Here is a 69,132-nt window from a genome sequence, read left to right on the forward strand (position 1 = left end):
AAACGCATCCTCCTGTGGTTTCCAGGAGTTTGGGCCTTCCCTGTAATGCTGGGAAGAGAAATGCCCTGCTGTGCTGCAACCGGGGCAGTGGCCAGCACGTCTATCCTGAGACCAGTTCCAATGAACTTGCACATGGCACCCGGGAGTTCCCATCTTTCCCGATGGGGTTGGTCTTTGTGTAAGAGAACAGCAACAGATTTTTTTTCAGCATTGTAGGCTGTACAAAAGGTAGACCTAATAGAGAGGAGCCACTGGAGCCAGTCAAACCTGAAGTCAAGACGACTGAGACGAGAGAAGCAAGGAAAAGGCCAAGCCCAGATGAACCAATGCCAAACTTGGAATTAAAAGTATCTGCCTCCCTAAAACAAGCACTTGATAAACTGTCATTGGGGACTGAAGAAGATAAGGAGGAGTACAGTGCTGAAATGAAGATTGGGACATCAAGTAAAAATGGAGGATGTTCAAAAACGTATCAGGGTCTACAGAGTCTAGAAGAAAGCTGTGTCAATCGTGAAGGGATGGGATCCTGGAGCTGTTGTTAAAGAAAAACTTATGATTTAATACATTTTTATCCCAAGAGGGCTGTACCACAGGAGAACACATATGGGCTAAACAGGATGCTGGGGAAAGTTGTTCCACATAGACACGATGGGCCGCAGAGTGTGGTGAAGTCACCATTTCAACACGTGCCGAAAACTCACGTCCAGAACTTGGTCAAGTAGAAGCAAATAGTCCATTGTTAAATGTGCACGTTGTATTTGAAGGAGAAAAAGAATTTTATCAGAGTGTGAAATGATGGGGTGCACCTGATGGAAGGCGAAGTTACGTGTCTATGGCTGCAACCACGACTGAGATCACCGTGAGAAAAGCTGAGCCCACACAATGGGTTGAAGCGCTGGCAACCACAAAGCAGGAAGAGCAAAAGGAAGGAACAGCAGATTGAGTGGAAGAAGGGACAAGTTGCCCGCATCGGCCCCTTCGTCGCGTGTGAACCGGCGGCTTGCTGCTATGAAGTTTTGTTTTGCTATCATTGTAATCTGCCACTGCAGGGTCGGCAGTCGGTTTTTAAAAGCCAAGGGCATTTTATGTATTTTTTGTCCCCCATCTTCCTTTGAGTTATATAAGGTTGGTCCCTCTCCTCGTGAGTGGAACCACAGCCACGTTCAATACTCGAGCAAGTTAGAAACCAGTCCATAAACGGAGCTGTGGTACCTCTTAGTATATAATACTTATGTCGAGTGGAGGAATGTTGAGGAATTTTTAAATTCACATTTTTCTCTGATCCCATAATGGTAAAAGCAGATGGAATGTCCAACTGTAATCAGTTTTCTCCTGGATTTATGTTTCCGTAATACTTGAAAAGCGGTAAGGAAGACAGAAAGCTCTGCATCATTTTTCCACTTGGGACGTATATTAGTCAGCCTGAGGGGTGCTGAAGCAAAATACCAGAAATCTGTTGGCTTTTATAAATACTTATTTGGGGTAGAAGCTTACAGTTGCCAGGCCATAAAGAGTAAGTTACTTCCCTCACCAAAGTCTGTTGCCAGGTGTTGGCACAAGATGGCGGGCGGCGTCTGCGACTCAGGCTCCCGCAGTCTCGTCTCTCCCGGGGCTCGTTTCTCTCCGGGCTCAGCTGCTCTCCCTCTCCACAAGGCCAGCTGTAAACTCTCAGGCGAACAACTCTCTTCCCGGGGCCTCTGCCATCCCGGGCTCCAGGCTCAAAACTCCAACCTCCCTTCTCTGCCGTGTGGTTTTCTGTTCATACTCAACAACCCAATGACGTGGCTCAATCAAAGCCTTAGTCATTACTTAATCAAGTAAAAGTGAAACCTCTGAAGCCGATACATTCTAGGAGGCCCAGAGGAAAAGACCAGTTCACAAACATAATCCAATATCTACTTTTGGAATTCATGAAAGATCTCAAACTGCTACAGAATGGTTACTTACTCCAGGAGAAGTAGTTCTGAGGTAGTGTTGCGAGGTAGTTTAAGAGGAATCTACCCATTGGCTAGCAAATCAGAATTCAGTTACAATTAATTGCATTAAAACATTATTTGAGTAACCTGTATACTTGCTAAGCAGTGTAATATAATTGTGTAGGAGGCATTATATAAATAAAGCTATACAGATATCAAATAGCTAAAATTCACCATTTTACAAGACTAAGCAATAATGTTAAATATCTCTTCCCTGATTATTTAAAAGCCCTTTGTTTATTCTTGTGACTAAACCAAACCTGATTTACAACCTTTACTTGGTTATATATCAAATAAATTTTTATCTGGCCTTATTGATGGAAAGCCATATCTATAAAGTTGTAGATATTTAAAAGCTTGTGAAAATACATTAAGATATGAGTAAACGTAAATTCTTTTCCTTATGACAATTATCTCTAACACGTTAAATATAAAATAGCTTAATTATTTGAGTCTTTTTTTAGACTTTCATGAACAGCTTGGCAATTCTAGGTGATACAATGTTAATTTTATATTGTACTTTATTTGTATTAAATCTGGGCATCACAGAAAAAAAACAATAACCTCCCTTGCACTACCTGCCAAAACTTGCAGATCGCAGTCAAAGCTGTATTCAGAGGCAAATGCATTATTTTCATTACTGAAAGAAAAGATGAAAACAATGTACTCGGATCAAGAATTCTGGCAAGTGATCTCTTAGTCCAGAGGGCAGCAAGCTTTTTCTGAAAGAGCTAGATAGTAAATCTTTTAGGCTTTGCGGAACCACACAAGGTCTCTATCACATTCTTTGTTGCTTTTTTTAAGCAGGTCCTCAAACAACAAAATTGATTCTTAGCTTGGAGCTTTGGTTCCTGGCCATAGTTGGCTGACCTCTGTATTAGTCAATGACAGAAGCTAAGCCGTAAGCAGGAAAAAAAAGCAATGGGCCAGTACTTATTAGTACTTCCAAAATTGAATTTGAAATACTATGCATTCACTTGTCACTCTGCAAATGTATTTCTTTGCAATGACTATATTTGTTAAAGGGCAGCCAGGTGTACTTTTTACAGGGTTGCATGAGCTCTTTGACCTCTTAAACCTCCAAAAGGGTATTACGCTTCCAAAACCACATGGGGAGAAATACGGGAATCCTGTAGATGAAACCCTTGTAGTTTATATTCCCATGAACTTACTTTATCTCATTTACATAAAATAGTTCATCGTCCTGGTCCCAATAGCCTCAACCAAAGGAAAAGACTCCCATAAATGGACATTATTACCGAGTCTTCTAAGTAGCCATAAATAAACCAAAATAGTATCATCAGATTTAGGTATGAAAATTCCGTGTGCCAAGTAATATTAAAGTGATACATTTTGACAAGATTTAAAATATATATATATTTGAAATATTAAAAAGCATTATCTTTCTAAAAATAAAAAATAAAGGGAGAAGGTAGGAGGGGAGACAATTGACTCATACAACTGAAAAAGTTTAAGGCCGGTGTGGCTTCAGGCATAGCTGGATCCAGGACTCACACAAAACCCCTCGTGACTTGTGTCTCTCCTTCTCTCCATTCGACTTGCCTGGAAGTCAGCCTCACTCTCAGGCAGTCCTGTCCACACAGCGGCCCCGCACGCCCCAGGCTTCCCTCTTGCAACTTGACAATTCCAGAAGAAGGAAAAAACTTCTCTGTCCCAAGGTCTGGCCGTGGCTGACCCCGATTGCCTGGCTTGGCTCCCATGTCCATCCCTGTGGCAGAAGAGGGCGGCCCTGTGTCCCACAGTCACTCCCGTGTGCGTGCATGTGTCTGCATGTGCACCGCGCCCTCCCTCCTCTCGTCCTGCCCTGCCTCCCCCTTGCTCCCTGCAGGTGGCAGGGTCCAGGCCAGTTCCGGGGGACAGGAGGCCAGGTCCAGCCCAGCCCAGAAGGAAGGGGCTCCGAGGTGCCACCTGCCCTGACCCCTGGGCAGAGAAGAGACGGATGCCCGGGGCTGGACGTGGGCGGTCCTGAGGCCCCTGGCCACACCCCCCACTAGCCTCACATCTGAGGCTGGAGAGGCCAGGTTAGGGGCCAGGCTGGGCGGGGCCTCCCCAGGGCGCCGGAGCTGGGCCGCCGCGCCGCGAGGCCGGGGCCGGTCCTGAGCACCTGCCCCCAGACCCAGCCAGGCTTTCCTGACCGCAGCTCCACCGACGGTCCCTGTGGCAGAGGTGGGGCTGTGGGAGGCTGGCAGCACCCCTGCCTCACTGTGACGCCCACGGACATCTCCAGATGTCCCCGAATGAGAACCACCGGCATCCGCGTCGAGGTCTGGCCTTGCGGGTGAGGGGCCCTGTCCACCTCCCTGCTCGGACAGCCCCTGGGCCACTGCCGGCCAGCCAGTCCCCGCGGGCGCCGGCCTCAGTGGGCTCCAGGAAGCAGGAAGGAGCCCAAACAAGCCATTTCATTGTAAGCAGGTGGTGAGGGTTTGGGCCACTCGTGCTCGCTTTCCACTGGGTCCGTCAGTGTGTGACCACGCCTAGCCGCAAGGCAGGCTGGGAACTGTGGCCTTGGGCCAGGACCAGCGTCCTCTCTGTTTCCAGGGGACAAAGGGATTTGGAGCACAGCTGGGAGCCCCGCACTCCCTGTGCGACCCTGGTCCCACCGCGGGCCTCTCCGCCCTGGGACTGACTCCTCCCCGTGGTGCTCGCTCCTGCTCCTGCCGTGCCTTCTCGACTTCGACAGCTCCTGGCCTCGAGGGGGCAGCCCGCCCTCCTGAGCCGGGCACCAAAGACCTCCAATCCGGTCAAACCAGGGGCAGACCCCCGGGCCGGCCATGCCTCTGGCTCTCACACACGTTCCATCTTCTGCAGATGAAGCTCACTAGACCAGTTCTGACCGGCAAAACTCACGAGCTCAGAACTCAAAGTGGCAGTGCTGGAACAAGATAAATGTGCATTTTTCTTTCCCATCAAAGAAGTCCAGGTGTAGATGAGCCAGGCCTGGGGTCCAGGCCACACACACGTCTTCAGGGACTCAGGCTCCTACCAACTTGTTGCTCTGCCTTTCTGAGCATGTGGCCCTTCACCTTAGGATCCAAAGTGGCTGCTGGAAGTCCTGCCATTGCATCTGCTTTCCAGGCTGCTGGATGAAGAAAAAACCAAAGAAAGGCACGCCTTTCCCCATTCCTGGAAGTCCCATTTGACACTCGCACTTGCTTCTCATTGGCCAGAACTTGGTCACATGGCCACACCTAGCTGCAAGGGAGGCTGAGCAGTAATATGTCCGGGTAAAATCGCACCTCTGCTACAAAGGAGAGTGGAGAGGTGGATATGGGGGCACACAATTAACGGTTTCTGCCACACCCCCTTATCACCACCCTGTGATCTGCCCAGATGTCCCCTTCCTAGATACTCGCCGCCTGTGGGGAGCCACAGATGTCCTCCCTGGCAGACGGGCTCCCTGGGGACAGAGCCAGGCTCTGCCTGTGCCCGAGGAAGAAAGACCCCTCACCTCACACCACCCGCGCACCCCAGCCCTCCCTGTTCGTAGGAGCCCACACCGAGCCAAAGCAGTGGCAGGGCCAGGGGTGAGGAGAGGGCGCGGCTACCGCACGTGCTTTCAGCTCCACCCCATCGCCTCTCAAGGACCACTTTAGTTTGAGTTCATGCATTTTCCGTGCCTCTTGGGCCAAGTGTGCCCTTTAGAAACCAGGTCCGAACGGCTCGCTTGCCCACTTTTGGCACAGTGGCCAGGCGTGTGGGAGGGCAGCACACTTCCGAGCCGGGGCCTGGGCGAGCTGTCTCAGGGTAGTCGTACCTGCGGCCGCCATCCTATTTGCCAGGTTGCCCTAAACGGAAAGGAGCATTTGTTCTTTGACTTGCGCTCTGAGAGCTGTGGCGTCAGGGCCTCGGGGCGCAGCCTGGCCGCATTGTGCCTGGGAACCAGCATTCTCAGCTCCACCCACGTGAGCCCTGCAGCCCCAGGGAGCCCTGGTCTGGTCTGAGCCCCTTGCTTTGCGGGTCGGGAGGGGCTGACCCCCGGCCACCCGGACTTCTGGCATGCTCCATCCACCACGAGGGAGGTGGGCCCCGAGACCTGGCCTCCCCCTCCCCACTCTGCCCCCCGGGACAGAGCGGGCACTGGCCCAGGCGGCTCGGCTCGGGGGCGCCGCCCCGGCTGGCCTGGCCAGGCTGCGGGACTGAGGGAGGAAGTCGGGGTGCGTGGGGACACAGCTATGCCTTCGAGGGGGGCCGCCAGCAAAACAGACAGAGGCAGGCCTGGCGAGGCCTCGGGAGGCCTCGGACCCGGCTGGAGAGCTCAGGGAAGGCCTCCTGGAGGAGGCTGCTGCGTGTGGTTCCTGCGCCCCCAGGCCCTGTGCCCACCCCTGTCAAGCCCACCTGCACTGAGGCCCTGGCCGCTGGGGCTCACCTCCTCCAGGGAGCCCTCCTGGTTGTGCAGGCAGCTGAGACGCCCCTCGCGTCCCCTCAGCCTGGAGCCCACTGCGCTGAGCTCCCCTCTGACCCCTAGGTCTCCCCCTGGGGGCAGACCCGGGCCCTCGGCTGTCTGTACCCCGCCTTTTCCCCAACACACCCTGAGTTCAGAGCCGGGCCTGGGGCCTGTGCGGGAGAGGCAGGAGCGGGCGCGTGCCCAGGGCTGCGGGGGGCTGCCGGGCCAGCTGCAGGGTGGCTTCGGGGAGGGAGGTGGGGGGTGGAGGGGGGGTTGGGGGGTTGTGGCGGGGCCGAAGAACCAGGAGAAGAAAGCGCTCCTCTTCGCAGGCAGCAGCCCGCGTTAGTCAGCGTCAAGGGCAAGTCTCTGGGAAGGAGGGCCCTGCTGGGAGCACCGGTCAGCGGCCCCTGGAGGAGGGGCTCCCTGCGGGGGGGGGCTCCCTGCGGGGGGAGGGGCTCCCCGTGGGGGGGCTCCCTGCGGGGGGAGGGGCTCCCTGTGGGGAGAGGGGCTCCCCATGAGGGGGCTCCCTGCAGGGGGGGCTCCCTGTGGGGAGAGGGGCTCCCTGCGGGGGGAGGGGCTCCCTGTGGGGGTAGGGGCTCCCCGTGGGGGGGCTCCCTGTGGGGGTAGGGGCTCCCTGCCAAGGAGGGGGCTCCCTGCCAGGGAGGGAGATCCCTGCAGGGGGGGACTCCCTGCAGGGGGGGGCTCCCTGCAGGGGGAGGGGCTCCCTGTGGGGAGAGGGGCTGCCTGTGGGGGGGCTCCCTGCATCCTGGGCGTTGGGGCGTCCTGGGCTGAGGTCCTCTCCCCGCGCAGCGTCCTGGCAACTCTGCGCGCGCCCACCAGAGGGTGCTCTGCGGCAGGGAGAGGGCGGTGGCCGCGGGCCCGCCTGCCCCACGAGGGGCGCCCGGGCCCCACTCCCAGGAAGGACTGGCCGCGGGGGCGGGGGCGGGGGCGGGGGCGGAGGGCGCGGCGCTGGGCTCCTGGGGGTCCCGCTTCGGGGCCGCCGGGCTGTGGGACCCTGGCAAGTCACCCCGTGTCTCAGGGCCTGCTTCCGGGTTGGAAGACGCTCGCGCTGGCCTGGAACTGCGAGGAGGGGGCCCGCTCGGCTGCACCCCGTGGGGTGGGGGCACGAAGGTGTTTGCATGAAGGCTCCCCGGGGGGCCGGGGGGCCCCAGGATCACCATTTGGGGGCCAAGAGCTCTGCGATGGGGTGCAGCAGAGGCCAGCCCGGTCCTGGGGAGACGGTGTCCCCCTGCCCTGCCCACGCACTCTCCCCATCGCTACCCGGGGCAGAGCCACGGGGTCACCCCCAGCCGGCCGGCTCCGGCACCCCGGGCCTGATCCCACCCCTTGGCCACGATCAAGGTCCCAAATGGGGTCCATGCCCCACCGAGCCCACAGGACGAGGGGTCCACGCCGCGCAGTCCCGCTCCCTCCACCCAGCACGGCCTTCTCCATCGCCCTTTTCCCAACGGCCTGCGGACCCTCGGGAGCACAGGCCGCGGCGGGGGCGATCGCGGAGATCAGACCACGCGCCCCAACCGCCTCCTCGCCCTCCGCCGAGGGGCCTGGAGCCAGGCCAGGGGTGGAGCCGGCCGTGAGGGTGCAGCCTCCGGGGGCCCCCACGCGCCAGGTGGACCCAGCTGGCTGGAGGCGGCTCCTCCTTCACCCCAAGGCCCCCCAGCCCCCAGGGCGCCCCCGCCTCCTGACTGTTCCCAGGAGCTTATCTCACCCCAGGGCCTTGGGGTTTTTCAGTTGAGGAGAAATCCCCACCCCATAAAATCCCCCTCTCAGAGTTCACAATCCCACGGCACTTGGTACATTCACAATATTGTGCAAACACCCTCTCTGTCTAGGCCAAAAAATACTGTCATCACCCCAAAAGGAAGGAAACCCCGGCCCAGGGCCGCCCCTCCTCCCCGCCAGCCCCGCTGACCCCGCCAACCCGCCATCGGTTCCCACGGATGTGCCCACTTGGCCATTTCCTTTACGTGGGCTGGCACCCGGTGCGTCCTCGAGGGCCCCCATGGCAGCGCACGTGTCAGCCTCTCCCTGCGCTCAGGCCGGCCGTCGCCCAGGGCACGGGGACACGTCTGGCTGCTCGGCTCCCCGGTGGCCCCGCGCCCTGCTGCGGTGACCGAGGCTGCGTGCACGCGGGCGCACAAAGCGCCATCGGGGTCCCCGCTCTCACCTCTCGGGGTGCCACCCCGGCACGGTCTGGCGGGAACTCTGGTCGCTCTGGAGGCGCTCCTGGCTGTTTGCCGCCGCCGCGCCACCCCCGCCTGCCGCCCCAGCTGCTGGCCCAGCTCGGTTCTGGGCTGCTTCTCCCACCAGCCACCCAGGGCGCTGCGGAGGGACAGCTCGCCAGCTCCCTTCCTCGCCCTTTTGACGCCTGAACGCCATCGCCTGCTCTCGGTGGGGAGGGGACCCCGAAGCTGAACTGCCTCAGGCGGCGAGAGGTGGCACGGGCGGGCGGGCAGCCCCTGTCCCAGGGAGGCTCCAGAGGGCGCGAGGCAGAGGGGGCGTGCGGTGGACAGGGCACCCCCAGCAGCCACCTCGCAAGGGTGGACGTGGGTGGGAGTCGGGTGGAGCAGGGAACACACACACGGACACACGGACACACAGACACACGCACCACGAACTCCCCCCTTGGCCTCCGAGAAGCAGGGCTGTGACTGGGGAGACCTTACAGCTTGTGTTCAGAGAGGTTCAGAGGGGGCACAGCCGTGGGCAGAGCAGCCCAGCCCAGGCCGGGCTGTGGGGCCTCGAGGAGCCCCAGAGGATGCCTTCAGGCAGCCGGAGCCAGTGCAAAGGCCCTGGGGCAGGAAGCGGCTCATCCCGTTACCCCACAGCCCGAGAGCGGGAGAGGGTGGGGGAGAGGCCGGGATTTTCTCAGCGCTCCCCCCCCCCCGCGCCCCGCCCCCCGCAGGCGGGGTCCCCGGGCCCTGGCCCAGTTAAGCCTGAAAGGAGTCAGTCTGGCTCCAACTGGAGCTGTCTCCTCAGGGACGCTGGTGCCCTAAATCCCAGCGCCTGGGTGGCGGGGTCACTCGAGGACACGCCGGTCTTCTGAGTTCCGTCTTCCTGTGCAGCGGGGGCGGGGGGAGGGCCTGGCCCGGGGCCACCCCGTCCCCGCCAGCCCATTGTCCTCCCGGCCGGCTGGCCGGAAGCCGCTCCTGTCCAGGGCGCGGGGCCTGGGTTCGGTGAGCCCAGCAGGCGGCTGGCGCGGGGCCGCCACGTCGACACGGGGGCCGGGCCCGCAGGGGCGCCAGATGGCCGGGGCCCTGCGAGATGAGCCCCCCCGGCCCCCCGGCCCCCGCGCTGGCCCCCGGGGGCTGCTCGGGTGGGAGGCGGCCACTCCCGCTGGATGGCGCCCCTGCCTCCAGCCCACCCCGGGCCCCCGACACAGAGACACAGAGCCAGGGGTGCCCCGACACAGAGCAGGCCGGGCCCAGCGGTGGGGGGAGCAGGCCGGCGTTTGCAAGCGCGCTGACCCCAGGGCCACCCTCTTCTCCCCCTCAGAGAAAACCCTCCCGCCCTTCGGTTCCCACGAAGGCAGATGCGGCCGCAGGCCCGAGGGCGCGGCAAATGGGAAGTGGGCGCCAGGCCGGGCGCGGGGGCGGCTGGGAGTCAGGGGGCGGGGGCAGAGGTCAAACCCGGGGACCCACGAGTGTCCCTCGTGCCCCACGGCACCCACCCTGAGCTGGGGCTGCAGGAGCCGGGCTCAGGGCGGGAGTGGGAACCAGCGCCCCCACCCCAGGCCTCCAGGCACCCCCAGCCCCACCCTGAGGTGAGTGGCTAGATCTCAGCTGGGACTGGATTTCATTTGTCCAGTTGAACCTGTACCCAGAGCTCCAGCTCTAGCGGATCCTGGTCAAAGGGGTAAACTGAGTCAGCTCAGAGGCCCTTCCTCCCTGGGGGCACCTGAGTCCTGCCACACCCCAGGCCAGGGGGTCCCGGCCTCTACATCATCTGACCAGGCTGGCAGCTCCTGGGGCTTCCCCAGACAGCGGGCACAGGCCGGCCCCGCCTGGCTGACCTGAGGGTGTGCACCCCCCCTAGGGCCCAGCTCCCCAGAGGCCCCAGCAGCCCGAGGCCGGGGACCCCTGCGCCCGGCCTGCACCCCAGATTGCTGGTTCCGGCATGGCCCCGCCTCTCCGTCTGTTGTTTCCTTTCTCGTGTTGTCTCCTCTGTGTCGAGCCTCCAAGGCTGGCCAGAGTCTCCCTTACCCAGCCCTGAGGTTGGAGGCCCCGGCACTGCCTGGGAGGCGGGGCAGGGAGGCGAAGAGGGGGGACAGGCACCTCCCCCACTTTGGGCAAGGGAGTGCCCCCCGGGAACCTGGCCAAGGTCCGAGGAAATGACCGAAACCCCGTGTGCAGTTGCGTGTTCAGCTCAACGGGACCGTCCTGGGGCCAGCACCCGCGCCCCTGCCTACAGCCCTCCGTGGCTCCCCGCTGTCTCCCCGAGGCCTTGCCCCTCGGCGCAGCACACGGGCCCGCGCTGGCCCTCCGCTGGCCCCCTGCTCCTCCAGGCCTGGGCCCCTGCTTCCTCGGCCCCTGGTGGGCTCCGAGGCCTGCTCGGCTCCTCACTCCCGGCGCGGGCCCCCCTCAGGCCTCCCCTGCCCGCTGCTGGGCCCGACACTGCCCCCGCTGGCTGACCTTGCTCAGCCTTCAGGGCTCACCTCCGAGGCCACTTCCTCCAGGCAGCCTCTCCCGGCTGCACCCTGCCAGCCCCGGGCCTTGCTGCCATCGGGGCGTTTCCCAGGTAGGTGAGCTGCCCCGGGGGGGCATTGGGGTGGGGTCTATGCCCCCGAGCAGTTCCAATGAGAGGCTTCTGCCCAATGCTGGGGGGGCAGCGCCAGGGCAACCTGCGCGCGGGCATCCCGGTGCCAGGCTGCGGAGGAGACGAGCCACAAATCCCAACAGGAGCGGCAGTAAAGGCGACCCCTCGGCCCCCAGCTGACACCTGCCGTGCGCGCGTCGCCCCAAACTCCCTGCCGCCACCCTCGCGGCCTTAGAAACCGCGTGGACCGCCGCGGAGACGGTGTCGGGAGGCGAGGATGGGGCAGGGACGGGAACCCCAAGTTCAGGGAGTGCGCGTCCAAGGAAGCTGTTTCCCCAAGGACAGAACTCCACATTGTGGGGGGGAGGGGGGGGAGCAGGGCTTCTAAAGAGCCGTGGGGGCTGAGAGCCTGAGGGAAGGGGCCAAGGGTCAGCTTGTCCAGAAAGGATTTGGGGTGCAAGATGCCACAGCCCAGCATCATCAGAGAAGGAGATGAAAGGTGACGGGAGAGAGAGGATGAGAAGGTGGGTCTAAATGGAGCCAGAGATGCACTCACGGCTTTAACTCAAAGCGCCCCAGCAGCCAAGGCAAAAAGCGAAAGTGGCCACTGGCGCACGTGACTAGTCTGTGGGCAGAACGAGAAGGCTGCAGGCCTTCGTCCTGGAGTTCCCCTCCCGGGGAAAGCGTCGCGGGCATTGGCTGGAGATGCCGCAAGAAGAGCTGGTGTAGAATTCTACACACACTCCTGAAACAGCCTGGGCCAGACCAGGGCTGGGCTCGGGGGTCCCTGGGCCCCTCTTCGTCCTCACGGCACAGCCCAGAGGTGGTCGCTCTTCCAGTTGTACAGACGAGGAGGCGGGAAGTGAATCGGTCAGCCCGGAAAGGGCAGGTGTCCGGCCCGGGGGCAGCTGCCCTGCTTTGTGCAGCCGTTTTATTCTACGGCGTCCTGTGCTCTCCTCTTTGGCTGGCCCCGGGACGCCATGACAGAATCCCTGGCCCCTGGCCCACGTCCTCATCACCCCGCCACCCCAGCCAGGACCTCCTTGTCCAAGCATCCTGCTCCCCAGGCCCTGCCACGCTGGCCGCACTGGCCCCCGCCCATGCCCAGGACACAGCCAGCCCTGCCTCCCCGGGGACAGAGCAGAAGCCGCGCGCAGCCCGGGACCACACAGTCTCCCAGCGTAGCCTGGTGTCCCAAATAAATCTCTCTGCGCCACCCCACTCCTGGATATCCCCTGCCCTCCTGCACTGGACAGGGGTGTGGCCCCCATACCCCCAGGCCAGGCACCAAGGGTCCTGGGGTCCCAGGGAGCAGAGCATGCAACGAGGGGCCACCTCCCCCCACCTGGCTGCTCTCGCTCCAGGCACAGGCCCAGGGATGTCCCGTCCGAGGAAGAGAGACAGGTGGGTGGCCCGAGAAGGCCCGAGAAGGCCTGGCCCGGCCCAGGTCTTGGCGTTTCCTCCAGTCGCTGTGTCTGCAGGTAACACTGAACGTGTCATTACGCTCACCACGTCCACGGGCCTGGAAGTTGGACGGGACAGTGGGGATGCCTTACCTCTGCTGGCCGAGGTTAGGGGCCTCAGCTGGGGGTGGCCTGGTAGTTGAGGGTGACTCTGGCTGGAGGTGATCCAGTGGTTGGACGGCACCCAGTGGCAGGGCATGACCGGCGGCTGGAGCTGACCCAGGGGCTAGAGGTGAGCAGGTGGCTGCAACGTCCGTGAGTTGGCGCTGGCTCTCGGCTGAGACCCCTGCTCGTGGCCTGTCCATCTCCATTCAACTTGGGCTCTCAGTCGAGCGCCCTGAGAGAGCCAGGCAGTGGTGACGGGTTTTACGACCTGGCCTCTGAGACCCTGGCGCCATTCCACGGCCTTCTACTAGGGAAGCAATCTCAGGCCGCCCAAATCCAGGGGAGGGAATTCCAGGCACTGGACGATGAGCGCATGACAAGGGTCAGAGAGAAATTCAATTCCAATCAGTTACGAGCAAATAAGGTTTACTGAGGAACTGGACTTGGCCCAGTGGTTAGGGCGTCCGCCTACCACATGGGAGGTCTGCGGTTCAAACCCCGGGCCTCCTTGACCCGTGTGGAGGTGGCCCATGCGCAGTGCTGATGCGCGCAAGGAGTGCCGTGCCACGCAGGGGTGTCCCCGCGTAGGGGAGCCCCATGCACAAGGAGTGCGCCCCGTAAGGAGAGCCACCCAGCGCGAAAGAAAGTGCAGCCTGCCCAGGAATGGCGCCGCACAAGGGAGAGCTGACACAACAAGATGACGCAACCAAAAGAAACAGATTCCTGGTGCCGCTGATAAGGATAGAAGCGGTCACAGAAGAACACACAGAGAATGGGCAGAGAACAGATAACTGGGAGCGGGGGAAGGGGAGAGAAATAAATAAAAAATACATCTTAAAAAAAAAAAAGGGTTTACTGAGAAGCATCTGTTTGTAAACAGGGGGTCTCGTCTCCAAACAGCGGAGCTCTCTGACTTAGAATTTTGGTCGCCTATGTGCACCACTCACAGGTTCACAGAAGAGAAGCGGCAGTCATGGGCTATCACTCAGTCAACCGACGGAGGGAGTGACTCGTTTCTGATTGGTTCATTAAATTACAAAGTTTCAATCTATAGGTTAGTTTTAAGCTTAGTCTTTTCTGCTTAGGTGTTTTTCTAGCAAAGTCAGCTTGGAAAGTGCCCAGTCAGCTTTTCCAAAACTGTCCCTCTTGGAAGTTCCCAGTTTCTCAGAAAAGCTCAAATTAAGTTTAAACATGAAGGCCAATTTCTTTAAAACGTCGCCCTTTTGGTCTTCCTCCTTTTTACTGCGATGTGACCATTCTCAAACCCAGAGCTTCAGCGCAGCCTCTTGTCAGGCTTGTTCACAGATTCAGTCTTGCTAGTAGATTCCTTTGTTGGACATTGCATTGGTTCTTTTCTGACTTCAGCTGCGGCATTTTAGCTTTAAAGTTTTCAAGAGAAGGATTAACGTTATCCAGGGAATTTGGACATTTTCCAAGAGAGTAGACCGGCATCTGAGGAGCATCAGGCCTCCGCGTTTGTGTCCTCGGGCTTGCATCTTAGTCACACACGCAGGTTCTGCTTGTTCTGGCGTTCTCAGGATGAGCTGACACTGTATGACAGGCGAGCGTTTGGTCATTAGAGTGACAAAAATGCCAGGGAGTCATACACATGACCTGACCAATAAAATGAGTCACCCTAGAGGAGCTGGTGTGGCCTGGTGGTTGAGTGCCTGCTTCCCACATGGGAGGACCCGGGTTCAATCCCCAGGCCCGGAACCTTAAAAAAAAAAGAAAGAAAAAAAGATTCACCCTAATATATTCCTTAAAAAGTCTCCTATGGATCCATTAAACCAGTTTCCCATTCCTGGAAACAAATCAGTAAATACATGGGTTTCTCCAAGGCAGTGGAATACCTTTAGTTGGTTTTTAATTTGATTGATATCAGTTTCTATGATTCCCAAGGAATTTGTGTGAAAGAAACAATGTTCATGTATTAAAGCACAAGTGCCACTTTGGGTTGTTGTTAATAGATCTAGTGGGCCTCTGTGTTGCATTATCATTTTAACTAAACTGTTTACTTCCGTCTGAAGCCCTTGAATTCTAGTTGTGGAATTAAAAGACAGTTTTACAGGTTTGGGTATGTTTCTAATGGCTCTCTCCTGTTCAGAAATTCCTAAACTAGGGAAATTTCCCTAACGAAGGAGTGGAGACCAGAAGTTCCATCAGAGAAGGGGTGAGTATTACTTTTAAGCCAGTGAAACAAAGACTCTAGATTTAAACCTCGGCTAGAGTTTAGAGTCTTTAAAAATTGGAGATTTGGAACTAGATCTCTTAATCCACAAAGCCCTTGCCAACTGAGGGGTAGTTGGTGTCCACAACAAAAATACAATCCGCTTCCTCTCAAAGATAAGGATAGATTTTTATTTGAGTCAAAATCGGGACAAATTGAAGGGCAGACTTTTAGGCCAAAGCACATCCTGCTGCATAATTAAAGGCTGAGAAAGGGCTTGCTAAAGGGGTGCATGGTTTCCCAGAATGTGGGAACGCGGCTGAGAGACTGCAGAGCAAGACATGGGCTGCTTTCCCGCAGTCACGCTTGCGACTCGAGTCCCCTGAAGTCAGGGGTACGTTCACACTGCGTAGTTGGGCTAACTGTCCTAAAAATGTGCTACCGGTTAGGGTGCTCCGAGTGCCTCAGGGATACCTAATATCGGGCTCTTGAAAAGGAAAGAGGACGAAGGATTTATTGTAAAAACCAGAGGAGCCCTCTAAATCGGCGATCCACGTACCAAAAGGCTGATACCAAAAGGGATAATTTTCTAGTAGGAGTAAAAGTTCTAATGGTTTTGTGTCACTGGAATGGTGACGAACCCAACAGTTGGAAAGACGGGCTGCTGACCTCAAGTCCTGCACAGGTTGTGCGTCGGATGAACGGCCAGACTCGTGCGTGAGCAGGGCCGAAGGAGAAACCAGCGTGGCCGCGCCTCGGGTAGCACGTGTAGCCCCACGGGGAGGAGACCTACAACACAGGAAGTACTCATAAAAGCGGCGAGTGTCAAACCAGGGCTGGTCCAGCATGGGGCTTCCGTCTTGCTCTTGATCCCTGCTCCGGGAGGTCTGTCCACCTGTGAGGTCATCAGCTTCCGGGACCAGCTGGTCCTGATGAGTTTGAACCTGCAGTCCTCCCTGGGGCAGGTGCGGAGGAGGCTGCTTGAGCTGGGGAACGTGGCCCCGGCGGTCAGCGCACTTTAATTCGGCTGCTGTGTAAGGAGCAAGGAGGACCTGACCTGGTCCCTCCCAGTGCAGTTCAAGGACAAATTTCCTCTGGTGTCTTTTCCGATATACCCAGTCTTTCTGGGCCACATCGTAGAAAAAGTGACCGTTACCAGGAGGGTCTCAACACGCCTCTTGTAGCTGTCGGGAAGGAGCCTGACAACATTTCATTCATCTTTTGCAGTATTGAATTAAGGTAGACTGACCTAAAGCAGGATTCTCAGACGGGTGGTGCTGAAGCTCAGGTCCAGTGACAACTCCTGAGGGGTCAGCTGGCATCTCCTCGGAGGGGAGGCCCGACAGCTAGTCAAGCTAGAGGAGGCGTTCTCAGCCACGGCAAATTTACTGCTCCTGGGCTGGGACTTTGGCAAGTATAGCACTGGCTGTAAATTTCCTGAGCTTTGTCTTTCAGGATTTTCCCACCGAGGCCTGGACATGACCTGAATAGTCGTATCAGCGCCATGGAGGGAGGTGGTATGCAAAACCCAGAGAAGAGGAGTTCTGCCGGCTCAGGAAGAACCAGGCGCCATCCAGGCACTCCAGAGTTTATTATCAGGGTTAGCAGGCAACCCCGATGTCGCTAATGTTGTTTGTCCAAATCCGAAGTTCAAATTGGGCCTTAGAAAGTTCAAGAGTAGGAGTTGGGGGCAGAGGGGCTTTACCCAGCACAACACAGTGATTCAAGGGAAGTGGGCCTCGTGGCCGCGGCTTTAGCGTAGAGATCAGCCCAGACATTTCCTTGCTATTCGGGATCAGTCCCACTGGTATGGGCTTCAGTTTTCATTCCAGCTTGTGTGTGTGTGTGTGTGTGCGTGTGTGCTTTTAAAGTATTTAAGGGAAGCAGACTTGGCCCAGTGGTTAGGGCGTCCGTCTACCACATGGGAGGTCCACGGTTCAAACCCCGGGCCTCCTTGACCCGTGTGCAGCTGGCCCATGAGCAGTGCTGATGCGCGCAAGAAGTGTCCCTGCGTAGGGGAGCCCCATGCACAAGGAGTGCGCCCCATAAGGAGAGCCGCCCAGCGCGAAAGAAAGTGCAGCCTGCCCAGGAATGGCGCCGCACACACAGAGAGCTGACACAACAAGATGACGCAATGAAAAGAAGTACAGATTCCTGTGCAGCTGGCAACAACAGAAGTGGACAAAGAAAAACACGCAGCAAATAGACACAGAGAACAGACAACTGGGGGGAAGGGGAGAGAAATAAATAAATCTTTAAAAAACAAAATAAAGTATTTAAAAGTTCAACTACTTGATGGCCATTTTTAATGGGAGTGTCTGATGAGGGCAAAAGCCCTCTTTGTCTTCACTACATTCCAAAACCACCAACTACCTCAAAAGCACACCTGCCGTCAGTGTCTGTGTTGGCAGGTCTCCCCCGTGCGACATGGCAGGCTCGACTTACAGCAAAAAGTTCTGCGTGTGGAGCAGATTTTAAAGCAGGCAGATTTCCATGTTCTACTGGTTCAAATTGAGATGTTGTAGCATATCCTGTCTGGAAAATTCCCTGTTCAGCTTCGAGACAGGAGCCATCAACAAACAAAATCAAATGAGGATTTTGAGAGGGGGTTTCGTTTAAACCCTTTCTAGGCATCCTTGGTTCGGAGGTTAATGCTCTGCAATCCTAGAGCCTCCGCCTGCCACATGGGAGGTCCGCGGTTCAAACCTGCAGCCTCCTGACCTGTGTGGAGCTGGCCCACGCACAGTGCTGATGCGCGCAAGGAGTGCCTGCCACGCAAGTGTGTCCCCGCGTAGGGGAGCCCCATGCACAAGGAGTGCACCCCGTAAGGAGAGCCGCCCAGCGCAAAAGAAAGCGCAGCCTGCCCAGGAGTGGGGCTGCACACACGGAGAGCTGACACAACAAGATGATGCAACAAAAAGAGACACAGATTCCTGGTGCGGCTGATAAGGATAGAAGCGGTCACAGAAGAACACACAGTGAATGGACACAGAGAGCAGACAACTGGGGGGGGGGGAGAGAAACAAATAAAAAATAAATCTTAAAAAAAAAAAGCTCTGCAAGCCTTCCATTTCCAAGGAGAGGGGCAGCAGGGTTTAGAGTGTTACGTGGTGGGATCGGAAGAGGAAAAGGAGTTAAGAAGATTTCACAAGAAGCAAGTCTCCTGAAGAAAAACGTCGAGGACCAGCCGCGTGCACTCATTTCCAGGGGCCCTGGACTGGGTCAGCAGAAGCTTTAACGAGCCACGAGTCCTGGAGGCCGATTTTAAAGTGGCAAAGTCTTCTCCACAAGCCGCAGCCGTGGGAAGTGTTCAGAGGTGGACGGTGGTGTTAATTCAGGCGAAGGAGAAGCACAATGGGAGAAGTTGGGACCCCCGTGGTGGCAATAGCTGGCGAGCTCCAGGAACCCTCTTAATTGTCTTTCAAGTTGACATCAAGCAAAACGGCGACTGGTTTTAAGTCATTCGGGGGACGGAAAGAAATTGGACAATCCTGCCGGCCACAGTGGGCGCTGGTTCGGGTTGGCTGTGATTAGCCCCACGTCTGCGTGTCCTCCTGGCCTCCCACGGCCCTGCGCTTGCCTCTGGATGTCTGGACTCTGTCAGCTCTCCCTCCGCCCTGGGGACCCCTGTGGCGGGGTCAGGCCCCTCCCCAAGTGCTGGCCGGTCTTGGTCGGTGGGCCAGGCAGCCCGGCCTCCTGCGCTGCCACCCGGTGGGGTCCCCGCCCCGGGCACAGGCTGGACCGGGTGACCTCCCAGCGGGCCGGAGCCCGCGCGGCCAGGGGATCTCCTTCTGCGCCTGGGCTGTGGGCTTCTCTTGCCGGCTGGGTCCGGGGCCCCCAGGGCGGCCAGCAGCCACCGGACCCCGTGCCCTGGGCCACCCCGAGCGGGCGTGGAAGCGGGTCCGGCGTGGCCGACACCTCCATCGCAGCCTCGGGGGGTACCGAGCCCACGCCAGGGAACGCGCCCCCGGAAGTGTCCCCAGCAGCGACAGCGCGGCCCGAGGAAACCCGGGCAGGGCCGAGGCCAGCCTGCGCCCCCGGGGAACTGAAGAGTCACGGAGGAAGCACATGGGGGGCGCCAGGCCTTGGGCCCTGTGCTGAGCTCTGTCCCCCAGGGCTGGGAGGGGCGCTGCCCAGAGCCCCCCTCGCCTCCCCGCCCCCCGATCGCCCTTTCCCTCCAAGCGCCCTGTTCTGCCTTCACCCCACCCTTACTCCAACCCGTTCTCTTTTCCCACAGGGGTCCCCGCCCCTCCTGGCTCCACCCAAGAATCGCCTGCCCCCGTTGTCCCCATCGGGCACCCCAGCTGCCCCCACGGGTCCCCCCACCCCCCCCCCCCGGGCACCCAGCCCAAGAGGCAGAGCGGAGGAGGGGTGTCTGTGGATGCCATGGCCCCACTGCCACGGAAAGTGCCAACGGCCCACCCTGCACACGCCCGCACGCTCACACACCCGCGCAGACAGGGGCACACTCCACGAATCACGCACACTCACGCCCACACCGTGTTCGAGCCCACACGCGCACACGCTCACACGCCCGCACGCGCGCGCCGCCCTGCGCGGCCAAGCTGCCATTTCCGTACCACTAAGAGGAGAGCGAAGCGGTGGGGGAGACGGCCGCGGCAGGTGGGGGCTGCAGCCGGGGCTGGGGTCCGGTGCGTGCCCGTGGGGGCTCGCCTCCCCCCGGCATTTGCTCTGTAAACTCTTCAGGGCACTAGTCTGAGCCGGGCCTGGGTGTGGGGGCGCAGGTGGGGGTCTTGTCATTTGGGGGGGCTGCCCTGGGTGGGGAGGCTCTGGGTGGCCTGGGAAAAGGCATTCTCGCCGCTGAGCGTGGGGCTGGGGGACAGGCAGGGTCTGCCCGGGGGCTGGGGGTCTCTCTGAGCTGGAGCTCAGCTTCCCCTGGTTTCCAGTTTCTTCATGAGCGATTTGTCCTTTTCAGTGACTCAGAATCCCGAGAATTACGCTGCAAATCCTCAGCGCTGACTCTGGGGCCTTCGGGCCATTCTCGCCCTGCTCTTCCCTGGAAAGGGGGGCGCTGTCCCCCGTGCCCTCCTCCCGCCCAGCCCCTGCCCTCCAGCTCCAGTCCCGGGGCCGGCAGAGGGGAAGGAGCGCTCCAGGGCTACCCCTCGCTCAGCGCCTGCCTGGCCGGGCCCAGAGGGGCTCCCCGCAGTGCTCCCTCCTCTCCACCGGGGCCGCCTCCCGCCGGGCGCATTTGTTCAGCTGTGCCTTGATGGTGCTCCTTCCCCCGCGGTTCCTCGTTCCCAGCTCCCACCCCTGCTGCCGTTTTCCTCCTCGCATCTTTTTCTTCCTTCTTTCTTCTTCCTAATATAGAAGGAGAACAAGGCAGGGGCAAAGAGCATGAGCCCAAGAATCATGTTCCCCAGGTTCAGAGGTTCAAATCCCAACCCTACCACTTTTTTTTTTTTAAGATTTATTTTATTTATTTAATACCCCCCCCCCGGTTGTCTGTTCTCTGTGTCTATTTGCTGCGTCTTGTTTCTTTGTCCGCTTCTGTTGTCGTGGGCGGCGCCATTCCTGGGCAGGCTGCACTTTCTTTCGCACTGGGCGGCTCTCCTTACGGGGTGCACTCCTTGCGCGTGGGGCTCCCCTATGCGGGGACACCCCTGCGTGGCAGGGCACTCCTTGCGCGCATCAGCGCTGCGCCTGCTCCACACGCCAGCCCTACCACTTATCCTTAACCCTGTCCAAGTTACTGGACCTCCCTGAACCTCAGTCTCTTCTTCTGTAAAATGGCGATAACGATCATTCCTCTGCTCTGTGGGCAGATAGGAAGATTCAGTGGAATAATGTGGGTGATCCTCTTAGCCAAGGCTCCCAGTGAGGGCTCAATAACGCCATCTGATGGCTGCATAACCTCCCCCACTGACCCCCCCATTCCTGCCCCACTGACGGTCCCACTTGCCAGCCACAGGAAACCGAGGCCCAGAGGGGAGGGGCTCCACAAAGTCCCCGCCCCTCTCAGAGGCTCAATGTACAAATCTGTCAAGTGGGGGGAGGCTCCCCCTGCTATCTGGGGGAGCCCCCGATTCTGCACCCAGGGAGGTCCTGGCAGGTGCGCCGGGGGGGCCTGGCTTCCCTGAAGGTGAGAGAAACCCGGGCCAGGCCCGAGCCCCGGCCCTGAGACAGCACGCGAGCCCCCCGTCGCGGTGTCGGGTCAGCGGGTGCAGGCCTGGCCCGGCCCGAGCCTCCCCCGGGGCTCCGCGTTCAAGCAGAGAGAGGCGGCCGGGGGCGGCGTGGGCGCCCTGGCCTGGTGGGCGCCAGGGCCTCCGCTGCGCTGCCGTGCGTCACCGGCGCCACCAGGGGGCAGCAGAGCGGCCACGTCCGTGCCGGGGCGCCCTGCCCCGCCGTCCCCGCAGGAGCCCCGGGCGGGTGGCTCGGGCCCCTCTGCCAGCGCGCGCGGCGTCTCCTCCAGCGCCGGGGCCCGGGGCGAAGCGGCTCCCGCGGCAGCTGCCGGCCTGTGGGGGGCTCCCGGGGTCCCCGTGGAGGCCCCTTCCCGCCCCGCCCGTCTGCAGATGGGGAAGTTGAGGCCCAGCCAGGGGCAGGGAGCAGGCCACGTTGCACAACAGCTTCCAGGCAGGGTCGAGATGGGCCCCCCACCCCGCTCCACGGGGTCCCGGGAGCAGCAGGCCGGCTCCGTCCTGTTCGGTGGTCCCGGGGGGGAGAGAAGACCCCCCCCACCGCAGGAAGCCCCCGGGAAGGCCCACGTGGGGTGGCGGTGGGAAACAGCCTCATCACGGCCCCTGGCTCCCAGGGCTGCGCGGCCACCGCCGGGGGGCTGGCACCCGTCCCCGGGGCCTCTCCACCCCGGAGGCAGGGCCTGCTGCGTCACGAGGCCCCGGGCCCCGGGGGCCACTCGGCCAGGCCTGGCGGGGGAGGGGCGCGTGGGCGAGGGGGTGAGTCACCCTTTGGGACACTTCCCTCCTCGGTCCCCGCCTGATGAGGGGCCTGGCGGGGAGCCCCGAGGGAAGGGAAAGGTGGCCGGGCTGTGGACGCCGGGGCAGCGGGTGGCGCGGCCTCACGCGCAGCGCAGGCCCCAGCGGGGCGCGGCGGCTTCTCTCCTCCGCGCTGTTCCTGCCTGGCCCTGGCACAGGCGGGTGGCCTTGGAGCTCTTGGCTCCGTGGCTGCGAAAGACTCATGTTCCAGGAAAACGCCGCTCGGCAGGTCGCAGCAAGCCCCTCGCGTCATTCCCAGGCCGGGTGCCCGCCTGCGCAGGCCTCCCCGGCTCCCGGGGGCCCATGGGAAGGGCCCGGATCGCCCAGGCCTGCTCTGCGGCCTGCCTGCTGTGCAACTCCGAGCACGGCGCACCCTCTCTGGGCCTCTGGGGTGACGACCAGGCCACAGAGGTGGGGGCTCTCAGGGTCAGCCTGAGGGGCTGGAGGCAGGGCCAGGGCCTGGGTGAGCATGTCCATGGCCGCCCCAGGCCTGGAGTCCAGCGCCCGCTCCGGCTCCCCCGGCCCCCCCCGCCCCGGGCGTCCGGCCGGCAGGACAAGCAGGCGCGGCAGCCATCTTCCAGCCGCGCTGGGGCCGGGCCAGCTCCGCTTCCCGGTGGGCTCCTCCCCGCGCGGGCTGCATTACCTCATCAGGAAGCCATTCCGGAAAGGCGCCCGAGCCCCGGGAGTGGGAGTGGGAGTGGCGCAAGCCTCCCCCGGGCCTCCCAGAGGCCTCCGGGCCTGCGAGCGGCGGCGGGCGCGGCGTCCCAGGGTGGCCGGGCAGGGCTCGACCCGGCCGGCCGCGTGGCACTGCGCGGGGCCAGCCAGCCGGGGCCGGCAGGGGGTTCGTGGAGGGAAGCGGGGTGCGCCGAGCCCCGCCCCCTGCGCCTCAGTTTCCTCCTGGCCCAGGGCCCCTCCCCCGCCTCCCCCCAGAGGGGCACGAGGGACACTGGACAAACGAGCACATGCCCCTGCTGCCCCGGATGTCAACCAGGGGCTCAGCGGCCCCGCGATCAGAGCCGAGAGGGGCCGGGGCAGCGGGACAACCGGGGGAGCCTCCCACCCTGCCCGGGGCAGATTCTGCAGGAGGAGGGGCGGGGAGACGAGGCGCTCCCAGCAACCCCCTGAGGCTGCCCGCCCAGCTCTCGTTCCAGAAGGCTCTGGAAGCTTCAGTCCTCTCGTCTGCAAAACAAGCCAACCATGCTCACCCGGAGAGTGGCTGACGGGACGCGCGCAGCCCGGTAGAAGAGGAGGCGACACGGGGGCCCACAGGCAGCACAGCGCCGGCTCCTGCGGGCTGGTTTCCCGTCTCCACGCGGGAAGCCACAGGCATTCTCCCCAAAACACAGGTCTGCTCAGGGCACTTGCCCTCTGCAAAACCCCTCGCCCAAAACAAGCAAACTCTGTCCTCCAACCCCACTTGGCTCTAGTTATGTGCAAACGCACCAAAATTTTCCCCAGCCCTGTCTGCCTGGAGAACTCCTACTCAATCTGCAGAGCCCCAGGTGAGATGCCCTCTTCTCTGAAACGCCTCACAGGGTGGCTCTGAGAACCAAAGAGCAGCTGTGTGCCAACACATGCCTGGCTGCAAGGCCGGGGCACACGCCCATGGCTGGCCCCGCTGTTCATAAGCAAAGCTCATCGCCAACGGCGCACAGGTGGGCAGGAGTGCGGCTGAGGCAGGAGTTGGTGGGAGGTTCTGGTGTGAGCCTCGCGCACAAGCTTGGCAGGCGGGAGCATCTGGAAAGAGGGAGCTTTGGAGGCTCGGAACCCGCAGCCCGCGGCACTTTTAAAAACGGGCAGGTCTAGAATCCGGGCAGGCTTGTGGCTGCTTCAACTCCAGAGCAGGGCAGGGGCTGCTGGGAGACGCCCAGGGCGGGTCGCAAACGGCCACTCGCTTCCACTGTGGGCGCTCAGTCACCCCAAGACCTCCCTGCTGGGCGGGGACCGAGCCCCTCGGAGGCCCCCGGCGGGCATGCCCAGTGTCCAGGCCCCAGACCCGGGCCCAAAGAGGCCGCCGGAAGTGGGCCCCCAGCCCCGGCCCTTCCAGCCGAGCCCCCCGACCCGGGCAGTCACCCGCCTGTGCCCCTTCCCCGCCCTGACACCGAGAACCCGAGGGCACAGCCGCGAGCCCGCGGCTTGACGCCGCTGCTTTGGGGTGAGGCGCTGGGGACCCCGGGGGGCAAGGGGCCAGCCCTGCAGCCCCTTGAAGCCAGAGCGCCGGAGTCGGCCCCAGGCCACGGTGCCCCCCGCCCAGCCTGGGGGGGCTGCTCGCTGGACCACTGCGCGGCCCCGCTTCCCAGCAGCCTCGTTCGGGGAGCTTTTCCTGAATCGGTCCCCCAAGTCTGGAAGGGAGTCTGTCCTTTGTGCCTTAGACGACCGTGGACCCCGAAGCTCAGGGGAGTCATCAGGCTCTGCCTCAGTTTCCCCACCCATGGAGTGGGGCGTGGACCATAACTCTGTGGCCCCTCTCGGCTCTTGCCGTCTCCCCCACACCCTCCTGTCCCACAGCGGCAGAGACCACGCCTGCACCCCCCACCCGTGCTCAGCCCCCCGACCACGGGTCTCGGACAGGGCGGGCACCTTTGGCATTTGCAGAGTGAGTGGAAGAACAACGACGATCTCTTCACTTCCTCATTCACTCAGTCGCTTTATTTCCCCCCCCCCAACAACAGCTCTCGTAAAGCAGCCCCAGTCGTCCTCCCTTGCATGCCACACGAGACAGGGAGCTTACCACCTCCAGGACAGCCTGCTCCGTATTGGGCCACTCGTCAGAAAGCGTGCCTCGGAGCTGGCCGCCTCCCTGCCCCGGCCCCTGCGAGCGTCTGGAGGGAAGGGACCCCTCCCCCGTGCCCATGGTCCACAGGCCCTGCAGCTGGGGGGCCCGGGGCGCCATCCCCCTTGGCTCTCTCCAGACCCGCCCGGGCTGAGGTCCCGGGCAGGCGGGGACGAGGACAGCCAAGGCCCGTGCTGCCCCGGGCCCAGCTGGGGCAGAGCCAGCGCCCCTGGGGGGCGGCAGAGCCGGGAAAGCCAGTGGGCGGAAAGAAGGGACAGGCTCGGGCAGGACAGGTGGCCTGTGCCGTTGCCATGGCTCCGGCGCCTCGGCCGGCCCGGCCAGGCCTGGGAAAAACAAGCCGGGTGCCGGGCAACCGGCGCCGTGGCCGCCGGACAAAGGCTGGGCCGCGGGGGCGCGCGGCCGCCGACTGCGCCGCCTGGCCCGGCACCCGTCTAGACGGGCAGCGGGCGGAGCTGCGGGCCCGCGGGCTGCCCCTCGGGCACTGGGACAGGGCGGGCGTGGGGGGCAGGCACCCCCGAGGCTGCCCTCCGGGGCGCAGGCCCAGCGCCCGCCTAGCCGAGCCTCTCGGGGGCTCTAAGGCGCCACCTGGGAAGGACCAGGGGTTCCCTGCGTGTCTGGGGAGGAGCCGGCGGCACCTGGGGCTCCTCTCTCTGGGGGGGCACAAGCTTCTGAGGGGCACCCCAGGACCACCTGGAAGGGGTTCTGAGGCCACCCAGGACAAGTGCCGCCTCTGGCCCGGGTCGGGCACACCCCAAGCCCCAGAGAGCCCGAGATGGGAGGCAGCCCGGCCGAGGCCCAGTGACCGCGCCCCAGTGGCCTGATGGCCGCATCCCGGTAGCCCCATGGCCGCACCTGGGTGGCCCGATGCCCCGGCCGGAGGCAGGCCCTGGGGGCGGCCGACTCGGGCCTGGGGCTGCAGCTCCACTCCGCCTGCCCTGCTCGTGGCCTGCGGGCCTTCCCACCCTGTCCCCTCCTTTCTGAGGACACCGGCTGCGTCAGGTCAGGGCCCCCCAGATGCCCGCGGCCTCCTCCTGCCTCCAGGCCTCTTCTAAGGCCTCGCCTCCCACTGCGGCCGTTCCACGGCACGGGGTTGGCACACAGGGGTGCCCCTTGGGGGCACACGACTCACCCCTGCAGCCCCCCTCAGTGCCCTCCCAGGGAAGCGTGGCTCACGCGGGCCTAGGCCTCATGCCGGCTTCTCGAGAGGCCCAGAGCAAGCCGGAGACGCACGGAGGCGCCGCTCCCGGCCCCACGCACGGAGCAGCGTGACCCTCATGGCCCCCAGCAGCCAGGACCCTGGCGGGGGCGGGGGTGGAGCTTTGCTGGGGAGGGCGCAGGCCAGAAGGACCCGGAAGGCACCTGCAGGGAGGGGGTCAGGTCTGAGGGGCGAAGGGGGCTCAGAGCAAGAGGCGCTGCCCACACAGCGGCCCCTGACGGCCGCTGTGCCCCGAGCAGCCCCCCGGGGTGCGGGGAGCCTGGACGGTGGCCTGTGGGGGGCTGGGCGTGAGCAAGGTCCTGGGGTGCCCCCCCAACCGAGCCATGCACCCGTGCTCCCCGGGTGGAGCTGAGGGAGCAGGAGGGGTAGAGGTCGGGTGTGGGGGTCCCGGAGTGGCCACCAGGGTTGGGGAGCCACAGCCAGAACCCACCCTTGGGCCTGTGTGGGCCCCTGAAGGGGGATGGGAGGCACGGAGCCGTGCCGTGGGCCTCCCACCCCCGAGCGCCCCGTCTTCCCCGTCTGGGTGGGACCCCCGGCCCGGGGCCAGCCTGGGCCTCGAGCTCCAGCCCACGGCCCCCCGGGCTCATCGCTGATCCCGCTGCGGCCCCTTCAACCCCGACCCTCCACCCCTGCCTCCCCCGCGGGCCCCTGGCACTTTGCCCAGCGCAGCCAGGGCGTCCTCTCCAGGCCCTCCCTGCCCCTCTGCCCCCACCCCGCCTGTACCCCGGACTGCACTTCACGTCCACCACACCACTGTCCTTCCCTGCCTCGGCCTCAGGATTCAGCTAAGGCCTGGGCGGGGAGGGGGCTGCTTCCCTCCCTGCAGGGGACGCCCCGTGCCCTGGGCCCTGCAGCCCTCAAGGATCAAGTGCAGGAAGCGGACTTGGCCCAATGGTTAGGGCGTCCGTCTGCCACATGGGAGGTCCACAGTTCAAACCCCGGGCCTCCTTGACCCGTGTGCTGCTGGCCCACGCGCAGTGCTGATGCGCACAAGGAGTGCCCTGCCATGCAGGGGTGTCCCCGTGTAGGGGAGCCCCACGCACAAGGAGTGCACCCTGTAAGGAGAGCCGCCCAGCATGAAAGGAAGTGCAGCCTGCCCAGGAATGGCGCCGCACACATGGAGAGCTGATGCAGCAAGATGACCCAACGAAAAGAAACACATTCCTGGTGCCACTGACAAGAACACAAAGTGTACTCAGAAGAACACACAACAAATGGACACAGAGAGTAGACAACTGGTGGGGGAAGGGGAGAGGGAAAAAAATCTTAGAAAAAAAAAAAAGGAACCAGTGCTGAACCAAAGAACGGACAAAAGAGCCAACGAATGAATGAACAAATGGACCAACGAATGAATGAACCAACAGTGAATGAATGAGCTTGAGTGGCACGGCTTCTGGCTTTGAGGATGGTGAAGGATCTTCTTCCAGGTCAAGGCGGCCTTGCCCCCGTGGAAACCGCCGTCTGGAGCGGGGTGGGGGAGCCCTGAGGTCAGGGGCCAGGGACCAGTTCGAGGGAAACGCCTTTGAACTCCGCAAGGAGAGAGAAAGCCGCGTCCACTCTGGAGCCTGCCCTGGAAAGAGAGCGCGGGGCAGGGCCCAGGGGTGTGGCATGCCGGCCGGGGCTGGGGACCCCCTGCGTCCCTCGCCCCTGGCCCACGCAGCTCCCAGTGCCCACCGACTCAGGTGTCCACCCGGGGGGGCCCCCAGCACCCGGCCTGGCCGAGATCCGCCGCCCGGGCAGCCCCACTGCCGCCCAGCAGGGCCCTGTGTGTTGGAACTTGTATGATTCCCTAACTCAGGCTTCCTTCTAGACACTTCCACAGCGCTGCCGCAGCTCATCCCAGGTGGGGTGGGGTGGGAAGTGGGGGGATTCCCTGAACAGAGAGTGAGCAGACAGGGTCTCTGTGGGGCTCTGCCGTCCCACCTCCTTGGCGGGGGCAGCCCCGGGCCTGCCCGCCCCAACCCCTGCCGTGGCCACACCCGCCGTCAGCTGCCACCTGCCCCGCCAGGCCCCGGCCTGCTCGCTCCGCCCTCCCGGGCACCTCCTCTCTCCGGGCTGCATCTCCCGCCACTCCCTGCCCTCTGGCATCCCACCGGGCAGCTCAGGGGGCCCTTCAAGAAACCGCCCTTGGCCCCACCTCCAAGCCCTGCTGCTGGTCCTCCTGTCACCGCCAAACCCCCCACTCGGCTGGCCACACGCGCCGTTCCCCAAACCACCGCTCCCCCCCTTCAGCCTGGCGTTGTCACCTCCGGGACTGAAGTGGCTCTTAGCAAGGGCGACAACGGCCTTGGCCTTGCCAAAGCCAACGCTCCATCTCAAGGGGTCCCCGGGCACCCCTCCTCTGTGCCCACGGCCGTCCAGGGCCCGATGCTGGGCACATCTCAGAAACTTGCGCCTATGCACCAGGAGGTGGGTGAGCCAGGATGAGAATTTTGGAAATAACAGCTGGCAGGCACTGGCAAAAGTTTCCCTCTAGGGTAGACAACAAGGGATGGGCAATTTCAGTGTCAGTACACCTCGCTCGGTTGTGATCCACCATGCTTAACGATAAATATGAACTAATTCTAGCCATCTTATCTTTTTTCTTTTTAGATTTATTTATTTCTCTCCCCCTTCCTCCCCCCCACCCCGGTTGTCTGTTCTCTGTGTCCATTTGCTGCGTGTTCTTCTTTGTCCGCTTCTGTTGTTGCCAGTGGCACTGGGAATCGGCATTTCTTCATGTTGTGTCAGCTCTCCGTGTGGGCAGCACCATTCCTGGGCAGGCTGCACTTTCTTTCGCGCTGGGCGGCTCTGCTTACAGGGCGTACTCCTTGTGCGCGGGGCTCCCCTACACGGGGGACACCCCTGCGTGGCAGGGCACTCCTTGCGCGCATCAGCACTGCGCGTGGGCCAGCTCCACACGGGTCAAGGAGGCCCGGGGTCCGAACCGCGGACCTCCCATGTGGTAGACGGACGCCCTAACCACTGGGCCAAGTCCGCTTCCCTAGCTGTCTTATCTTGTCTCATCTTTTTACCAAGTTTTCTTATTATTTCCTTCTTCCCCTCTTCCTGCCCTTTTGTGTGTGTGTGTGTGTGTGTGTGTGTGTATACCACATTTTATTTTATTATTATTTTTTAGTATGTTCTTTTTTTTTAAATTTTTTTTATTGACTTTGTAATAATATTACATTAAAAATATATATGTGAGGTCCCATTCAACCCCACCCCCCCACCCCACCTCTCCCCCCCCCCCCAGCAACACTCGTTCCCATCATCATGACACATCCATTGGATTTGGTAAGTACATCTTTGGGCACCTCTGCACCTCATAGACAATGATTCACATCATGGCCCATACTCTCCTCCATTCCATCCAGTGGGCCCTGTGAGGATTTACAATGTCCGGTGACTTCCTGCCCTTTGATAAGCGTATTGAATTGTCTTTGTTCCCGTCTTTACTTGTTGGAAGTTTTTCTTTCTTTTTCTAGGCTCCTGGTGATTATCCTTGAAAATGTTGAGGCAATGTTTACACTTGGCTTTTCTCTAGCAACATCAAGAAATCTATCTGTCACCCGAGAAAGCAGGACCCGAGCCACGTCCACTTCCCTCCTCCCGCGCCGCCCCACCCCTCCTCGAGTGCGGGCGCCTCGGGGGCTGCCCCTGTACAGCCTTACCCCGGCGGCTCCCTACCGAGCCCAGGGAGGCTGTCCTGGGGGTGGGGGGCCCCTCTGTCTTGGACGCTGGAGCTCCTCCCCCAGCAGCTCCAGAGAGGGGAGCTGTGGGTGACAATTCCCTGGATGACCCGCCTCTGGACATGTCTTTACTTTGTCCTTCACTTGAGCAAGAGCTGGACCAGTGAATTCATTAGATGGTTTCAGCTGCCAATCACAGAATATCAGATTGTCAGGCAGGAAGCAATTTAAATACCCACCAAAATGGAATTATTTCAAATACAGTGAAGTCCTATGATTGTATTTTCTACAACCAGAAGGGGAAGAAGGAAGGAAAGAGAGGAAAGAAGGTGGGGGGGGGGGGTATAGGTTACATTCACTGTCAGGGACATACCTTCTAGAAGTATTATTTAATGGAAAATCAGGATTCGCAATACCACGTGCATGTGACCCCATCCGTGTAGACTTCCATAGTCTCGTGGTTAAGAGCGTGGGTCTGGAGTTGGACATCCTGAATGCGAATCCTGCTTTATGGGTCACTCACCCAGTTTCTCAAGTCTGAGCATCCACTTCTGACACAAGATGGACTCTTCATCCACGGAATGGGGCGGCTACTGCTCTTCCAGAACCCCTGTGCGCACCCCCCTTTCCCTGCGCTCCTGCCACGGGGTGGTGCCACGTGGCCAGTTCCACCCAACCAGCGGAACCAGTAGGAGCTTTTGAAGGCCAGTGCCCACCTTCCAGCTGCCTACTTCTCTCTGGTTGGAAGGATCAGAAGCTCCCACTGGCCTGAGTCCCTGAGTCACTGGAGCAGAGACTTCTCCCAGCCCCACCCCAGCCTGCTGGCCTTAGACACGTCAAATGAGCCAGAAGAGGCTTACGCACTATGTGTTCAGCTTCAAAGGTAAGGTGTCACTGAGCCTACAGCAAGCTACTCCAAGAAAGAGATGAGCTCAGGAAGGTACTGGATGGTGCAAGTCAGAACGAAAGAGATGATCTAGAAACTTGGGGCCTGGCAAAATGAATCCTCCCAACTATCCGAAGATTTATCCAGATAGTAAGACAAGGAATTATACAGGCTCTGGGGGAAGATGAGATCAACGGCATGGCCTCTACTTAGTCCCATGCCTCGCCCCAGGGAGAGAGAGAAGAATGCGGGTGAGAGAGGAGAGAACAGCAGGTGTGAGAACTATGTCTCGAAAAGAGTCTTGCACATAGATCTGATGGAAATAAAATGCATAGAAGCCCACTAAGTGAGGGGGTCGGACAGCCAAGTAACTAGACTGGACTTTAAAAGCCTGTGACTATTTGATACTTTAAACAATTCTTTGTTCCACTGAGATAAAACACAGATTGGTGGTTGCCAGGACCTGGCGATAAGGGGGAACAGGGAGAGACAGCTTAATGAGTCTGGGGTTTCCTTTTGGGACGATGAAAAGGTTTTGGAGCTATAGATAGAAGGGGTGTTCACAAAACACTGTGAATGTGCGAAATGCCGCTGAGTCGTACACTTTAAAATGGTTAATTTTTTTTTCCCTTTTTTATTTATTTTCCCCTTTATTTTTTTTAAATGTTACATTTTAAAAATATGAGGTCCATCACAACTATTATACACTTATTGTTTTGTATGTTTATGTATGAATGATATAATTCAATAAATTTAAAAAATATATATGAGGTCCCCATATACCCCCCGCCCCCCTAAAATGGTTAATTTTATGTTACACGAATTTCTCCTCAATAAAATACATATATTTTTAAAAATTGTAACTGCCCCTGGCCCCCCCAATTTGCAGCAAACAGGAAGTGGGCTGGGAAAGCTGTGCAGGAGGATGCATTCCCCAACGTCCAGTGCAGATGTGGCCAAGGAGCATAACGGAAAAGGATGAACTCCGAGGACAGAGCAGGGACCCCAGAGAACACGGGGCCCCACCCCCTGCAGAAACAGAGTGAGGGTCTGAGTCCCTCGGGGCAGAGGGCGCTCCCCGGGGTCTGCCCAGGGGAATCTCAGAACTGCTATGGAGCAGCGGCTGCCGGGTCTCCCGCGTGTCCTCTCCGTAGCGGGGCTTCCCCCAGCCACCCGGGCAGCGGCAGACCATTGCCCTTGTCCTTCACGGGCCTTTCAACCAGGCACAACTCGTCCTAATCGAGAGACCACCACATGTCAGCAGCAGCTTTGAGCTCAGGGCGGCGAATGCACAGTACGACAACGACCATCTACAGTGAAGAGCCCAGAACTTCCACGTGGTGGGAAAGGAAGCAAAGGGACACTGGGTGGCCAGAAGGGAGGCCTGGGAGAGAGGCGCCGCTAACCATCAGCCTTCCACAGGCTCCTCACCCTCCCCGACTTGCTTGCAGTGCAGTGGAGCTGTGGGCTCAGTGTTGGCCAGTGGACTCCAAGCAGCACGGGCCGTCCCCGCAGCAGGCAGCGCGTGTGAGTCAGCCCCGACGGCCAGGCCTCCGTCCTCTGCCTCCCCAGTGAGGGCAACTGCAAGGTGCTGCTGCTCCCACCCACCCAGGGCCCGAGTGCAAAGACCTCCAGGCCCCAAAGCAGCTAAACAGTAACCGAGCTCACATTATACACACAAGGCATTTAGAAGACGGCCTGGCGGATCAAAACAGCCAGCACTCACTAGCCTGGAGACTTAAAATTAGAGGTAGGTAGAGCGTCACGACTTAGTAATTCTTGTTCTCATTGGTTTGTTCCCAGTTTTTCTCCTGTGGCAAACAAGGTTCTATGACTACCCAAACATGCGCACTGGGCATCCGTGTAAATAGTTTTGTGGGGCATGTGCCCAGAAACGGGGCTACAGGAACGAAAAGGCATACACGCTGGCTCAAGCAGTTGAGTGCCTGCTTCCCATCTGGGAGGTCCCAGGTTCAGTTCCTGGTGCCTCCTAAAAACAAAAACAAACAACAAGTGAATAAACAAAGAAAAAAAATCACACATACACACAAAAAAACAACTCAGGGGAGCCAGTGTAGCTCAGTGGTTGAGCACCAGCTTCCCACATACAAGGTCCTGGGTTCAATCCTGACCCCAGTACCTCAAAACAAAACAAAACAAAACAAAAAAAGGCATCCACACTTATACATATGATTCTATCAAATTGCTCTCCAACGGTATTACGTATTTGCCCCAACACTGGAAGAATAACAATTTCTCCAAATGCCTTCCATAACTGGATGACATCAATTTTTAAATCGGTCAGTCTTATCTGAGTGAGAAGATGATACATTGTTGTTTTAATTTTACTTCTCTGGTTATACTAGAGAGATTTATTCTCTGTTTAAAACCTTTGCCCATTTTTAATTGGATTTTCCTTTTTTATATATAGGGCTCTTTTTGTATTTTTATGATATATTAGGAATTCAAATTCTTGGAGGCAAAGAATAATTGTTCAAAAAAAGGTAAAACACATGATTCTTGGGCAAATATAAAATCAACACGAGTCTAAGATTATATTAAACTATCTGGTCAATAGGGGAACTAGTAAGATAGTTGAAAAGAGTTCCCAGGGGAATTTGAAGGTCAGGCGGAAGCACAGGTGAAGCGTTGCCGCCCTGCGTTTGCTGACAGGTGCAGAACTGGGTAACACCGTCGCGGTAGCTGAACCCCGCGCTCAGTGCAGGACGCGTCTGTAATCGCACCCCTGCCCCTGCTGGGGTGAGCCCACGCGTGAACAGCACCTTCCGAAGTTGTTATTTTTAGCTCGGGTGTGGCCCCACTTACTAGGGCCTTGAGAAGTAGAAGAAATGTGGCGGAGCAAGAAGCCGGAAGTCAGCGAGGCCGAGGAACAGCCCCACGGGGTCACCACGTGGCCGGGGTGCCCCAGCGCGCAGGCGCCGTCGCGCTGGCGGCTCTGCGGGACCTTATCTAAGAAACCTCCAGGCCGAGGTCACGGAAACACTCTGAGTGCTTTCGACTAGACGTAGGCTCGTCGTTCGCGTTGGCGTTCCCCAGGATCCATCCCAGCCCTCCCCGCGGGCCCTCCCCGGGGGAGCCGCTCAGCTCCCGCCTGCTCGGGCCGCGCCCTGCCCCTCCCCCGCAGGGGTTCAGGGTCTCCTAAGGTAGGGCAAGGTGGTCTTCCCCTCTCACCTGCTGATCCCACTGCTTTAGGATAAACTCCATGCCCTGCTTCCTTCCCGCCTTCGGTTTTGAATATCAATGACCTATTTTGAAAGTCAAAAATCCCCAAATCCCTTTAGGTGGTCCAGTCTTTTTCACGGTGCTGCCGTGGTCTCTCCAGATGACCGGGAAAGTGGACGGGAGCTTTCTCTCACTCCTGTGCAGTGTCCATTTTGGGCTCTCTGTTCTTTTCCTTTGGGATATTTGTACATACTTGCAGTAATACCTGCAGTAATTTGAAATGACTGCTTTGATTACTGTAAAATTTCACAACCTACAAGGACAGGTCCCGACTTCTTGTTTTTCCGGCTCTTCTTGGTCATGTCCATTGCCATGTGAATTCCAGAACCCGCTTGTGAAGTGCCATGCCAATCTCATAATTTTTTTTTTCATTTTTCTTGAGAGATTTAGTCTCAGCTTCCTTGTGTGTTCTGTTACTCTTGTGAATGGGATATTTAAGACTCATTACTTCTTCTAATTTGTGATTGCTGGTAAATAGGAACACCACTTACTGCTGATGAGAATCTGGTGTCAATCTAATGCTTGTTCTTTTAGGAGAGGCCTCGTGCTTTTATTTGCTGGTAGCTTTTAGAATGTTTCTCCCTCTCTCCTGGATGTCCTGAAATTCCATTATAAACGATCTTGGTGTGGAATATCAAGATTTTTGTTTTTGTTCTTTCCTGTATCCTGCCTGGCATTTACTGAGCTTTTCTAATCTGAAGACTCGCATCTTCCTTTAGTTCTAGGAAATTCCTGCTTAGTAGATCACTCCATATTAACTCCCTCCCTTTCACTCTAATATCTACTCCTAGGACCCTCATTAGTTAAAGGAGGCAATGTCTGGATTTGTCCTCCTTGTTTCCTGATGAGAAGCCAGTAGTTAATTGTGTCATCATTCCCCTTTATGGAACATGTCATTTTTTTTCTCTGACTCTTTCAAGATTTCCCCTTTTTCTTTGGCTTTTGGTAGTTTGACTGTGACTTACCTAAGCAGTTTAGTTTCCTAGACTGCTTAAAACAGATACCGTGAAATGGGCTGGTTTTATACAATGAGAATTTATTAGCTTACAATTTGAAGCCAAATCAAGTGTCATCAAGACAATGCTTTCTTCCCAAAGACTGTCAGCAAGGGATCCTTGGTTCCCTCGGCCACATGGCAAGGCACATGGCGGCCATAGCCGGAGGGGTCTCTCCCTCCCTTCCAGGTTTTGTTGATTTCAGCTTCTTGCCACTGTGAGTTTCTCTCTCGCTCTATAGTCATCCCATTTACAAAGTGCTCCAGCAAGAGGATGAAGACCTACCCCGGCCATGCTTACCTCATCTGAAGTCACCTCGTCAAAAGTTCCTACTTAGAATAGGTCCACACCCACAGGAATGGATTAGCTTTAAGAAGATGATTTTCTGGGGTATATACAGTTTCAAACCACCATGCTAAGCATGTTTTTTCTTGTGTTTAGCCTACATGGGATTTGTTGAACTTATTGGATCTGTAAGTCAATATTTTCCATTGATATTGGAAAGTTTTCAAAATGTCAAAATTTGGTGTTAAAAATACAGTATGTTGATTTGAATTATTACTTTTCATAATTAGTTGAATTCAAAACTTCAAGTTTTTTCCTGCTCCCTTCTCTCTTTTCCTTCTAGGACTCCAATTACATGTATTTGGGCTACTTGACACTCTCATAGGTCTCTGATGTTCTATTTTTCCCCCAATCTTATTTCTCTCTTTTCTTTGGGTTGAATAATTTCTATTTATCTTCAAGATCATGGAATTGTAGTCCAAAAAGTGAATTTTCATTTCAATTATTGTACTTTTCAGCTCCACCATACCCATTTTTAAAATAATTTCCCTTTGTCTGTGAAGATTCCCTATATACATACTCATTGTTACCATATTTTCATTTAATTCTTTGAACATATCTTTCTTCAATTATTTGGGCATATTTACAGTAGCTGCTTTCAAGTCGGTGTCTGCTAAATCTAACATCTGGATCCAATCAGAGTTTGTATCTATTGACTTCCTTTTTTTCCTGAGTTGGGACACACATTCCTGTTTCTTTGCTTGTCTAATAATTTTTGGTTGAAAACTAGATGTTGTAGGTGATACATTGTGGCAACTCTGGATTCAGGAGCTAAATCAGGGAGATCAGCAGGGGCCAGAGTATACCAAGAATCACAGGTGTAGAAAGACATGGGACTCAACAGTCTTAGAATTCATCAGAACTTTCACAATGCCATTTCCTCTTCCCAAAATGAATTTCCCTCACCAGTCTTCCAGCCAAATCCTTCTCATCATGCTCAACTTGGCTTAAGAATCAACCCTTAGGGAAGTGTCCCCAGCTGTCATGACCAGGTTAGGGTCCCTTGTTAAACACATTTATAAGGACTTACTACAACTGTAGTGATTATGGAAGTATTTGTGTTCTTTCTTCTTTAGTGTCTATCTCCCCCACTAAGTTGGAAGTGAAAGGAACCGGCTGACTTACAGGGGAGCTCAATAAATATTAGCTGAATGAATGAATGTTGCCCACTTTGCCTCCAGGGCATTTTTCCAATGTGCTGTCTCACTAGCAACACATAAGAACACTTGTTCCCTGAACCCTCAGTGGTGCTTACAATCTTTCATAAGTAATTTCTGTGATCTTTTTATAAGCTTTTCCCATCTAATAGCTGAAAAAATGCATTTCAGCTTAATTTGCATAATTTGAGGTCAAACCATTTCTTGGATATATTGGTGTGGTAGGTTGACATATGTGCCCCCCAAAAACACATAATTAATCTTAATCTGCATTCCTGTGTTTGTGACCCAATTATAAAGAGGACCTTTTGAAGATGTTATTTTTAGTTAGTGTGTGGTCAGCTGAAGCAGGGCGGGCCTTAATCTGGACTACTGGGGGCCTTATAAAGAGAAGCCAGAAGTCACAGAGGCATGAGATGCGAGGTCGAGATGCCAGCCAAAGAATGCCAAGGCTTGCCAGCAGCCATTACCAGATGCTGCAGACCCTGGGGAGAAAGCAAGCTTTGCCGTATCTTGATAGCCTCAACACCTTAAGCCAATAAATTCCTGTTGTTTAAGCCAGTCCATTATGTGGTATTTGTCATAGCAGCCTGGCAAAGCTAAGACAACTGGCAATTTGAACTTTCTGTTCTGTAGATTTCCTTTCCATCTACATTGTAAATATTTTGTTTTTATTGGTTTGCAAGGGAGTTTTTGTATATTTGGGAAGCGGATATGGCTCAACAGAGAGAGTGTCCGCCTACCATATCAGAGGTCCAAGGGTTCAATACCCAGGGCCTCCTGGCTTGTGTGGGGAGCTGGCCCACATGCAGTGCCAGCCACGCAGGGATACCCCTGTGTAAAGGTGGCCCCGGTGCAGGGAGTGGCCCCTGCGCAGGGAGAGCCACCTTGCGCAAAACCGCAGCCTGCCCAGGAGTGGTGCCGCACACATGGAGAGCTGACGCAGCAAGATGACGCAACATGAAGAGACACAGATCCCCAGTGCCACCTGATGAGAATACAAGCGGACACAGAAGAACACACAGCAAATGGACACAGAGAGCAGACAGTGGGGGAGGGGGGGAGGAGAAGAGAAAAAAACTAAATCAATCTTTAAAAAAAAAAAGTTAGAGCTGTTTTTGCCTTACACCTATTTTTCCCAGTTTTTTGTTTGCCTTTCAACTCTATCTATATTTTCCCCCCACACGGACATTTTAATTTTTATCCAGCAAAAATTTCCCTCATTTCCTTCATCATCTCTGCTGTGAGCAACATGCTTAGAAGGATTTTTCTCCACCTCAAAATTATGGAAATACCTATATTTTATCCCATTCTATTCATGGTTTCACTTTTACCTTAAAATTCTTAATCCACCTCAAGTATATTTTGACACAGAGAGGCAAGGATCTAATTCACATCATTTTTCAGAATGGTTGCCAGTTGTTCCAACCCTTGTAAGACATGTACACACAAACAGAGCAACTTATACCTTCATCTCCTCCTCATTTTTCTGGTTTGTTTATTGCTTCGCCTTTGGCCAGCTCGGGCAGGTGGAATCAGATGGTCCTTCACCTTGGGCTCAGGCTGGGTGTCTCTTGCCTCCTACCCTGCGGCTTCTCTGTCTCAGGACATGTGGGGACACCTTGGCCCTGCACCTCACTCCAAGACCCAGGAAGTCAACAGCCCCACAGCCGCCTCGACCAATGGTGAGCAGAAACTGATGCACCACGGCTCCCCCACTACCCCTGGCTGGGCGGCTCTGAGATGTATTTCATAAGACGTCCCAGGGCTCCCAGAGGATCAAGTGCCAGCCACCTGCTGCAGGGACCACTTGAGAAAGCTTTCTTACATAGGTTTCCCTTCTACCCTAATTCTTTCTCCCTAGGATCGCGTCCTAGGCAAGAGTCTGCCTCCAGGGGAACCGGGCTAAGACACGTGCCATCATGGGGAGACAGATGATGAACATAAGCTCACCATCAATGAACATAATAGGTGCTGTGAAGAAAGAATACCAGTTGACAGGATGGATGGTGACTCTCCATCTGGGCAGTCCAATGTGGTAGCCACTTGCCCTGTGTGGCTATTTCAGTTTAAATTTTAATTAAAATGGGCTAAAATTCAGTTCCTCAGAAACACTAGTCACATTTCAAGTGTTCCCAGCCTCATGGGGCCAGCGGCTCTGGTAATGGACAGCACAGTGACCGTGGCCGCCGTCACAGGAAGCCCCGCTGGACAGTGCTCCTTTGCATTACCAGGTTCATCTCTGCTGTTGTGTGCAAGATTGTACGTTCCAGAACGGCAGGGTCGCTATCTGTCTAGTTTTCCTCTCTATGTCCAGCAACTAGCATGGGGACCCGCACAGGAGCAGGTACTAAGAAAGTTTACAGAAAGTAGGAAAGAAAGGCGGGGGCGGGGAACAAAGGGCCGGCCTGCACTGGGGGGCTCCCGGTGGGGCCAGGCTGGGGGAACCCTCCCCCGAGGGGGAGTGGGGGCTGCCCGCCACACCCTGTCCTTGGGCGATTTCACCAAGGAGGGAGCAGAGGCTAAGCAGCTTGTCTCCCTCCACAGGCCTGGAAAGCAGCAGCCAGGTCCCGCGCCCTGGTCCCCCGCTGTGCGCGCGTCCTGGTCGCCCCCCCCTCCCCCCGGTGCGTGCGCCCTGGTTCCCCGCGGTCGGTCCCCCGCCGTGCGTGCGCCCTGGTCCCCTGCCGTGAGCCACGCGTGCGCCCTCGTCCCCCGCCGTGCGTGCGCCCTGGTCCCCTGCCGTGCGTCCCGCGCGGGCGTCTTGGCGTCGCCGGCCGCCCTGCACAGGGGCAGATGGCGCGCGGGCCCGCCGCCGAGCGCCCGCGCTCCCTGCCCGGTCGGGGCCTGACCGAGCCTCAGCTCTCGCCGTCCCTCTCGTCCGGCCCCGCCAGCCGCCCACCCCGAGCGCCTCTGCCACCAGCTGGAGGCCAGGCGGGCTTCCCGGTGGCGCCCCCGCCCCGGAGGTCGGCGCTGCCCCGGCGGGGGGACAGCAACCCGGAATGGGCGGGCACCCACGGCACCCCAGGTGCTCGCGAGGAGCCGCGCTGGAAAATATGACTGGCGCCCTCCCTGAGCGGGGCTGGCTTTTCCATTGCTAATTCCCAAGGAATCCGGTGAAGTAGTGGAAAGAGCCGGGACCTGGCAGCGGGAACCTGCTTCCCGCCCCGCCAGCCCTGGGTCCCCGGCCTCACTCTCCCTTCGCGGTGCCCGGGGTCCCGTCCAGCTCCAACGCGCCACGATGCCCTGGCCTGACGGGGGCGGGGGCGCGCGGAACAGCTGGGATGCGCTCGGCTGTCTTTGTGGCTTTGTTTTCCAAATGTGTCTTCCAGAGGGAGGAACTGCCAACCATGACTTCCAACTTCACTTCAGATTCTGTATTTTACTCTTCAGGAGCACAAAGTTCCCGGGAATTCACAACTGCCCTCCCCCCTCTTCCCTAACCACTCCTTTATGGCTCCGTTTTGTCCCTGGGACAGCCAGATTTCCAGCAGACTTGGAAAATATGCCATTGGCCCCAGGACCCTGGGGAGTGGGGGGCGGGCAGGTCTGCTATCATCCTCACCCACCCTGGGGCCTCATGCTTTTGCACCCCCCATTTTACAGCTATTCTACCTCCTGCTAGAATTCGGCAGCCTTCATCATCACCTCCTCCAGGAAGCCTTCCCTGACCCCACAGCTCCAGCCAGGTGCCCTGCGCCATCCAGAGCATGGCGCTGGCCACCTTACACCTTCCTTCCCTCTCAGCCCTCCAGCTTCTAGAGGCAAAAGTGGAAGAATCTAAAGAGCTCTCCAAGACCCTCATTTAACACCCAGGGAAAGTGAGGCCCAGAGAGGCCCCAGGCCACCTCCTCCGAACCTCTTGCTCCTGGGCCTCTCAGGTGGCAGAGCTGAGCTCCCCAGCGCTTTGGTAGCAACGGACCCCCGTGTGCTCACACACACAGAGTCCCCCTCACACATATACACACACACACATACACACACAGCGTCCCACACACACATGCACACACACACGTGCAGGGTACCCCCAGACCTGGGCAGACTTGGGGACCCAGAGGACCTCCCTCCCACCCACCGCCTCTGTGAGACCCTGCCAGACAGGCTGCAAGGCTGGGCCGGCCAGCTCCCGGGCTGGCACCCCTCTCCCAGGGCAAAGGAGTCCAACTCAGATGGCCAGAAGGCGCTGGAACCGCCTGCTGGTGCACACGTGCGCCTGAGCCAGCGTCGACCTGCCACCTGGCGCGGGTAGTGAGTGAATTGTCTCCTGCCTTTTAGGGGCACGCAACAGGCAGGCGAGGGCGGGCGAGGCCAGGCGCTGACACCCCACTTTGGCCGGCACATCCTCGTCTGGACGTAATTTAGCCACAGGCAGGTCCACGTTTGTATGGCCACTTCCACGGCTTGTAAGACCCTGTTGTCAAGCTGTTGTCAAGCTGTTGTCGCTGGGACGGGCGTGCCCCTGGGGTGCAGGGGCTTTGGCCCAGCCAAGGATAACCCCGGGGAGAGGGCCAGGTGACAAGGGGAAATGCTTATGCCCCGTGGAAAAGGCAGGATGCTGAACGGCAAGGGGCTGCCCCTCGGGGCCAGCGCGGCCCCAGGAGAGGGTGCAGGGGCTCTCCAGGGGACAGCAGCCCTCTCTGGGTGCGGCCGGGAGGGGCGAGAACCATTTTGTTCCTGAACATTTCTAGGATTTAAAACACAAACGCAAGCCAAGCAGGATGTGTGAGGGGTAGGGGGTGAGGGCACGGTTTGGGAAGCGGGTGACGGAGGCCGGGACCCCCGCCCGCCCCGCCGGGCCCTGCGCCTTCGCTCCCGTGTCCTTCCCAGCCTGCCGCGCTGCGGGGACAGTGGCGCATTGTTCGCGGGACACCCCGGGCGGCGCAGCGCCCTCGGGGCCTGGCGCGGGCCCGCCGCGATTTGCATGCGCTCCAGTCACAAAGGTTCAAGGTCAGGCGCGCGGGCCGCCCGGCCCCGGCGCTGTTCTTCCGCCCGGCGGCGGGAACTCCTCGGCTCGGGCCCGGCCGCCCCGCGCCTGAATGGCCGAGCGCCGCCGCCGTCTGAGGCGCTTTGTGTCTCGGCCGGGCCAGCTGGGCCCGCCAGGGACGTGCCAGCTCCGCCGGCGGCGCCCCCGCGCCAGCGCCCCCCGCCCATGCTAATCAGCCTGGCAGCGCGTCTGGGCCGCCGCCCGCCCCGAGCCCCCGCCGCCCCTGCCAGGGCCCCCCGCCCGCGGCCAGCAGCGCCCCAGCCTTCCTGCTGCCAGGAGTCCCCACGGCCCCTGCCAGGAGCCGCCCCGGCCCCGGCTGCCAGGAGCCCCCACTCCCACCCTCGCTGCCAAACGGCCAGGCCCCCCGGCCCCGGCCCCCTCCTCCCTCAAGCGTCTCCCCGCCCGGCTGCCAGGGGTCCCCGCGGCCCCGGGAGAGCCAAGGCCACGCTGGGAGCCGAGGGGCAGCCGGCCGGGCTGGGAGGCTGAGCCCAGGGCCCTGCCTGGCCCAGGGCCCGCAGAGCGTTCCCTGGGGCCTGGGCCGGCCGGCCTCCGTGTCCCCCGGAACAATGCGGGCGGCTGCACTCCGAGGTCTGGAGAAGCAAGCAGGCCTCAGCCCGCCCCTGGGATGCAGCGTCTTCTGCAGCCTCGGTGACCTGGGGCCACCCGCCCCCCCTGACTCTGGGTCGCTGTCCAGGTTGTTTTGGGGAACTCCAGGGGCGGATGTGGAGGCCGGGGGGGGGGGGCGGGGGGCTGGTCTCCCCAGCATGGCTATTACAGCACACCGTCACTCCTGCCACCCCGTCACAGTCCCGGCCACACCCGTTATGAGGGTCCACCTCTAGACTGGGAGCTTCACGCGGGCAGCGACTTCTGGAGCCCCCGGCACGTGGCAGGCAGGGGCAGTTGTCGACTTAATCAGGGAGATAGATGGCAAGCATCGAGGGGGCCGCCTGCGCCAGGGGAGGGGGCCAGGCCATGGCCCTGGGGTCTCCAGGACTTGGAAAGGGGCACAGAGCCTTTCTTGGGGAGTGAGAGCTCCTGGGAGAGCCCCACTGTCCCCCAGGAACGTCCCCACCCCAACCCTCCGGGGAGGCGGGCAAGTCCTTGCTGAGAGAAGGCCTCGGTGCCCCCCGGGGCTGGAGCTGCCAGGGACCCCCTCTTCCTCAGCATCCGTGTTAAGCCATCAACCCGACCTGGCGCCATGGGGGGGCCTGGAGCTGGGGCGTCATTCTCCAGGGTGCAGCCATGGGGGGTCCTGGAGTTGGGGCGTCATTCTCCAGGGTGCAGCCATGGGGGGTCCTGGAGTTGGGGCGTCATTCTCCAGGGTGCAGCCATGGGGGGGCCTGGAGCTGGGGCGTCATTCTCCAGGGTGCAGCCATGGGGGGACCTGGAGTTGGGGCGTCATTCTCCAGGGTGCCTTGCTGTGGGAGGTTCAGCAGCAGCCGGGGCTGAGCTGGGTCTCCTAGACAGGAGGGACCAGGTGGGTGGTGGGATGGGGTGCCAGAGAAGGGGCGCCCAGCCCTGGACGGCCCTCGGGGGGTGCAGAGCCTGGCCTCGGGAGCCAGACCCGTGCAGGTTCACGTCCCTGCCCAGCCCTCCCCCGCCGTGTGATGCCGGGGGGCCCCCGGCTCCCTCTGAGCTTCGCCCCTCGCGGTCCTCGCTGCTCTGAGAAGCTCTTAGCCCTGGGGGTTCCACCCCTGAAGGCCCGTCTGCCTCGATCACTTCAGCTCCCCTGTGTCCCAGCGCCACGCCCCCTTGGCCAATCCCATTTCTAGCTGTTTTCCCATCGTAGGGGATGCCCTTCTCCAGCCTGCCCCTCTTCTATCCTCCTCATCCTGTAGGAGTCCATCCAAATACCACCTCCTCCAGGAAGCCGTCCCTGACTGCTTCCACCTTCCTCCTCCCACCTGCCTAGGTTCTCGAAGCCCCACAAAGGAATTTAGATCCAATTCCACCCGGCGATAGGGAGGCACTGAAGGTCGTAAGCCGGAAGCAGTGACCCAGGCTCTCCCCAGAGGCCGCTGAGGGAGCCTGCAGACAGTGCTTCTCAGGCATCTCGAATTCACAAACTGGTCACATTTCAAAAGGAAATATTGCCCCCAACTTTCTGTTTGTCCATCTTGGGACCTTTAGAAAAATAATTCACTATCATTTCCTTTTCCAAAAGGATAATTTTAAACCAAAAAAAAAAAGTAGGAAGACTATCGCAGAATAAAGGCCACTCCTTCAAGCTGAACAAACGTGTCTTCGGCAGTCACTGACCTCACTGTCCTTTTTGTCAACCCACTCAAACAGGGGAAAACGGGGTCAGGGCCCGCCCCTCGGGGTGGGTCCTCCGTGTGGCAGCCCTCCCTGCTCGGACTCTGCTTCCCGGCTGGTCCCGACTCCACCAGGGCCCTCCCCTGGCACTGCCCAGGGGCCGACCAACTGGGCGCCTGGACGGTCACTGCAAGGAGGGCCAAAGCCCGCAGATGACCCACGGCTGGACCCTGAGATGGAGGGACTTCCAGGAGACCAGTGAAGAGGGGACAGAGCCCAGATACCCCTCTGTCTGTCTGCCCAGCTGTGGGACAAGGAGCATGAGCGCGTGCACCGACCGAGCCAGCGGAGCCCCTTGCCAAGTGGAAGGGAGGCAGGGCCGGCGTGAGCAGAGTGTCTGTGCTGAACCTTGCAGAATGTTCTAGCAAGAGGTGCCCCTCCCTTCCAAGAGCAGGCTGTAACAGGGACATTTACTGCTGGAAGCACGGACACTGTGTGGAACTAGCGCTGAAGACCTGTTCCCAGCCTGGCCTGGCTGGTCACTGATGGCGAGTCAGCATTGAAGAAAAAGGCCTGTGGCCCAGAGAGGAGACAGCTCCTGCCCAAGGTCACACAGCTAATTAGTGGCAGGATTCCACTGGGGAAAAATTGCTCTGTCAGGTTAGATGATCTTGGTTCCAGCTTTCATTGGCCTTGAAATCCCTTTGTTCAGAACAAATTTCAAGCTGTCCTGTTTCTCAGCGATTGCACGCGGCGGCGTGGTCTGAGTTGACGTCCCACCAGGATTGCGCCATGCACAGTGCTCAGCCCTCATTTGAGCCAGGCTGTGCCGCCTTCCTGGCCTGGCTGCCCGAACGTGCCGTGGCTCGGCCCCCACGTCAGGCCCCGTGCTGGGGACTGAGGGCAAGGAAGACGTGGCGCTTGCCCTGGAGGAACTGACAGCCTGGTGGGGGCCCCAGGGTGACTGAGCTGAGAGCAGTGGCCCCCTGAGGGCCCTGCAAATCACCCTGTGCTGCCGTGAAGGGGGGCATGGGGGGAGGAGGCTGCAGGAGGGGGGGTTCCTTAAAACACCACCTCATAAAGGGATTCTGCTTTATAGCAAAGCCGGGCCCAAGGCAGCTGACCCAATCGTGGATGCCACTTGCCAGGCCAGCAGAGGAGACGCGGCCCTGGGGAAAGTCAGAAGGCCTTCCACACCCTGCATCAGGGAAATGGCGCAGACTCCCCCGAGGGCCAGCAAACCAGGGGCTAAAAGGACTCAGTGTCCCCCCGGGGCCACGAGGATGGAGTCTGCCCCTGGGTCAGCGCCCAGGGGTGCAGGGTGGTTGTCTGCCAGAGGTCAGTGGCCAGGGCCTCCTGCCCAAGGGGACTGCCCAGCAAAGACAAGAAGAGAGGGGTCCAGGATGGGCCAAAACCCCCGAATCTGGCTCATCGCCAGAGGCGTGGCCTTCCGGCTGTGACACGTCCCATTTCAGGTAGAACTAAGACTCGGCTGGGGGAAAAGGCACCTGCACGCCCTCACGGCCCGTTTGCCTTTCCTGGAGAGGTGACCACGGAGCTCCATGCAGGAGGATGTTTGTCACCTGGCTGGCCGACAACAACGCCTTAGACAAGGAAGCCGAGCATGGGACAGCGGACGGTGGAGGAGTCGACAACCATTTAAAAGCTACCAGAGAAGCCTGTTTAAGGTGGAGGGAGTGAGTTCATAGCGTACTGGTGAAAAGGCAGATTTTAAACATGGTGTCTGTGTTGAGTACAGAGAAGAAAGGCTGGACAAATGTCTACCCCAGTGTCCACTGCGGTTTCTCTGAGTTGGGATTCTCTGTTTATTTTCTCACGGGTGCTTTTCTGTGTTTGCACAACTTTCTACACTGAACATGTATTCTGTTTGCAATTCAGAAGAAGAGAGGGGGGTGTGTGCTCATGGCCCAGCAAGAAAAGCCAAGTTCAGATAAAGATCCACAGTGACTCACTGCTTCCCCAAAGCAACCAAAGCAGGTTTCTCTCTCCCAGCCTGGAAATGATTACAGAAAATGCTGGAGATGCAAGGTGTGGCTGGGCCCCCTCCCCTCCCCAGAAGGGCCATCTCCAAACACCTGGGCAGGGTCACCTGCAAAACGCTGGCTGCATGGGCGGGCCTTGTCCCACCCAGGAGTGCCTGGGGCCAGAACCGAGGAGAGATCTTTTTATTGTATGTTTAGTATTCTTGGGTCACTTCACTTTTTAACACGTTCATTTACATATCTTTTAACTTGAGAAACATCATGTGAAGAAAGAAGGAATTATAAAAAGCATGAGTGCTGATATTCTTTGACTCAGCAGTTCCACATCTCTGGGTTTATCACAAGCAGTTTTCATGCAAACACGCAAAGATTTCCCTGCACAGAGGAATGAAGGAAGCGGGGAAGAGAGGGAAATTGGAAACAAAACAAATGTCCAATAGTAGCATATGGGTTAAATAAAGTAGGGCACCACCCACCAGAGTGCTGTGTGCAGCCATTTCAAATACCTTGCAGAAAACACTCAAGTTCTAGAGCCATGCCAGAAAAGAGTTGCCAAGCAGTATTTACAGTAGGATCACATTTTTGCTTCAAACATATAATTGTATAAAAAGGAACGAAGAATGCTGAAATGTTAATGCTGGTGATCTCGTGCGATGGAATATCAGGTTATTTTTATTTTCTTATGTTTTTTCAAGGTTCCAAATTTTCTGCAATGAATATGTAAAGCTTTGCAGTCAGAAAAAAAAATCTGTTATTTTTAAGGCCTCCACAACGGTATCCAGTGTTAGCCCAATGATGTAAAAATCTCTACGTTTATAGAAAAAGAAAGACTCGCGCCCCACGCCCCCCACCCCCGTGCTGCTCTCCACCGTGGTTTGCGTGGTTGAGACTCTGGAAGGTTTCTCATTTTCTTACTAAAGCCTTTCCAAATTCCCCACCTCCAGGATGTTTTGTTATGCGGTTAGAGAGGAGGGGGAACGACCAGAAAAAGCTGCTCGGCTTTTCTAAATAAAAGGAAAATCTCCGCAACTCGCTGGGCTGCGGAGCGCCCCCCGCCCCCTCCCGCTCAGGTCACGCCCGGCTCGGAAGCCTGGAGGGCGGGACGTGGACACCGCACCCCTGGCCGCAGACCCCAGCCTCCCCGAGGCCCCGCCCCTTGAGGCCCCGCCCTCGAGGCCCCGCCCCTCCCCGCCCACTTGCCCAGGACGCGGAGGCCGCACCACCCTCCGCCCGCGCCGTTGGAGGCGGGCGCGCGGAGACCCCGCCCCTGGCCGCGCAGAGGCCACGCCCACAGCCCCGCCCCGGCCCCCTCCTCCCGGCGGCGTCGCTGCGTCCGCACCTCCCGCCGCGCCCTCCTCCGGGCTTCCGGAAACGGCCGCGCAGAGGCTCCGCCCCCGGGCCTACTAGGCCCCGCCCCAGGTCCGCCCCGCGTCCGCGTCGCTCGGCCGCGCTTCCGGAGCGGGACGGAAGGAGCCGTGGGCGGAGCCGGGCAAGGCCAAGGCCAAGGCCAAGGCCAAGGCCGCCCGGGCCGGGGTCGGGGAAGGGCGCGGCTCCCCGGGGACGGCCGCGCGCGCTTCCTCCTCCCCTTTTCGTCCGGCCCCCGCCCTCTCGCGGAGACGCGGCCTGGTGCCCGGAGAGCCGCGGGGCCGGCGCGCCCGCCGGGGGCAGAGGGGCGGGCCGGGGGCCGCCTGGGGGCGCGCGCGGCGGCGCCACCCCGAGGGCAGGGCGGGGAGATGGAGGGCGCGCACAGCGGGGTGCGGGGCCGGCCCTGCCCCGAGCCCCAGGCTTCCCGCAGCACTCCACGCACAGCCCTTGGGCAGAAAAATGTCTTCAGAACGGAGGCCCCCCCTTTCAGCTGCCTCCTTTTTTGGGGGAGGAGACTGAGGCCCCGCGTGGGGGCGTCGGCGCGTCCCAGCCGGGTTCTGCCTCTTTCTGCCGGTGGGAGCTGTTGCTGGTTAGGCCCCGCGCCGGTGAAGCCCCCCAGGCCCGGGAGTGAGAGCCGCGGGCGTTTATTGAGCACCTCGGGCGGCTGGCGGGCGTCAGCTCCTTACTGCTGGCAGGCCTAGGAGGCTAGGAGGGCCCTTACCTGCAGTCATTGCCCCCCACCCCTTGTCACCGATAAGGAGGCGGAGCTCTGAGAGGCAGCTTGCCCAGGGCCACGGGGGAGTCAGTGGCAGAGCCTGGATTGGGCCCTAGATCCCGGATTCTAAGTCACACTCACCAGTCGTGCTAGCCTGGTGTCCTGTGATCATCGTCTCCTTTCGGCGCAGAGCTGGTTGCTGCCTGGCCCACGGCAGCAGAACGGTGCTCCCCAGAGCTGAGCCCCTCTCCCTGCTCAGAAGGTGCCAGCACCTGTGAGCTCTGCCCCAGCTCAGGAGGATGGGCACCCTGCTTGCTTTGCTCTGGTGCCTGGGAAAAGACGGCCCCCTCCTGAGCCGAGGGGAGGGCGGGAAAAGCGGGTGGTTCCCAGGTGGCCCATCTGATGGGTCAAGTCTGCTGTGCCAGGAGCGTGAGGCCAGGAAACCTGCCTGAGTGACCACAGCCCAGTGTATCCACACACGCACAAGCACGAAGACTCCAACCCCCACCTACCCTGAGCAACCCCGGGTCGCCTTGCCATCTCCTCCCGCCCCTCTCTGGGGAGATGCCAAGGGGACAGTTTGGGTTTTCCACTGTTGTTCACTATGTGTGGCTTTGCAGTTGGTACACGAAGGCTCCTCCTGGCTCCACGTGACGCTCGCTGCTGGCAGCAGGGAGGACACGAGGCCCCTGACCCAGCGCGGCCCAAGGCCCAGCTCAGCGCGCCTGCCGGAATCCAGATTTTCTAGCCTCTAAATGTACCTCAGAGAGGAAGCTGAGCATTTGATTTTTTTTTTTTTTTTGGCTCCATATTAAAGAACATAGCATGGGAACTGGACAGGCCCCTCTGTAAACAGAAAACACATGTTTTCGGAGCGAATGGGCTTTTCCTTTCCTGGTTTCTTCTGCGGACAGAGGCCTTCTTAGGCCTGCTGCTTTCAAGAACAGGGAGGCCCTGGGACCCAGGGTGGGTGAGGAGGCCATTGATCTTTGCCCCAGCTCACGGACCACGTCCACCTCCAGTGGGCTGGGGGACAGGGTGGCAGTGGGCCCACTGCACAGGACCTGGGTGGGGGTCTGTGCTGTTTGCACCCTCCAAGCACAAGAATTGTCTTGGGTTTTACCTGAGCTGGATCCAGAGGAGACCACGTTTCTTGGGGCGCTCCAGCAAAGACCTCTAACTCAGAAGAGCGGCCAGAACCTGATGTCTGCAAAGACCAGACACAGGAGAGCTCAGTGCCCGCTGCTGTGTGGCCTCAAAACCATTTCTTAACCTCTCTGAGCCCCAGGTTTCTCTTCTGTACTCGGTAGTTGAGGATGGCATAAAATAAAGGGATTAGCCCTGTCAGACACAGACTCAGAGACTCTTAATAAATGCGAGAAGTGGAGCCTGGTCTCAGCTGCTGTGCAGAGCTCTTTCCACACCCCAGGGGGGCCCGGGAGCCCCCTGCAAAGACCTAGGATCCCTGCCCTCCAAGGGCCACCTCTCCCACCCCGTCCTCCATGGGGCCCTTGACTCGTGCCAGGGCCCAGCCACCTCGGACCAGCTCTGACAGCTCTTTGGACACAGCCATCTGAGGTCGATCGTTCCTTCCAATCTCCCCAGCAGCCCCATCTCTGTCCTTGAGGGGGGATTTGATCTGGGGAAATAACCAGACGCCCTTCGGACTAAGGGTGCTTAGGAGACCCGTGGCCGCCAAGCCGGGCCCCTGACCCGTGCCAGATTCCGCTGTGACTACCGCGGGAAACCCGAGTGGCTGCAGAGAGAGTCGGAGCCCAGGCGTGGAGACGGCCGGCCACTGGGCGCTGCTGGGAGCGAGAGCAGCCCTGTGTATACGGACGCCCGGGGGATTTCACACACACCCAGGCTCTGCCGAAGAAGGAAACCAAAGCCAGGCTAATTAAAGCGAGGCCGCCGACCATCTCTGGGCCCACAATTCAATTTCCGTGGAAATCTCTCCGGCAAAATCCGAGGGTTTCTGATACCAGCCAGCATGCGAGGTGTAGGCAGGGCATTGTCCCACAGGACTGAGAGGCCGGGCTGGCCCCTGGCCCTGACCCTCGTCAGCTGGGTGGCCTCGGGCTCGTCACTTCATCTCCAGAGTCCTCGGTTTCCCCTTGTGAAAAATGGGGATCTCGAGGCCCATCCTGGGCATGGAGAGCAAATGGAAAAAAAAAAAACACAAACAGACGTGAACAGGCCTAATATTCTGACCTTGTATGTCAAGGGCCTTGAAAATACAGACCCCCTTTGACCCAACCCTTCCGCCCCTGGGAATGAACCCTGAGGAATCCATCAAGGCCACACACGACAGCGGCAGGACAAAGATGCTCCTAGCAGGGCGAGGTATGAGAGCAAAGGCCAAGTGACTACTCCGCAACGCAGAGAAGGCCTCGGTCAAGGCTCAGGGCCAATGACGGGGGCTGGTATCAGGGCGTGCGGGGCTTTTCCTTTTGGAGTATTGAAAACATTCTGAAACGGACAGAGCCTAGGAGTGCACAGCTCAGGTGGCACTGAGAGCCGCTGAGTGTGCGCTTTGGGTAGACCGTACAAGGCAGGGGACCCCGTGGTGGGTGATGGAAGGTGGTTCACGGCACAAATGAGAACGTTCTCTCACGAGCTATAAGACAACACTAATACATGGTGTATTAGTCAGCCAAGGGGGCGCTGATGCAAAATACCAGAAATGGGTTGGTGTTTATAAAGGGTGTTTATTTGGGGTAGGAGCCTACAGATACCAGGCCATAAAGCAGAAGTTACTTCCCTCACCAAAGTCTATTTGGAGCAAGACGTCTGCGAGGGGTCAGGCTGCGTGCTGACTTCCCAGGGCTCCAGCTTAAGTCTTCGGCATCAAACTCCAAAATCAAAACTCCAACATTAAAAGCCCCCAACTCTGTTCTTTGCCATGCCTTTTTTTAAATCCCAACACCAAGGGGCGGGAACTCAACCCCCTAATTGCCCGAATCCTGACTCAGTCATGCCCAGGTGCAGATCAGATTACAAGCATAATCCAATATTTCTTTTTGGAATTCATCAATTATATCAAACTGCTACACATGGAGTTAATAATAGGATGGTTTGTGGGAATAATATACCAAATATGAACTATGGACTAGAGAGAGCAGTACTGTTTTGACGGTGTGCTGTCATCATTTGTAACAAATGTGTCACAACAATGTAAGGTGAAGGTGGGGCCACGCATGGGAATCCTGCATGGTATGCATCATTGTTTTGTAAACTCACAATCTCTCAAACAGAAAATTTAAAAATGGAATACTAAAAAACCACAACTAAGTGACTAAATGGCCGACAACAGTGGCAAAAATTGCAAGCCGTCCACAGGGTGGGACACTCCACCGCTCTCAGGCCATGCCCACCCCAGCGGCTAGTCCATAACGGGCGCCACTGGAGATTCTTATTAAAAGTTAAAAAAAAAAAAAGGCACTCACAAAGCTTTATTCACAAGAGCCAAAAAATCAGAAACAACCCATTTGTCTATCAACAGGCAAATGAACAAACAACCCGTGATGGGCATTCACCGGAATGACAGAAGCGGGAAAGGAGCGCTCTAGCGATAAACCCCACAACATAGAAGACTCTCAAGATAACGGTGCTGAGCAGGACTTCACACTCCCTGCTTCCATTTATATTAAATTCTCACAAAGAGGAAACTCATCCACAGTGACAGAATTCAGATCAGTGACTGCCAGGGACCCGGGACGCTGAGGCCGACTGCAGGCAGAGCCGAGGAAAACCTTGTGATGACGGATGCTTCCTCTCCCGGCGGTGGTGACGGCTGTACGCCTTTGTCAAAACTCATCAGACAGTACAAGTGAGAGGAGTCTTCCTGCGTGTAAATTGTACCTCAATAAAGCTGATGAGAAGATTAATTGGCATTTGCATTTTATTTTTCAAATCCTTATAGAATAATATTTAATGACATAAAATGCTCACCACCATATTAAACAAAGATTCTGAAATACCAATAGTATGACCACACACACATACATATATGATTTTGAAAATATACCAGGACTTTCAACAAAACATACTCAGTAATTATCTTATGGGTAATATGTTTTTGTGCTCTTCTGTATTTTCAAAGTTTCTGTAATGAACACTTCCGTTTTTATAAACAACTTAAATAGAAACACTCATACCTGTCTGTTTTCTTTTCGGCTGGGGCAGGTGAGGACGTGGAGCCGGGCTCCCGGGCAGCATGGCGAGGACACCCCGCTCCAGCGGAAAGGAACATGGCCCTGCCGGGTGGCAGCTGAAGATGGGGACACGGGGCCCGGTCTCCGGGCTGGGATGGCCCCGCGGAGCGCCTGGTGCTCCTGGCCGTGGCCTCCGGGAGGGGCCTTCCCGGGAACAGCTCCGGAGGCCTGGAAGCCAGACGCACCATCTGTGGCTGCTGGGTCCCTGCGGCCCCACGCGCCTCTCCGAACGTGCCAGCCCCCGTGCTGCTCTGGGTGGGGAGGGGGTCCTTCTGGTTTTCTCTGCCCCTGTGCCCCTTACCCTGCCAGAGGGGGCCCTCCTCGGGGAGAGGAACAGGGACTGGCAGGAGCAAGCGATGGCCAGACCCTGTGCCAGGAACAGACACGGGCTCATCTCCTGCCCGCCATGGCCCTGTGAGGTCGGGGTTATTGCTTACCGCCATCACACCCTGCACATTTGGGGAAACTGAGGCTCGGAGAGGTAAATCGGCTTGCCCGGAATCACCAGCAGCCAGTGGAGCTCAGGCTTGAACCTGCTCCTGGATTCTCGCTGTCTCCGAAGTCCAGCTCCCCAGAGCTGCTGGTGCCTGAGAGCCGATTAACACAGCGTGGGGCTGGGGACCAGGAGGTGGTCAGTTTGTCTGTCTGCGCCTGGTTCTTGGCGTCCCCAGAGCAGTGTTCTAATGTCCCCCGGCCCCCAGGCCCTTCCCTCCTGCCAGCTGGCCTCACCAAGGTGCGGGAGACGGGCCCACTCTGACTTCTTTCCCCGTTCCTGACCGCGCAGATTACAGCAGGCTGTGGCGATTCAATATAAGAGCCTTGCAACTGCGGAGAACAAGAGTTTTTATTTGAGCACTTCACAAACGAGAAAGATGGGCAGGAGCAGGCTGAGGACACCGTGGAGCAGGGGTCTGATCGCCCGGCACTTTGGTGACCGTCGATGGCCGGCAGCCACGCTGATGGGTTTACACCCGCGTGTGAAGCCTGCCTGAAGTGTGTGCAGCTTGGACTTATCCCTCAGCGCGGGGAGGTCCTCGGCCCTGCTCAGACTTCCCTGCGAGGCCCCGCCAGGGTTTCAGCTCAGAAAGGAGGAGGTGAGGTAGAAGGAAAAAATGCTTAAAAAACAATGCGAGTGTCTATGTGTGCAACTAAAGACATACGCCCGAATGTGGCTGAGGGAAAGCTTTTGAGCAGGGGGCATAAGAGGGAAAGTTTTGCTCTCTTTCCTTTTTTTTTTTTTTTTTTCCTCCAAACTAGCTATACTTTTGTCATGGGAAAAGAGAAAATTCACTTATGTTAAAAGGTAGTGACTCTGAGCCTTCAACCCAAAGGAGAACCACAAAAATCAAAGGGACTCTGTTGAGCCAGATCCTCTGCTAAACCCTTCGTCCTGACTCCTCAGACACCCCACGGGGGGCTGTCACCCCAGGGCCCCAGGGACCAGAGACCCCGAGATGCCACGTGTGGAGGAGTCAGGCCTGATTGTGGTCAGGCCCGAAAGTCAGGACTGGGCTATATCCATAACAACTTCCTGCCTCTTAAAAGTAAACATTTTTCCTAAACAATGATCTTCAATTAAAACATTTTTTATCTTGTTTCTATAGATTTTGGAATTATTTCTGTAAACAGAACTTAGTAGAAGAAATATAAAAATTGTAGTTTTTTTTTTTTTTAATCGCTAATCTCATGGCACTGTTAACCCACAGTCAAGGTCAGGATCAGCTGCACAGCTTACCCAGAGCAAAATGAAAAAGCAGGGCCCCTCGCTCAAAAACTATTGAGATTGGTGTCACGACGCCAACAGTGAGCATTAACCCAAGCCCAGGGCCCCTGAGGGACTGGGGCCCTTGCCCATGACGCTGGCCTTGACCGAGGTCCTGAAGGCTTAGGACGGAGCTGGGGTGGCCCCGTGGGACAAACTGAGCCCCAGTGGCCAGGCTGCAGAAAGCAATCGGGCTCGCCCTTCAGGAAGACGTGCTCTTCCCAGTGCCTCTCAGTCCTGAAGATGCAAAGCAGGTGCAGGTAAGGAAGGAGATGGCCTGGCCAGGGGGAGCGCGGGGGGCTTTTCTGCCCAAGGAGCTTTGCTCTAGAACAAGGAATACAGCACATCCTCTTGAAACGTCAAATGCCCTGGCACCGCATCTTGATGGGGCTTGAATAGCTTAGCCATGGAACGGGCATTCTCCACGACCGGCGTGGGGGGAGAAAGAAAAGCTGATGCCAATGTGTGTTACTTGGAAAACCCAGTGAGAAACCTTATGTCCCCTTCTGGGGAAAGGACCTCGGGCTCCATCGGCAGGTGAAATTTTTCCCCTCAGAAGGCACGGTCAGCCGCCTGTGCATGCACACCAAGGAGCCCGTGCAGCTCTGCAGACGCTCCGTCGGCCAGCACCGCGCGGCCCGCCTGCCACTGCCTCTGTCATGTTCCGGAAGTTTCTAGGCCATCAGGAATCTGCGTGGCCATGGCCTCTTTCGCCACCTAGTACAGAAGTCCAGGACTTCTCCAGAAAGGGCCACATTTGAGAAGCTGTTTGAGCGGTTTGCCAGCTCTTTCAGGCACCAACAACTTTCGTGGGATGGTAGACGACAGGGACAAAGCGCGTCTCCCACCCGGGCACAGCCCTGGCTGCCACAGCCCCTTTGTTCATTTTTCTTTAAACAACCAACCAGCTTTCTCTCCCCGGACTGAAATGGTGCTCCGAGGCAGGAGGCGTGAGCCGAGGGCTTTCTCCTTGAACACGTGTCTCTGGGAAGGAAGGACGGACAAACAGAGGAACGCAGCACCCCCGCGCCCTCAGCCCAGCCCAGCACCCGCGAGGTCTTCCGTGCGGCCTCGAGGGACTGGGCTCGGGCCACCGTGCCAATTTCCAGGCCTCGGACCACTTCAGCCTCCTCCCCGAGCCCAGACGAGGCCCCAGAGCTCCGCGCTGGCAGCTTCCGAGGAGGACGGAAAACGGTGGCCAGCGGCCAGGCCGCGTGGCGGGGGAGGCCAGGGCTGTGGGACCAAGGCTGGAGGGGCCCCTGGACCCCTGGAGCCTGCGGGTGCAGCGGGAGGCCTGGGCACAGGACCCGCTGTGGTCACCAGGGGGTCCCGCGCTGCCTCCGCTCTGGGCTCTGGCACCGGCATTGCCGCTGACCCGTCCGCAAAGGAGGGGACGAGAGCAGAGGGAGCCCCCCCGGAGCCCCCGCTCCTGCTGCGACAAGGGCCCTGGTCTGCGTGTCACACCTTTCAGGAAGCATCTTATCCCTACCCCCCCAAAAAGCACCACCACAACCAGACCCTGGGCAAGTGGCCGAGGGGTGGGCCTGGGCCCGCCGCCGCCCCTCACTAAGGAGCCAGCCAGCCCGGGGTGCAGCGGCAAGTTCTGGGGAGGAGTGCGCGCAGCCCGTCCTCCCCTCTCCCGGCCCGTTTTCCCTCCTTCTTTCCCTCTTTGTTGCCAAGCTCAGACGTTCCTGCTGAAACCCAGCCCAGCGCCGCCAAGCCCGGAAACTTCCAGGTCGGGGCGACCGCGCGCAGAGTTGCGGCGGCGGCCCGGGGTGACAGCGACGCCCCCGGAGACCCGGGCCTGGTGGGAGCCCCAGCCGCGGCCCCCGCGCCCCCCGGCGCGCCCCATGCCCTCTGACCGTCCGCCCGCCCGCCCGGGCAGGCACGCGACCTTGACCCCCGCCGGCGGGACCCCCAGGACGACGCGGTAAGAGGCTCCGCGCCCCGCCGCGGCTCGGGCGGGGGTGGGGGGGCCCGGGAGGGGCGCCCCGGGGCGGCCAGCAGAGCGCCTCCAGGGTCCCGCCAACAAAGAGCCGGGGGGCGGAATCTGTGCCCTCGCTGCCGGGCCGCCGCCAGGGCTCTTAAAGGGGACAGAGGCGCCGCCGGCTCTCGGCTCTCTCCCTTCTCGCTCTCGCCTCCCCACGGCTGGAGGCAGGAGGAGGGCCGCCGTGGCCCTGGGGCCCTCAGGTGCACCCCTCCGAGGCCCGCGGGAACCAGGGCCCCCCAGCAGCACCGCCGCCCCCTGGCCTGCTGCAGCCTGGGTGGTCCTGGGTGCTGGGGGTGGCCCTGGCACCTGATGCACCCAACCCCACTGCCTGGAGGGGCTTCCCCAGGGCCCTCCTGGGTGAGCGGGACCCCCCGCCGCCACGGACCCTCTGCTTGCCTGGGGCCGCCGTGCCAAGGCAGAGTGGTGGGTGCAAGGGTCCCTGCATGGCGGCTGTGGGCCGGAGCTGTGAGCCGCGGCCTAGGCCTGCCTGGGCCTTGTCCCTGGGAGCAGGGCTGGGGACGCCGGTGTCCCTCCCCCAACAGGCCCCGGCCCTGCCCTCCCTCCGGGCGACTTCTCTGCTCCCACCCCCTCCTTTTGCCTGATTCCTGGGAGGCACCCACAAACTCTGGAAACTCCCAGAGCTCTGCCCTGGGCCCCTGCAGCCAAGCAGAGACCCCCTGGGTTGGCCCTGCCCCAGCAGCAGTGAAGGTCCCTGCCCTTCCAGCGGCCTTGGCTGACTGTCACCTCCAGCCCCAGGGTGCCGGGACTCTAGAGTCCACTTGGCGAGAGAGAGGGAGAAGGCAGCCCGGGGCAGCTTGCCCACCCCTCTGGGCCCTGGACACGCCGGTAGCGTTCTCAGATGGGCAGGCCACAAGGGGTCAAGCGGGCCAGACAGGGCACCCTGGGGAGCTGGAGGGGCCTATGGGGAATGGGGAGCCCAGGCCAGCCAAAGGGGGGCCTCGCCCTCAGCACCGCCAGTTTGTACCCTCCGTGTCCACGTGAGCTGTCAGTGTTATAAAGGGAGGCAGATTTCCTAATGAGCCTGGTCCCGGCCCAGCTTTGGGCAGCTGGGATCGAGGAGAGCTAGTTCTTCATTTACCCGGCATCACGTGTAACGAAGGCAAAGCAGGACACAGGAAATGGACGTGAACTTGAACTTTCTTAATGTACAGGCTGTAGAGCTGCGGCCAGTCCCACAAGCCTGGGCACTGGAAAGTGAGCCAGGCCTGTGTTCAAATCCCAACACTACCTCGTCCCAGCTGTGTGGCCAGGGTGAGTGACCTGACCTCTCTGAGCCTCCATTTCCTCTATGGTGAAATGATGTTAATGAAAGTCTAGCCCAGTGGTGTTACTGGGAGGATTGTGATAATCTGAGTAAACTCAGGGTAATGATTCAAAAAATGTTAGCTACTGGGCTGCTTCTGTCTTTGAGGTGCACTGCGGCACCTGGCTCCTCTCTGGAGCAGTTCTAGCATTTCTTTATCTGATCTCGTGTGAACTCTCAATTGCTTGCACCCTGCCACCTTTTTTTGTTTGCTGGTTTGGTTTCTTATCCCAAGCGAAAATGTCACCAAGTCTCTCCCCTGTGCTGTGTCCTGGGAATCTCCAGGCCTTGTGCTGTGTCCTGGGAATCTCCAGGCCAACCTCCCCTCCAGAGCAGGTGTTTCATGCTCAGTGGCCATGCAGTCATTGTTGAATGCTTCCAGAGATGGGGAGCTCCCTACCACCTGCGGTGTTGCTGTGGAAGCAGGAGGACGAAGCCTCCCAGGTACCCCTGAGGCTTCGTGGCTGGTACCAGGCACGGCACAGTCTGCAGGCATCTGATTTTACTGGGGGAAACACACCTGGTAAGAGATCCTAAAAAGCCTGATTTCAGAAAAAGCGCCGCAAAGCACCGACACCTGTTTTTAACAAAACAGAGCCTGCTTCCCCCTTTTGGTGGATAGCCCCTTAGCAACGCCGGGGCTGAGCTGGTGATGGCACCACTCTCCTCCCAGGCAGGTGTCCCGGGCAGAGGGGATAGGCCTTGGTTTTCTGGGGTTGGACTCCAGAGACCCCCAGTTTTGGGAAACCTGGACAAAATATAAGAAGAGAAGGAATTGCTGAGTGGAAAATAAAGCAAACCTACTCCAAAAAAATGGCTGCTGCATTCAGAAACCCGGAGGCCCAGAGCAGCTCACCAGGACTGGCTGCATAATTTGCAGAGCCCAGGGAAAAATGAAAATGCTGGACCCTTGCTCAAAGATAATTATGAATTTCAACACAGAAACAACAGCATGTCAAACAACCGTGGGGTTCCTCTGAGTGTGGGGCCCTGGACAGCAGCACTGCCCCCCGGCCCCCATCCATGAAGCAGCCCCATTCCTGGCACGTGTTCATGGGTGCGCTAAGCTCTGCGTGGCAGGGGAGGACCTGCAGGCAACTCCGTCGAAGGAGCACAACCCCTGTTCCTTTCTAACTGCATTGATTTTTTTCCTCTCATTACGATGTTACATATTAATTTTACATTTTGAAGCCTCAAAAAAGCAAAAAAAAAACCTCAGTCCCCTCTAAGTCCTCCTCAGATGCCACTGGAAATGCTCCAGAGCACGTTCGTCCCATTTCCATCAAAATACATCATTTTAAACAAAAGTAGCATCTTAGCACCTTGTTATATCTATCATTTTATCTTCTGCTTGTTTTGCTAGATATTACATCAACTCTTTCCATAAGTCACAAAATATTATTCTACAAGTTGATTTTAATGACTATTTAATGTTCCATTGGATAGATTTCCTTTATCAATCCCACTGAGGTTTTTTCCAATTATTTCCAATTTTCCCTTTTATAAGAAACACTGTACAGTTTTTGTACAAATTTTGGATTCTGTCCTGAGGAAGTGGAATGATGCTTCGACGCTGAGAATTGCGGTCAGGTTGACAGGGGAGAGCTTTTGGTTCCAGAAGCCTGTTGGGGGAAGTGGGCTTGGCTCAATGGTTAGAGCATCTGCCTACCACATGGGAGGTCCGCGGTTCAAACCCAGGACTCCTTGACCCATGTGATGAGCTGGCCCACGCGCGGTGCTGATGCGCACAAGGAGTGCCGTGCCACGCAGGGGAGCCCCACGCGCAAGGAGTGCACCCTGCAAGGTCAGCCGCCCAGCGCGAAAGAAAGTTCAGCCTCCCCAGGAGTGGCACCGCACACACAGAGACACAGCAAGATGACGTGACAAAAAGAGACGCAGATTCCCGGTGCCACTGGCAAGAATAGAAGTGGACACAGAACACAGCGAATGGACACAGAGAACAGACAACTGGGGCAGGGGGGGAAGGGGAGAGAAATAAATAAAAATAAATCTTTTTTTTTAAAAAAAGAAGCCTGTCGGGATCGGCTCTGGAGGACCCCCTGTGCAGCCGCCCCGGCCCCCCGCCCCACAGGCAGTGACAGCGCTCAAGCGAGAGCCCCGGCACCGTCTATTTTTAACAAGAAGCTGAAGCCTCCGCACAGCTGACTTGACCAGGCAGGATGTGCAGATGCACGGTACAGAGCACGGCGGCCTGCCTGGCACCTGCCCGTACCTCACAGCTGGGAGGTGCCCAGAGCAAGGACCCTGGGGCCTCCGTGCCCACCATGCCCTGCCGCCCACATCGTACGGGGGACGTGCGCACGATTACGGAGCAGACACCCCTGATCCCAACAAAGTACGGATAGGGTTTGGGGGTCCCCACGTGGGAAGATAGGCTGAGCCATTCCAGGGTGGGGCTGGAATGAGGTGTCGCTTGGCGTGGAGCCCAGTCGGGGGCAACGCTCAGGAAATGGTGGTAAAGGGAGAGGAGGGTGACGGGGTGGGAGGAGAGGGAGGGAATGTGGCTGCCGGCGGCGCCCTGCGCGTCCGCGTTCTCCTCCGCAGGTATCCATGCACGTGGGGTATGGGGCGAGGGCGGTGGGCATTCATTTCCTGTGGCTGCTGTAACGATCGCACACTTACTGCCCTAAAGCATTGCAAATTTTTACCCTGGAGCACCCGAAGACAGACACAGGTACCCCAGGCTGCAGCCCAGGCATGGGCAGGGCTGAGCACCTTCCCAGGAGCGCTAGAGGAGAAACCGCCCCCCCCCCCCCGGCCTTCTCCAGCCCCTGGAGGCCACGGCCGGCCTTGGCCCACGGCCCCTTCCTCCACGCCAGCCACGTCAGGGCCCGAGCCTGCTCCAGCGCGGCATCTCCCTCTGCGCAGCTGGGAAGGCTCCTCCGCTGGGAAGGCACGCCCTGGACCCGCAGCCTCCCCGTCCCACCGTCTCTAACCCCAACCCCACCTGCAAAATCCCTTCTGCCTTACCTGGTGACGTGTTTATGGGTTCTGGGATTCGGGAGTGGACGCCCGGGGAGGGCGTGTCCTGACTCTGCGGACAGGTGGTGCGAGGACATTTTCCCAGAGGACTGAAGAAAGGCTCGCTGCTCCCCCCCTTCCTCCCCTCCCTCCTGGACTGCCGCCGGGGACCGCTGACCCGCGCATGGTGACTCGCGGGAGGCCCGCAGAGGCCTTGTCCGGGACCACGGGCCAGGCCCAGTGTCTGTCCCCCCCGGCCCCTGTGCCGGCCGCAGGGCGAAAGGATCTTAGCCTGGAGGACACTGCTGGGGGACAGAGCTGCGGGGGCAGCGAGCGGACGAATCCCAGCCGCCTCTGGAGGCGGTGCCCGTCCTCCCCAGTCCCCCCGCCTGGCAGAGAAGCTGAGGAACCCCAGGGGCGGTGGCCTGTCCACGGCCGGGGGACACCCGGGAAGTCCTGTCGTGGCAGGAAGGCAAGTGTGAGGAGCCCGGCCCTGTGGGTGGAGGCTGAGCAGCCCGAGAGGCGAACGTGGTCCTCGGCGGGCCTGTGTCCACTGACGGGCGGCGCAGACATCTGGGTCCTGCCCGGTGGGCAAGCTGGAGGCACAGGCCCAGAGAGGCAGACTCATTTTCCCAGAGACACACAGCTACCTTTGGCCTGGAGCTTCTTCTGCCTCACCCACCTGCAAGGACCCCACCCCCACTCCCACCTGTGCCACCCCTCTTACCTTTTCCCCTTCCACCTGCATCTCCTCTGCACCCCCTGCACCCTCCCACCCACGGGCTTCCCACGGCCACGCCCCATGTTGCAGGGTCCCTGGGTCCCTCCATCTGGGGCCTGAGGAGCAGTGAGAACCTTCCCCTCGTGTGAATTCTCCCCCAGACAGGGGCCAGCCTGGGGTACAACGTAGCCTTGAGTTCAAACCCTGGCCCCGCCGCTGGGGGGGGCAGTCACTGTGCCTCGGTTTCCCCTCTGTCAGACAGGGTGATGATAATGTTCCCAAGAGCCCCCAGAGCTGCCCTCCCACCTCCCTGCATCCCTGTATCACCCAAGGGCCGACGGTCCCCTTAGGGCCTGGCCTGGCTGTTTTCTCAGCAATTCCCTGGCCACTGCCCCCCAGGTCTCAGCAGGCCCCGGGCCAGGGTGTCCTGGCCCCACCCAGCTCCCCCCGGAGGCCCACGGGCTTCAGCCTTTGCCTGCCCCACGGTCGGCCTGTTCTGAAATTCCAGGCAGCCTAGACTGAGAGCGGCGCCTCCCCACAGGCACCGGGCAGGGGCAGGGCCCTAAGTCCAGGCTCCACGTGGCCAGGACCCCTGGATCCTCCCGGAAGAGGGCAGGTCTTCCTGCCCGGTGCCCGTGCCCAGGGGCAGAGGGCCGACGGGCAGCCTTTTGGGGAGGGAGCTCGAGGTGGGGTGGGCAAGGTGTGCCTGGCAGAGGATGGGTCTGCCGCAGCCGGAAATGGCAGCTGTTCCCCTTCCAGACACACCCCCCCCGCCGTGCTGGGGAACTCGGGGGCAGCCCCGTTCCCCGGCGTGTGTTGTAACCTGCGCCAACGGTAAATGGCCAGCAAACGAGAGAAACTTCCAGGGGCAGCCCTGGGAGCTGGAGTGGCCCTGAACGGACGAAGGTGGTGGGCGAGGGCGGGTCCCCCACGCCCGGGACAGTCAGGGGCCTGGGTCCACGTCCCTCCACCCCCCGGCCGCCGCAGCCACCCCTCCCGCAGGGCCCGGGCCCGGCGCCGGAGGAGTTAAGCGTCCGGGCACCTTGGCACGGCGTCGCGCTGCCCTGAGTGTCCGGTCCCCCGCCCCCACCTCTTTTCTTCCTTTTTGCCTTTTTCCTTCTTAATTAATCATACGCTGTTGCCCAATTTAAATATGGAAATGCTCAGGCCAGGCGATTATTCATGAGGGCAGGCGGCTGTGCGGGGCTCCGGGGCTGCGGGAGCGCCGCGGCCTCGCCTCCTTTCTGATGTGTGTGAAATTATGTGCACAAAAGGCGCCTCCTTATCTGGGTGTGTGAACTAAATAAATAAATAAGGGCTTTTGTTTGTTTGCCGGCTGCTGCACAGGACTGTTTTGACTAAACCCGCTCGTGTTGTCTGCGCCTTCGCGGGGCTCAGGAGACAGGAGGCCGGGGGGTGGGGGTGGGGGGGCGCGGGCCGGGGGCCGGGGGGTGGCCCCCGGGCATCTGGAGCCCTCTCCCTCCCCTGGCACCCCCCCCCGCACCCCCCGCACCCTCTCCGGAAAGTTCGCCCTGCCCGGGCCAGGCTCCCAGGCAGGCTGGCGCGGTGCCAGGCTCCCCGCCCGCGAGCAGGCGGCAGGGTGGGGCGAGCGGCAGAGGCGCCGAGGACGTGGCCGGGCGCCCCGGGTGCGAGCGGGACCTGAGGCCAGGAGGCCGGGTGGCCGGAAGGTGAGGGCGGCCCGGGTGGGCGCGGGTGGGCGCTCGGCGGGCACAGGCCGTGCGGCCGGCACGGAGCAGGCCTCGTGGGGAGGAGGGCGCCGGCGGCGGAGAAGGCGGGCACAAAGGAGGGCAGTGCCCGGTGGCCGGGTGGGCCTGCGCAGCGCGGGGGGACACGGCTGCCCGGCTGATCCCCCCACGGTCTCCCTTCGGCCGGCCTCGGCTCTGCGGGGCTCGGGGGGCGAAGCGGGGGGGGGGGGGGGGGGGGAGGTGCGTGGATGGGCCCCGGCTGGAGGGCAGTGGTGAGCCATGGCCGCGGAGCTGGCCGCGCAGCCCCAGCCAGGCGGGGCCCAGGGCTGTCAAGGAGAAAAACATCCCGAGGCCTGCAAATTGCTGCTCTCAGCTTTCCCCCCCCACCTCCTGCTTGGGGGAAAAAAAAAAAAAAAGCAGCGCTTCCTCTGGTGGCGGATGCAAAAAGGACGCAGAATTTTAACCATCTCCTGCACGGGGTCCTTCCCCAGCAGGTTTGGGCCCAGGCCTGCCGCAGGTGGCGCCACGGGAGAGGAATGGCGCCACCGCCCGCTGCCTTTCCTGGGTGATGCCCGGGCCGGCTCGGCCTCCCCATCCAGGAGCTGGGCCCGGCTGCACCCGTGGGCACGGGGTGAGGTCAGGAGGTCTCGGGGGGCTGCCCGGGGCTGGGCCCGGGGAGACGGTCCCTGCTCAGGCAGCGCCACGCCGCCTGTGGGCTCCCTCTTGGTGTCACACGTGGCACCCGGTGCCCAGCCAGGGACCCCAGCACTGCCCCGGGAACCCCTGAGTTCTGGCTGACTTGGGGTCCTGGGATTCTCATGAACACTTTTGCTGCTTTTAAAATCACGTGGTGTTTTCCGCGCATTTGGAGCAGGACTTAAGGAAAGAATTCTGGAGCGAGGAGGGGAACTGGGCTGCAGAGCAGCAGGCACCTCCCCGGATGCTTCTGGTTCAGCAGTTCGAGGGGTGCGGCGTGTGTTGGGGGACACGGAGCGGCCAGGGGGCGCCCAGGCCCACAGAGCCACAGGCCTAGTGCCTGAGGTCCCCGAAACCGCTCGTTTTCCTTTCTTTTAAGATCAGGAGAGGGAAAGGAGTATGATGAGAATGCATATGGAGTAGTGAGTTCACCTGGGCGGCTACCAACGCCGTGGTGAAATCTACTTTTTAATTTTATGGAGGAAGACGGAACTGCCCAGGGTCCATGAGGACACAGACTGGGTTAGTCCAGTCCGGAGACAAGAGGTCAGGCGCCTGACTCCACAGAGGACCTCCAGGCGGGGGGCCAGCTGGGCACCCGTGAATCTGGTGTCCCCAAAGATGGGGGCAGGGGGAGTCAGGGCTCGGTGCGTGTGTGTGAGCCCTGTGTGTTTTACAAAGGATGCTGTGTGCCCAGATACCCGGGTGTGCAGGTCCCAAGTCTCATGACAGGTGAGCACAGGCTGGGTCAGGGGACAGAGTGGACGCCAGGCCTGGGGTCCCTGGGCAGGGAGACACTGGTCACATCTCCAGCCATTTTCTCCCCGTTCCTGCCCTCCCCCCCAGCCCGGCACGGCACCGTCCAGCAGAAACATCGCTTGAGCCTCTAAGGCAAGCTGCGTCTGTCATTTAAAATTTTCGAGTCGCCACATTAGTAAAAGTACAAAGAAACAGGTGAAATTCACTTTAATAAGAAATCCTATTTAATCGACTCTATACCCAAAACGTCAGCAGTTCGATATTAATATGAAGTGATGAATGAGCTAGTTTACTCTCTCTTCGCCCCCTGCCAAGCCTTGGAGACTGGAGTGTGTTTTACAGATTGTGCATCTCGGCCAGGACCCACCACCTTCCGAGGGCTCAGTCGCGGCCCTGGTGACGGCGTTGGGCAGCGAGGGGTTAGCAGATCCCTGTGGCCCCCCCACCCGCCACCCCCGAAGTGGGGAGACTGGTTTTTCGGCTTCTTTCCCGAAGGCGGCCCGTTGCTGGCCAGGTTAGGCCACCATGAGAGCTGGAGGCACGGGGCTGTGGCTGCAGTTTTCCAGAACGCAGGGATTGTTGGACAGGGCTCTGGGCCGCACTCGGGGCAAGGGGGCATACAAAGGACCTGCTTTGGGTGCATAATAGTGGCCTGTCGGCTGGGCCCACCAGGCCACAAGCCCCTGTTTCCAAACCCGCTTCCCACCCTGTGTCCCATTGTCTGCACCCCTCCCCACTCCCAAGTTAACCCCTGGCTGCCCACTGCCTACCTGCCAGCGTGGCTGGGCGTCCTCAGGTTTCCTCCCCGGCCAGGGGCAGCCTCGGGCCCCTCTGATTCCACCCGCATCCACACGGCCCAGCCACCCTGGCCGGGCAGCCCCGGGGAGGGCTCTTCACGTTAGGGAAGGCGAGTGTTGCCGTCTCCAGCCTTGGGAGAACCCACCAGCGTTTGAAAGTCTTCACAAGTCTGTGCATTTCTGGCAATAATGAAAAGTCAAAACTGTGCACAATCGAGGAGTCCTGAAGCTGGTGGCTGTACGGCATGTTATCCAGTGAACAGACTGGTATAAATATTTTAATTCTGTGCACAGATAGGATGGAGAAGATAAAATAAATTAGTCATGTGCTGGCCCTGTCTGCAGGGCTTGGAAAGCAGGTCTTCGTCAGCATTTGCTCTTTCGTGGTTAAAACGAAAACCTCTCCTTCTAGGCTGCAATTCTAGCATCTAGGAGGTGGAATTAGCTGTTCGTTGTGATTTGACAGTTAAATCACTGACCCTGTAAAGGTACAGGAAGCAGTGAAGAATCTCTCTCCCTTTTTAATTGAAAAATGCTTTGTACAAGATTACGCACTTTGGCTTGTCTTTGCTAAACTCAAGTGGCATGTGTTTTTATTTTAGAAAGCAGGGATGTTTTGCCGAGCCCATGTGAAAAAGGGCAGGAAAATAGAGGGGCTTTTGAACATGTGCCCATCTAGTTACAGCTTCAGAATTCAAAGTGGTCGGACATTTTTCTTAAGGGAAATAGATGTCTCCAATGTATTCATTTTACCTGTTGATTGTGCTTTATTATTATTTATTTTATAATTTAGTCCTGGTCTTAAACTGAAGATGTCTTTGGAATATTATAAGCCCAGGTCTGTTTGGTCCATGAGACCAGTTGCTTTTATGTGGAATCAGCGAACGCTGGAATCCGGCACAGCCGGCTCTTAGGATGGAGGGAGCGCGGGCCGTGTGCAGCCGCTCAGCCCAGCTCTTCTTTCCGAAAACAAATTATGGGAGACATATGTTCAGCTCACATCATTTTGTTCTGATTTATTTTAAACCGGTTTGGATGATTTTAGCACAAAGAATGGTGCATCTTCCTGGCATTCTGAGAGCCATTGGATTTTCAAGCTGTAGTACAATTTGGGGGGTGGGGGGTGGGGTGGAGAAGATTTGGATCCAAATTTAGAAATTGCCTTTTTAGAGTAGAAAACAGCATGCTGGTTTGCTTTTTGACTCGCTTCTAAAGAGAGATATTTAAGATCAAATACATTTGGTTTGTAGATTCGTTCCCATCAGTTGTTACCAGGGGACTGGAAATGGCCCACTTATTAAAAATAAGGTAGGAAAAGGCATGTTCCCACAAAGGCATAATTCGTTCTTCTGGGCTGGGCTCAAGCCCCAGAGGTTTTCCATGGGTGTGTGCATGAGTCATCATCCGAGACATGTTTTTTTCTCCAAGGAGGAGTGTGGCATTTGGCTCTAATGTCATCATGTGGAAAAGACAGTCCCAGCCCGGCGGAGACCCGGTCACACCTCAGCCAGGCCATCCCAGCCTGACACACACGCTGATAAGCTGACCCTGTGCAAATACCATTATTTCAAAGCAAACTCAACAAAACCTCCAGTAATTGCAATTCCACCCCAGCTGCAGGCACCACCTCCAGTAAAGAAAGAAAAACTGGGGATAACGGGAAGCACACCCAATCTCTGGGGATAAGGCCTCCCCTGAGGGAAGGGCCCGGAGGCCACTATCGGCAGTAGCTGGTCCTAAGGCCTGCGTGGAAATCCTGGCTCCTCACGTCTCTAAGCCTCAGTTTCCCAGGTTTAAAATGGGAAGAAAGGTGCCCGGCGCAGCCGGCGGTACTCTTCCAGGAGCAGCCAGTATTTGCATCGCAAAACCGCTCAGTTTCATTTTCTATTTGAAAACGTTTTTCCAAAGAGTAAAGTGCTCGAGGCACCTGAACTACCGTGATTAATAAAATAACTCTTCTGGCAAGATAGGATTCTTGTTTCTGTTAAATACTATATTAAGTATTAATAATCATCCCTTTTATTCTTATAATTAATTATATACATTTGGCTTCTCACAATAAATATAATTGTATCATTGATTTGCTCCTTTTCTGACTATGAAAGCCACATCTGCTCAGTGTAGGAAATTTGGAAAAATACAGAAAAAGGCCTGTAAGGAAAACTTGGCCCTCCCCACCACCCGCGCCTCGAGGCTAGCGCCGTTCACGCTCTGGTGGATGTCCCTCCAGCTTTCCAAGCGGCCGTCGTGCATTCTGGTAGCATCTGTGTTCACGTAACTCCACGAAGCTTCCCTTCTTGGCCCCCTCGGCCTCTTGGCCCTTTCCGGCTTCGGAGGCAGGATTCCAGCCTTCTCTGCGTCTCCTGTGGCTCGTCCTCCTGGCAGGCCTGGTGCCTGCCCTGAGCACCCTTTGGGCTCCGTGGCACCCGGCCGCTTGCCCCCACCTCCAGGGACCAGGGCAGGGTGGGCCCGACCACCTGCTGGCAGAGGCAGGCATCCCGTCCACGCCGGGCTTTTCTCTTTCCCTGGGTCTGGGGCCCAAGACGGCCTGGAGTGAAACGCACGGAGGTGGAGAGAGCGTGGCGAGGCGGGCAGGCGGGAGCCCGGACCGCAGGCCGGGAGATTCTAGACGGCTGCAGCGAGTGGGCAGTGGAGAGGAGCAGGCCTGGGGCTTGAATTCTTAGCAGAGGGGCCGAGGCCAAGGTGCCGGGGCCAAATCAGACACAGCCCTTCTTGCGAGGGGCGCTTCCTCGGGACAGTTGAGATAATGCTTGCAGGGAGCTCAGTGTTACAGTGCAGACGGAAACCCTCGGAGGGGCTGGGGGTTAAGTGCCAGGGGGCTTGGTGGTCAGAAACGCGCTGGGATAGTGACGCAAGGGCACGATTCCCAAACTCTGTGTCACCATCGGGCATGTGCCTCGGCCGGTCCCAAATCTGGCAGGCAAATGCTCCACCTCCCCATCCTCGGGCCTCTGGATCGGGAAACAAACTGCTATCCATATTGTTCTCTGCAGGAACCTTGCTTGGAAGGGAGCACTGGAATTTCCAAGGTCGTTTCTGATAGGACAAACAGAGCCTGAAGGGTCGGCCTTTACTCCCGGGGAGGAAAGCAATGGCCTCGACGTCCTCACGACACATCCTTAGCCATTTACTAATAAAACAAGTTGCAGACCAATTTCACAGGCAAGGTCACTGCACAGTATTAGCGACAATAAATAGCAGCAAGAAGTGAAACGTGGGATAATAAGGGACGCTGCAGTAAATTAGCGTGTAACGAAATAATGGAATTTTTGGGTTGCCGTTAGCACAGTGTCCACGAAGAGTTCATCGTGGCATGGGGACGTACGGGACACAACATTCATAGATAGGAAATAATGTATGTAACCGGTGTTATCGTAAGCCTGTGTTCACATCACAATAGTTGGGAAGGAGATGCAATAGAATATTACTATATTTGGATAGTGGCAGATACGAATTTTCCTTTCTCTGTGCATTTTATACTTAAAATAGCCACATCTGATATTCACTACTTAAATGATCTATATATTAGCTGTCCATATTTTACTCTTAAATTACTTATACTTTTGACTTTTCTGTGCCTTCCCAAAGCACGGTATTTTTATGATCAGAAAAAAAAAATCCCTTTCAAAGACTTGTGAATAGAAGTATAAACAAATGGCATGTTTTCCTTCAGTCGTTGGAGATAGATGGCATGTAGCAGAAGTATTCGTTAGGCCAACAAATATGTATAATAAATAAATATTATTTGTTCTTTTACAAAAGGTTTGCACACTGACAGCTTTTGAATCAAATACTGTATGGGTTCCCTAACCAAACATATATACTGGCACAACCTGGTGTTTTTGGTCTCTAAACAGCAGCAGCAAGAGGGAAAAAAAGTCATCCTTATTCCCGGTGCATACTTGATCTGCAGACGGCTGTCCTGTGGTCTGATAAGGCATTTGAACTTGAGCTGGTGTGTTCTGTTTTACTGTTTGATTTTTTATGACAATTTTTTAAATTCTGTAAGTTCCTCGCTGCATAAGTATATCGTTCCTTGATTCATAATGCCAGATGATAAACTGAGGGCTCTGGTGGGAATCTGTGGTTTACTTATATTCTAGCCGTCTAGAAAAAGAAAAAGATAATTTTTTCCCCAGCTTGTTCTTCCAAGGACTTTTATATCTCTAAATACTTTTCTGCACCTTATGGCACCTGGTTCACGGCCCAGGGGCATTACTTGGGGCGAGAATTTTCTTTTTCACCACAATACTACAGGATTTTGTGAGATGGAAGTCTGACAAAGCTAACTTGACCTTCAGGCAAGTGCAATTTGCTTCCCGGTACAAGGAATTCCCAGGACCATCAGGATTGGGGAAAAGGGCAGAATTCTTTAAAATGCAGTGGTCTAGGAAATAGCAAAAGATCCCGGTCGGGGGCTCCTCCGAGGAACTGCTGGCCAGGCGGGCCAACAACCCGGCACAGGTGAGCGAGACCTGCGGGACCAATGGGGACCCTCAACCCCGAGCCCCCGCCCCAGCCGCCTCCGCCGCCGCCACCGCCGCCACCTGCACGCTGACCCGGGCAGGGCCAGGCCGCCCCGAGCCTCAGTTTCCCTGGGGGCGGCTCAGGGCGGCGGGTCCCCGGCAGGGAGGGGCCCGGGCCGCGTCCGACCGGCCGAGGCGCGCCGGCTGGGAGGTCCT

General features: G+C 58.5%; 3 long non-coding RNA genes and 1 pseudogene across 5 annotated transcripts; 2 read left to right on the forward strand and 2 right to left on the reverse strand.

Annotated features, from left to right (window-relative positions):
* LOC101428998 (cysteine and histidine-rich domain-containing protein 1-like) overlaps nt 1-1,013 on the forward strand; it is a 1,224-nt pseudogene extending 211 nt beyond the window's left edge.
* Nucleotides 1,014-13,559: 12,546 nt separating this feature from the next.
* Nucleotides 13,560-48,033, reverse strand: LOC131280669 (uncharacterized). Its single transcript, XR_009188391.1, has 2 exons — nt 47,617-48,033; nt 13,560-14,442 (listed from the first exon to the last, which is right to left on the reverse strand). It is a non-coding gene; the product is annotated as an uncharacterized lncRNA (long non-coding RNA).
* On the forward strand, nt 33,368-38,252 carry LOC111759581 (uncharacterized). The gene is made up of 3 exons (XR_002793518.2): nt 33,368-33,576; nt 37,673-37,837; nt 38,017-38,252. It is a non-coding gene; the product is annotated as an uncharacterized lncRNA (long non-coding RNA).
* Nucleotides 48,034-50,166: 2,133 nt separating the features above from the next.
* LOC101443641 (uncharacterized) lies at nt 50,167-60,077 on the reverse strand. Of its 3 annotated transcripts, none has more exons than XR_009188392.2 (5): nt 59,760-60,077; nt 52,422-52,517; nt 52,130-52,306; nt 51,636-51,860; nt 50,167-51,349 (listed from the first exon to the last, which is right to left on the reverse strand). It is a non-coding gene; the product is annotated as an uncharacterized lncRNA (long non-coding RNA). The 3 variants fall into 3 exon arrangements; XR_011650331.1 differs by lacking the exon at nt 59,760-60,077 and adding an exon at nt 55,841-56,328; XR_009188393.2 differs by lacking the exon at nt 59,760-60,077 and adding an exon at nt 55,349-55,431.
* Nucleotides 60,078-69,132: the final 9,055 nt, after the last annotated feature.

Source organism: Dasypus novemcinctus, chromosome 12 (genome assembly GCF_030445035.2).
Source record: "Dasypus novemcinctus isolate mDasNov1 chromosome 12, mDasNov1.1.hap2, whole genome shotgun sequence".
NCBI lineage: Eukaryota > Metazoa > Chordata > Mammalia > Cingulata > Dasypodidae > Dasypus > Dasypus novemcinctus.